The 61,884-nt window shown below is 24.0% G+C and overlaps 3 protein-coding genes across 4 annotated transcripts in view; 1 reads left to right on the top strand and 2 right to left on the bottom strand.

The window, feature by feature from the left end:
* Window positions 1-3,329: 3,329 nt before the first annotated feature.
* Window positions 3,330-13,050, bottom strand: LOC145848153 (uncharacterized). Its single transcript, XM_082953831.1, has 7 exons — window positions 12,955-13,050; window positions 12,154-12,302; window positions 10,342-10,558; window positions 8,542-8,625; window positions 7,835-7,970; window positions 4,311-4,438; window positions 3,330-3,567 (listed from the first exon to the last, which is right to left on the bottom strand). Exons 1-7 carry the CDS (start codon window positions 13,001-13,003, stop codon window positions 3,392-3,394), a joined length of 939 nt encoding a protein of 312 aa, XP_082809957.1. The 5' UTR covers window positions 13,004-13,050; the 3' UTR covers window positions 3,330-3,391.
* Window positions 13,051-19,989: 6,939 nt separating this feature from the next.
* Window positions 19,990-29,443, bottom strand: LOC145849177 (protein disulfide-isomerase A4-like). Its single transcript, XM_082954277.1, has 12 exons — window positions 29,344-29,443; window positions 28,869-29,041; window positions 27,261-27,408; window positions 25,132-25,358; window positions 24,693-24,810; window positions 23,724-23,882; window positions 23,034-23,185; window positions 22,477-22,628; window positions 22,082-22,176; window positions 21,448-21,594; window positions 20,707-20,903; window positions 19,990-20,570 (listed from the first exon to the last, which is right to left on the bottom strand). The coding sequence occupies exons 1-12, from the start codon at window positions 29,423-29,425 to the stop codon at window positions 20,367-20,369; spliced, it is 1,854 nt and encodes a 617-aa protein (XP_082810403.1). The 5' UTR covers window positions 29,426-29,443; the 3' UTR covers window positions 19,990-20,366.
* A 28,729-nt stretch (window positions 29,444-58,172) lies between these two features.
* The window catches only part of LOC145849863 (thrombospondin-1-like), a 13,830-nt gene continuing 10,118 nt past the window's right edge, over window positions 58,173-61,884 (top strand). Inside the window, exons 1-5 of one of the 2 annotated variants that reach the window (XM_082954964.1) lie at window positions 58,173-58,280; window positions 58,525-58,862; window positions 59,022-59,282; window positions 60,692-60,818; window positions 61,307-61,593. In XM_082954964.1, the coding sequence (XP_082811090.1) occupies window positions 58,217-58,280; window positions 58,525-58,862; window positions 59,022-59,282; window positions 60,692-60,818; window positions 61,307-61,593 (1,077 nt within the window). In that variant the 5' untranslated portion in view covers window positions 58,173-58,216. Of the gene's footprint in view, window positions 58,281-58,524; window positions 58,863-59,021; window positions 59,283-60,691; window positions 60,819-61,303; window positions 61,594-61,884 lie in introns of both variants that reach the window. The other variant, XM_082954956.1, reaches the window with a different exon arrangement.

The following is a 61,884-nucleotide window of genomic DNA, read 5'->3' as shown; positions in this document are numbered from 1 at the left end:
GAAGTAAAGCAGTTTTTATCTAGCTGGGAATAAGATTTAAAAGTTAATGAGTAACACTGAACAAACATTTTTTCTACAAAGCAATCAGTAGCATAATACAAGAGTAAACTTTTAAAGTTAATGTTTAACAGTTTTTGTTTCTTACAAAAATATTGTTCTTCTTCACAAAACTAAAATTTTGTAAGCATTTAAAAGAGCTTTATAAACTTATTTTTAATTTAAATTTTAGTTAAAATCCTTGAATATAGGTAGTACGACATCTTAGATTAAATAAAAAAATATTTTAAGATTTTGAGCTTATGTTTTATGAACTTTTAGCTTTTTTATGATAATTTAGTACTTATAATTTTTTTGTTTTAAATGTTATTTTAAGAGAATTCAATTTCACACCTTAAAAACTACTTACATTTAATTAATGAACTTATGGGTAAATAAATCAAAGTTTAAAATATAAACTTATGTTAGCATAACAATTTCGGCTAAATTTATTAAAAGTATCAAAAGTTTTTATAAAGGTAAAATAAATCGTGATAGTTTAGTAAATACGTACATAGTCTAAAGTTTTATATTAAGAAACTATTTATAAAACTGTATCTAAATGTTTTAGCACTTAGTTTAGAGGTAAAATTAAAACACAGACTATACTACATATTGAGCAGTTGAAAAACTTACACTTATTCGTACTCTAAGCAACTGTGAAACTTTGGTAGATCCAAGTTTAAAAACAAAGCTACAAAATTATATATTCATTAATTCTGTAGAATTTTTTTTACTGTTATTGTTTTATTTCTGAAATAAACATACATTTAACAATTGTAAAATGAAATTATTTCGTAAACTTAATTTTAAAAGTATCTATTTATAGGACATTTTAATAATATTATTTAATATTCTTAAGATATCTTATAGTAGCCATATAGCTTGGAGAATACTTATAAAAAATATTAAATACCAACAAAAATATTTAAAAAAATGGTTAATATAATTTATAATTGTTACAGATTAGTAATAATAATAAAAAAACTAATTATAAAAACTAATTTAAAACCTTTTTTTTTTGAAAAGGAAAAACAGTTTTGTTACCTACAAAAGATAATAGTACAGCTCTAAAATAGTACCTCGTGCTTACTATCATACTTATATTTAACTGTATAAAAATACGTTTTAGCTAAATTGTAAAAAAAATAAGTCCTAAGTTTTGTTATCCTCTTACACAGTAAAATTAACTTCTTGTAGTTTTGGAAAACTTTATTTTCTTTAATTCAAACCCTATCTAATAACTATATTTTTAAGATCCAGACTGTATACAACTTTATAGGGCTAGTTTATAAAATAAAACTAAAATAACTACTCAAGAAATTAATGTTTAAATTCGAGGTGTTTCGACATAAAGCCTAGGCTTTAATTGAAACTATAGATCTAGTATACTACACTAATAGTCTAATAATAATAATAATATGAATTAAAATCCTCAATAATTATACTGGACTAAAAGAAAACATATCTGCTTAAAGGTTTTATTCAACACAAGTTTTCTACTAATCACAAAGTGTCACTATGACTACATATTATGTGGATAGATGTCATAAAACAATAAAGTCTGAAGATGATGTACAACGATTACATATCAGATTAAATCATAAAAAAATGGTCATTAAATAGTTCAAAATTATTAATAATTAAAAGATCGGAGGAATTATTTTTTATTACCTCATAAAACAAACAAATTGAAAAAAAAACTAGATATACTTTATGACAGGGTCGGCAAACTGCGGCCTACAGAGCACAAATCTGCGGCCCTTGTGCATTTTTTAAATAATGTACAATTTAAAAAAAATTTTTTTAAAGTTTTTGTATAAAAAACTTAATTTGAGGCTCTTCATTTATTAAATAACAACTATCAGTGCTTCATTATTGCAAAGGTTATCAATTTTTTGGTCTAAAATAGTATTTTTTATTGATTAATACAATTTTTTTATGTAACTACGACCCGCAGAAGACTTTTGCAACACAGTAGTTTGACGAAAACTTTTTCTGTCAAACTAGACGGTTACTTACAAAAGGCTGTTGATTCCTGGTTTTCAGAAAAAACAAGACAGTAGCTATTATAGTAAAACATTAGTAAATATTTAAAAAAATAAAGTTTTAATTACGACTAAAAAATGGATTTTTAATGCGGACAAGCTAATTCAATCTTAACACTCAGAAATTTATCCTTATTAGCTTGAGTTATAGTAAGGGTCGGCGGCCTTTTATATTTCACGGATCAATTTTTTCTAGAAAAAGTTGCTTGCAGATCGCACTATAAAGAAAAAGTCTTTTGTGGCCGCAATTATTTCTAAATAATTGTAGTAATAGATAAAAAATACTAGCTTAAACTAAAAATGTTATATACAACATTAGTAAATATTATCAGTATTAATTAGTAATTATTAAATTAAGAACTTAGTTTATAGTTTTTAACAGAACAACTTTATTTTTTTCTGTAAATATTTCGTTGGTAGTATTTAAACATTTTTAGCTAGAAAGTAAATTGTTGGCAGAAGATTTTGGCTTTATGGGCCGCATTTAGACTGCAATTTACCAATCCTTGAGCTATAACCATAATTTCTAAAGTACAAATTAAACTCCTAAAAGGTATTCTTTTTATAAATGTTTAATCTAATAAAATTGAATAATAAATATCAATAATAAGTATCATAAAATATCTAATAGCAAATATCAAATAATAGTAATAATAATACTAATATAATGAACTATACAAACTACTTTTCAGTTTTACAAATAATTGTCGTTTATTTGAAGTTTATTTCTTTAAACTTCTATCTAAAAGGTATGAATTTAAATGTTTATATGAAATGATTAAAATCGAATAAAAACTTAACGTAAACAATTATATAAAAAAACATTAATTTTATTAAAAAAACGAAATGTAAGATGAAAATATAATAAAGTAATAGCTTTGTATTTTCCACAAATAATTATAAAAATATTTGAACAAAATTACTAAAAAATTTGTTTCAAAGTCATAAAAAAAGTAAAATATAAATGCTGAATATTTGATGCTATTAAAAATAAGTTCACTTAAAAAGATAATTACAAATTAAAAACTATATTCATCATTAATGATTATGCCTTAAAAATATTTAAAAAGTCCTTATAGCAAATAAAAGTTAGTGCTAAACTATTTTATATTTTTTTCAGGTATTTGCTAAAACTACTAATTTTAAAGTAAAAAGTGTTTTTACATAATTACAAAAGTTCTGATTTCACAGTATAGTTTATCTCTACTTTTGAAAAACGTTTACATAAAAAATTAGTAACGAAAGAAAAAAATTGACATAACTTTTGTCACAGCATTATATCAATGACCTAGTTTTAATAAACTCGTTTATTCTCTTTGAATTTCCTCCCAATTTCTATAATCAAGAACAAACTCTTCTTCTATATCTGTGTTCTTCTTCTTAGATCTTCTGTTGCACCAACTCATACACAAGGCAGTTGATACAAACAAAATAATTATGCCACTCACAGTTGAAGCAATCAAAGCTACTTTAAATTCCGTACCTGTTTAATCATAAAGTTGATTTTTTTACGAGAAATATTAATCAATATAATTAAAACTAAAACACGTTCAAAATTAAAAAAGAACATTTAATAGAAATTTTCGTCATCCGAATTTTAAGAAATATTGAGAATAGTCAAAACAGACTGTGGCAGAACATATAAAAATTAAAAAAACAAAAAATGTTATTTATTATTATATCGGTTTGCTATGAGAGTATAAACTATCTAACGAAAAATGTATAAGAAAAGCGGTTGTGATTTATACTTCATGAAATGTAATTTAATAAAATTTTATCAAATACTTGCACAAAGAAAACTTTTAGTCTACTGTCTATAAAGTATCAATAAAACATCGCGTATAAGTAAACTTTTGTTTTTAATATAGAAAAAATCCTTACATTTTTAAACTTCATTGAAATATAAATTGTATATTAAAATTAAACCTAACACTGTCAACGACAAAAATATGATTTTTAATACGTTCAAACGCCTAAACGACCCTTTTTATTTTTCGTTTAAAGTTTATATATATTTTGTAACTCATCATATAATACACAAAAAAAAATTCCAACACTTTTAATATTACCAACAAGAACTTAGAAAATGTTCGTTTAAAATTAATTTTTTTATAGAACTTTTCCATTGCAGAGACAATTTTAAAATGTAATTTATAAGCATTTATAAACTTATTTCGACAAAATAAAATTAGTGGGGTACGAAAGTATGGTGTATTTTTTAATTACTTATAATGCATTCTACAGTTTTTTCGTTGTTTGTCCAAACAGTGGCATCACAAGTTATTACAAAGCCTTGGAATTTCTGTTCATTTTCTTCGCTTTTGTCTTCGCCGTCAATTTCTAGCTGATAGTTGCTGTAGTAAATTTTTTTATTGTTTTTCTGTTTTTTACATTAAAGCAACAGTTTGTGTTGTACAGATTTAAATACCCTTTTTGAATAATAATTTTAGTATGAACTTAGTTGAAAATTCAATTAGTTTATGATTATGAAACGAACAAATTCTGATTGAATAATTAATAAGTATAAGTAAGTACTAATAAAAAAATATTACTCGTTTTAAAGCAATATATTTCGAGTAGAAGATGACTAATAACTAAAAAATTCAAAAGAATTTCGCCAACATTTCAACTATTTCAGTAGGGATGTAACCTATGGATGTAGGTAACTTAAATAATAAAGTAGACTAATACTAAATGCTTATACTCAGTATAACTTAGGGCTACTCTATATAAAACTAGGCATGACAATGAATGAACATGTTGTGTTAAAGAACAATTGCAAACACTAATAAAAATATAAATAATATCATACTTTAGAAACTACTTTAAAGGTAGTCAAAACTTAACACACGAATCAATCTAACAGGAATATACTTCAAGAATGTATAAAACAAAATAAGATTCAACTACTTAGGATTTTAATAAAACATAATATAAAAAGTAACATAGTTAAACAAATACTTTAAGTAACACAAGAATACAATATAAGTGCCTATTCAACATAAACAACATCTTTACTGCAGCAGGCTGTGGCTAGGATCCATCACTACTTTCTGTGGCTGGTTTAAATAGCCGCGTTCTTAACTTTTTACAACATTACATCAGTCATTTCTTGTCTGCACTTTGTTTTCTCCTTTTGTTAACTGTTTTAAACTTGCATCAGTATAAAACTTGACCTTTCGAGCTTTTTCTTAATCACTTGAATAAACAATGATTTTAGCTCAAAACTTCCGTCAAGTCTAAACAGAAATCAAGTGCAACTTGATATCCTGTTACAGGGACATCGATTAGGTACGTACTTTTAGAGGTACCCACTCGCGCAAGGTACGCACTAAATCTCAAAGTTGACAGTATCAGATTTTTTTTAACAAACTATAATGACACTTTACTATACAATTAAAATTATATGAACAAAAACATGATATTAATATGATTAATGCAAACATTACACAACCATTTATTGAAAAAATGTAATTACCTTAGAATAAGCCAATATCATTTGTAATTTATAAAAATTATTTGATATTATCTGTTATTTAGTTTGAAAACGGTAAACTTTGTCTCAAAACTTTAAAATTGACGTAAAGTACAAGTTTTTGTCTGGGTTGGATGTCTCTGATGAATTATTTTTGTCTAATTAATTTTTTATATGCTTAAAGTTGTTATTTACTTTTTAAGTCTAGGTCTTTTAATTAACGTATAAATAAGTTAAAAATACAACTTGTAATAACACAATTACTATTAAAAAACTAAACTTAAGTTATAAATTTAGAAAAAAAAACAAATAGTTAGTCTTCTTCTTGCTTATTGATTTACAGAATTATTTTTTAATTAAATAAGTTTTATACGAAAGTTTATCGTTGAGGAACAATATAGAGTATACACTTCGCCAGTAGTTATTAAACTTTAAGAGATATTGGCAGAAATGATTGCTGAAGAAAATGTTAAGAACGTATTTAGTAAATAAATAAGTGCATTTAGTTAAATTAGTTAAAATTGATAAAAATTAGTACTGAGCTTTTTCTTAACATAAATTCTATAGTAAATGTAATGCGACCAATAGTTTTGGTAGATTATAGCAGGAGTTTTTAGTAACATAAGTTTTTTGGAAAACTGATTTCTTTAAAGTTTTAAAGCTTTTGGTTCTTAGTATAAAACTAAAACTAACTACTTTTCCAATTGTTTCTGATTTAATTTTATCATTTTGATTATTTATAGTAGTTTGTTGCTAACCGTTTAACTAATTTTACTTCCTTGTAGCAATAAAATCAAAGTAAAACTAATTGAAAGTTGTGAAGATCAAATTAAAGCAATATGTTGCTACTTATATGAAAAATGTCTCAAAAATTCAAGTTAACAAAAACCTGTTTTTTACATGACATACAAAGCTATAACACAAAATATTTTTGAACCAACGTAAAACTTTATGTGAAGAAATTATTTTTTTATTGGGAAACCAACAAAGTTGAAGTAACGAAAATAAAAGATGACATAAGCCTTATATAATATATTGAACGACAAAAAAAAAGACGCTAAAAATATTTGGTCCTAGGACCTATCGAGTTGCAAACCACGGATACCTTTTAACGTCTTGTCCAGGACTTGTGTTAAATTGTGTGAAAATCAAAAAATCAAAAAAATTATCAGCTACTAAAGTTTATACTACACTTAAATTTATAAAACACTTTAATATATTACAAACTAAATAAAAACTAGTTTAACATATAGGTACCTGATTTACAAGAAGCATCAATTGTACATAGGTGCCATTTTTTACAGCTGAGGTTTAGGATAATTAGATTTATTAAAAACTTTATAAATGTTTTACTTATATTAAACTAAATTGAAAACAAAACATTTAAAAGTTTATTGAAATAGTAATCAAACAAAAAAATAGACTTAGACTCATCTCAAAAAAAATTTATTAAGCTAAAAATAACTTGAAATAAAACTAAACTTAGATCAAATATAAATATTAATATTACTAAAACTACGTATAATTAAGAAACTGTGTTTGATTAACTGTTTAATAATAATTGAAGTATTAGTTAGATGTAATTAAAAGCAAGCTAAAGATATGCTAGTTTATTATCGTGAATTATGATCCTTGTGCATGTTTATTATCAATTAAAGTTAAGTTATAAATTGATTAAAATTCAACTAATAAAAAAAAAGAAAAAAACAAAAATTTCATCCGTGTAAAATCGGTCTTTCCCGTTGCAGTATTTTATTAGTTGATGTAGAAGTTATATATGTTTGTGTTAATTGTATAATTTTTAACTGTCATAACTGAAATACTGTTCTAATGATGTTTTGTACTTTCAAATGAAAGTTATATTGTATTTCTAGATTCTTAAATTGAACTAATAACTTATTAGTATGAGTGATATTTAATTGTTACATTTTAAATATTTTTGTAAAAGAACAGAGTGTTATTTTTATTCAAACTTATAAGTTCAAATGTTTTCAAACCTTAACAACAACAACAACAACAACCAACAACAACAACAGTGTTAAAATACATTGCTTTATAAGTTTACCAAAATACTTGATGCAACAAATACAAAGTCTATAAAAAAAATTATAAAATTCAACTAAATTTTATGAGACAGTTCTAGTTTATCTTTTAAAGTAAGTATATAAAAAAGCAATTAATCTCGTTTACATGTCTTTATAAAAACACTACAACAGCGTAATTATAACAATTTTTAAAGAGATGCAAAAATAAAGTACCAAATTTAAGTTCTAACTCTTTACATGTAGTTATAATTTGTGATCCCCAGGGAACAAGGTTTTGATTCTTTTCTTCAGAATCAGCTGAAATTATTCTTTTTCTTATTGCGTTGTTTGGAATCCGTTGTAAATCTTCAACTTTACAATATTTGTCTGTGAAAAATAGTAAAAATTATGTTGTAACTGAGAAAATTTTAAACAAAAGTTTTGTAAAATATACCTCTGATTTAATTCACATAACACATTAAAAAAATAAATAAAACAGTTTAATGATTGAAATAAAAATAGTAAAATAATAAAACTACTAATGCATAATCACAACTAACCTAGTGTATTAACAAAATTAGAACGTATAGTTTAGACAGTACAAAAAAAAAAACTTTAGTCATTTACTGTTCTTATAATTTGTTTTCTAAAATTGTTAGATTAAATTTTATAAACCAGTAAATGTATACAACATACGAAATAAGAACAAACAGTCTACTTATTTATGATCTTATCTAAATTAAATTAAAGTAAAGATCTCAAATGAAAACAAAGAACTATATTGTTTGTCTAAGTATACGTAAAAATAATACTGTTTAAAATAACAGACAACTATTTTTCCAAACCTTAAAGACTTGTTCTAGTTAAGGAGAAAAAACAGTCTCGAAACCATCAAAAAATCTCTAAAAATATTCTAAATAACTATAAATAAATAGATTGAAACTTTTTTTTAACTTACATTTGCATTCAAAACTTCTTTCATTGTTTAAGCATTTAAAATCTTCAACACAGTTGTCCAAACTAGACAGGCACTCATCAACGTCTGAATGTTTAAACTTAATATAAAACAGATAGTTTTTAGAACAATGTTAACAAAAAAACTATATTTCAAATTTGTTTATAAGGCAACAAGGCGTTATTAAGTCGTATTGATTCAAATATGTAAAGCCCGTCGGAAAGTCAAAACAACTGATGTTGCACGCAATACTTAATTCGACCAATTTCAACTGTATAAAAAATACGAACATCTATGTAGAACTTGCTTAGAAAAGTAGTTGTACTTCAAGTTTCTACTTGATTATTTTGCAAAAACATTTTTACTAGTGATCTACCGAATCCGAATTTAATTATTTTCTTTTTAATTAAATCACAAGTTTAAAACTATTACAAAACTTGATATTTCTAAAGTTTTAAAAGAATACTAAATGTATGATGTTTAATTTCATAACTATTTTCTTTCCTATTTATATTAAGCTGTGAAGTGTGTTTTCATTTCATAATGCATTATTCTATTACAGACATTATTACAATTTTTCTTATTTTTAAACTGTAAGAAACAACAACCAAAGTGATTTTATTCAACTTAGAAGACGCTAAAGAGCGGCAAAGACTTTTACACTCTAGATTTTTCTAAGCTATAAAACAATAATTAAGTATAAAAAGTCTGGTGTTCTACCAAATCCGAATAGTTTTTTCAAAATAACATCCGGCTGGATCCGAATCCGAATATCCAGATCCCGTAGATCACTTAATTTTCGCTCATCTTTACATACAAGTGTTATACTCAATTTTTTCGGTCTCTAGAATAAGAATGTTTCTTCATCAGCTTTTACTACATTATATAAAAACTAAGTGTATAATTCACAGTTGACCTGCATTTGTAAATAAGAAAAACAAACTTTTGAATTTATTTCTGAAAATTAGTGGTCAGAAATCAAATTTAATACTCAAACCTTTGATATCTCCGAACGAAATTTAAAAATCCGGCTACAACTGAAGTTATACTAGTTGGCGCTAGGCCATTTTAAGGATTTTTGCTAAAAATAAAACGATGCCTTTAAAATTATGAAATTAACCGTGAAAAAGAGCATCATTAAATAAATTATCTAAATAAATTGATTTGATTTCATATATTTTCGAAAAGATATTTTAAAGTCTTTTTTTTGCAATTTTACTTAATAAATTTAAAAAACATTTTACATTTTTTTTAAATTAAAAGTCTATCTATATTAAGTACTTCTTGAACGTTTTTCGGCCCATAAGTTGGTAAACCTTTAAATGTTAGGTTTATTCTAGAGTTCTATAGTATTTTTCTTATTATACTCAATTTAAAGTATAAAGGTTCGTACTCAATAAACCCACAAGTAGACTATACAAACGTATACATCTATAAAAATATTTGAATTGTTACGTTATATTTATAGTAGTATAAAATGATTCACTTGTTGGGGTTTTTTATTGAATAATAATTTTTGTATTTCATGTACAGCAATCCTCGAAAAAAAGTTTCGAACTTTATTTAATAGTATAAGTTAAACGTGTTGCATTTTATTATCAAGTTGTTAGAAAACAGAAATAATCAAATATGAGTTTGAATTGCCGCATTTTTAAGATTAAAAATGAACATATTTTGGATATTTAAGAGCATAAAGCAAAAAAGCTTAGAAAACTACTACCGTTAAGTCTAATTTAATTATTGTAAAATTATTTTTTATATTGAAATATTAAAGATCAGCAAAAACTAACAAATATTTCATACCTACAAATATAGAAAAGCGAGTAGCATTGCTACTCTTTCCGTATATTTTTTCAATTGTTGAAGTTTTGTCAAAATTTGCTTCTAAGTTAGCGACAACTTTCGACACAAAAACATCATTAGCATCGCTGCTACTTCTAACAAACTGTATTAAGAACAAAAAACTGTTATTGACATCCTGTTTATTCCATATTTTGAAATTGCATACTGTACCACTTATCTGCGAGATAAAAATGTTTGTAAAATTTTTTTTCTGCTGCATGTTTTTTCAATTCGAATAATGTATAACTATTTACTATGATTCTATTTATGGCATAAAATGTATAATGAAACACTAAAACACTAAATTTTTTTTTTCTCCAACAAAAACCTAATATTTGTTTTATTTTAAGGAACTTAAAAATAGTAATAGTAAAAAAGTTTTTCACTTAAACTAACAATGGGTGTTATATATAAACCTTTAGTGAACACTATTTATTAAGAAAAAAATTATAATAGTTTAAGACACGTCGTTTTTTCGTAAACGTTTTTATTTTCTTAATGTCAAACTTTACATATAGTGTGTTTTTAAAAGTTATCTCATTTATCTTCTCAAATTAAAAACTAATTAATTTTAGTGAAATTTTTCTTTTAACGATAAAATATAAACTTTTACATTATAATGTAAAGCAAATTTTTCGTTTATAAAAAAGTTTTTGTTAAAATATAAAAAATCCTGCATCAAATTTACTTGGAATTGAGTTGATAATAAACAGTAATAATTTGAAAATGTTGCATAAAAGTTCTAATAAACAATACGTTCTTTAAAATTTGTGTCTTTTATAAGCAATTTTTAAAATACTAATCTGTAAACCTTTTTTAAAACGAAAAAGTAGTTGGAAGTTGTTTTAGGCTATGAAAACTATGTGTAACTAGAAAAAATTGAATAAAAATTAAGTAATAGAAATAAATTTAAAATGTCCCGGACAAGACATTTAAAATTTATCCGTGGTGTGCGACTCGATAACCGTGAGGTTCTTTGTGCACCAGGTCCTAGGACCAAATATTTTGAGCGTTTTTTTTATGGTTCAAAAAACTTTAAGAATACTTATAAAACCAAAATTTTAATCAATTTAAACGTTGACAAAAGACTTTCTTATTTTTAGCAAAACTTTTTATTAAAAGTACATTAAAGTGAAAATAAATATGATAAAACAAATTGCTCGTTTAACTTCAAAACAAATTGTATACATACTAGTACAGTAACATCAAAAAGTTAGACTGAGCTCCTAAAAACAAGAAAAAAGTTTAGGTAGTCAATTAAAATTGTTGTTTTAACCAAAAAGAAATATTCTACAAAACTAAAAAAAAAACAGTCAGGGTATATAGAGTAGTAGTCTCTATAGTCTAGTTTGTAAAAATTAAAGCAACAAGTTAAAAAAGTTTGTTGCTAAATTTTGTAAATTGTTTTTATTTTGACTGCACTTTATAAGCAGTTAACTTCAGTTGTTTAATGAAAGTTAGTTCAAAACGTAGTTTTGTAAGCTTAGGAAACAAGCAATCTAGCAGTAAAATAGATAGCAAAACTTTATTAGATATAAAAAATATGCTCTAAAATCTCTTAGTTGTTTTACAGCCATGTTTTTAAAGAAGTTACTTGAAACTAAAAAAAAATAATAAAAGTTGAAGCCTAGTCACTTTGACAAAAATTAATAGTGCTGTACTTGGTTAAAAGTTTATTTAGTTTTGAATCTTAATTAAAGAAGTATATAATTGTTACAATTTAATATATGTTGAAAACCATTTAGATACAGTTCTAAAATGTTATTAACTTACAACAGCTTTCTGCAATTCAGAATTAGCAGTGAGGTTGCTAGTTTTGGTTGAGTTGTAATTTACTTGCCCCTTAACATAAGTGAGAAACTTGTTACACTCATTTGCTGTATTTAGAGCGTCTTCACATACGCATGTTTCAGATGGTTTAACTTAAAAAAAAAAATAATTTGAAACGAAATAAAAAAGCTTATTTGATATTTAGAAAGTTTAAAATTTAAGTGCAAAAGTGTTTGTTTTATTATCTATGTCTTGTATAAAACATGCACTTCTTTAAAAGTCTTCAAGTTATGAAAAATTGTATTAGTTTTAAGAAAATATTTGTAGGTATACTAAGGCGTAAAACTTCAAAAACTTACTGAGCCTTACAAGCAGAGGGTGTAAGCATCTTTAAACTTTTCCACATTTAAAATTGTTGTTATTGAAAAAGAAAATTAAAACTGCTTTTTAACTATAAAGTATTCAGCAACTAGTTCTGTTTTATACTTTTGAGACGTCTTTGATCATATACTTATCACTTGAAACCTTCTGCTTGTAAAGCTATTGATCCTGAATAAGTTTTATATAAATGAACTTTTTATAACACATGCTTAAAAAATGTTGTCGTTAGAGTTTTATTTATTATTTATAATTGTAAACTACAACAGAGTCTTGGTAGATGCTTTTACTTCTAAATACTATATGCAATTTTCATATGTTTTATATTTTATAATTTTATATGTATCTAACAATTTTCATTTAACTTATTTGTAAAAAGTAAGAAAGGTTCGCATTCTTGCATGTATAATGTAAATTTAAACTTACATTTCAATATAAAAAGTACTGTTATGACGAATGCAAACCGATGCCACATTTCCTTAGGTTTCTTTTTTTAATTTATTTATTATTAATTAAATATCTGTTGTAAGTACTAGTTTAGATAATTGCGCAACTAGATTGACTCGTAGTTGATATTTTTCTGACACACAAGACTATTTTCAAAATTAATCCGGAGTACTCCAACTTTACCTATATATTACTTAATAAAATAGTATAATAAACTCATCTACAAAAACCTAACCTAACTTCATATGTTTAGTGTAAATCTATCTAAACATAAAAAGCACACAGCTTTTAAGTAAAACAGTTTTCGATAAAAAATTTCATGCGTTTAAAGCTAAAAAAAAAATTGAAACCAAAACATTTTTCATTTAGCTTCTTTTAGAATGTTAAATAAATAATTTGTTGTTAAATGCACATAAACTTTATTTAGTAGAAAAGAAAAAGTATTTAAACTACTTAAGGAAGTATGTTTTTTTTTACCATTTGTTTAAACTGCTACTTGTAAATTATGTTCTAACTAGTAATTAGCTTATTTAAGATCTAAAAAATTGATTCACTTAATTCAAAAGATGTATTTTGTTTCTAGATGTCTACCAAATTTAAATATTAAAGGGGGTATATTAAACCTCATAGACAACTAAGCCAAGTATTTTTTTTATTAAACTTGTGTTAGTACCAGTTTATTTTACTTTTAATAAAAAAATATTTGATAATTACTAGTTTCTATAGTTGGGTAACAAAACTTAAGTAAATTTTGAAAGTACATTAAATTACAAGAAAAAACTTAGTAATACAAGGTAAAGTTTTATTTAATTTTTTTTTCTATAAACAGTAATATGTTGTGGTATACATCTGTCAATAACGTATAAAGTGTATAAAAAAAATTTAGTTTATAAAGTTTATTTATAAACATGTACACTAGCTGCTTTTTAATGTCTTCATCAACATTTTTTTTGCTTTCGACGATACACAATGTTTTAATACAGGTAACCAACCTTAAGTACGTTTTATAATTGCATTTATTAGATTTTTACAACATATACAAACAGTGGTTGATCTAAAATATTTTAATAAAACATTAGTTTGTCTAGAAAGTATAATAAAATACTTCTGTACAAATCAATTTAATTACTTCGGTTTTTGTTAAACAATGGCTTTATTAGCTTTTGAATGAAAACTGTTTCATCAAGCATATAAAAAGACCAGAAAAAAAATTAAAACAAACACTATATGAAGCACAAATACGTCATCAAACTATAGCATTTTGTATACAATACAAAAAATTAATGTTTTTTCTAACAGCATACAAATCTTAAAAATCTTTAGAATGGTATCAATCACTTATTAAATAACATAACATTTTCATTTTAAAGGGTACTGTTTGAAAAAATATTTAAATGAAATGAAGGTAAGCTTTAGAATTTACAAAAAAAAAAGTTTTAAAGAAAATAATGTCGGCATTTTAAGTTTTTTCTAATTGTTATAATACAAGTTTTTTTTCTTTTTTTTAAGTCAAAACTTTTCACTATTTTAAAACAATACTTAACTAATTATAATAATTTAACAAAGATACATAAAGTTATAAAAACAAGTGTATATAAAAATTTAAAGTTGAGAATATTTTATATTATTTTTACTGAAATAAGCTTGTTATTGAACTTTTGTAATTAAAAAAAAAATCTTAATCTTTTTTACCAAATACAATACTAAAGAAAAATGAGCAGACTTTTTACTTTTATATGAGCAAAAAGTATATTTCTAACTATAGTAGTGTGTTTTATTTCTTATATGCAGTTTTGATAAGAAATATTGTAAAGTTCTGAACTTAAAATATAATATCGTTAATATCATAAAAATATAAAAGCTGTCAAAATATTTAAAGACCAAAATATAGAAATTAAAACTAAAACAGTTTTTAAATTTATCCCTAATATGTCCTTCAAATCAACAAAAACTCTACTTTTTTTGCTTATTTTCAAAATAATATAGTTTTTATAAAAAATAGCTGTGTATACTATTCCACAAAGAGGTAATTTTTTAATTGTTTAATGTTTTAATTAAATAAGAGTAATAAGTTGTTATATTTGTTAACAGATAGTAGTTTTTAAAAGCATTTATTTTAAGTTTTTGTTGAATCAAAAAAAAAAAAAATTTGACACATAACTAAACCTGAGATTTAACTTTTAAATTATACTTCCTAGTGAAAAAACCATCAAAAAAAACTATTATTTTACAAATGTAAACTGTTATAAAAATTCGCTTAGTATTTGATGAAAGAACTAACTTCAAAAAAATAAACTAACAAATAAAAACATAAAAATTTTATAAAAATGATGTACAATTTTTTTTATACACTTAAAAGTTCACTGCACTACATAAAAAACAAAACAGTTAACTTTATAAAAAACAACGAAACACTGCAAAACTTGTTTATATTTTGTTTTTAAGTTTTTTTTAAAGTTTTGCTTTGCTTAAAGCCAAAGCGGAAGTCAAGTAAAACATTAGCTTACATTATATTTTCTCCTAAACTTCTCATTATTCTAATTAAAAACGACTAAGATAGCTTTTATGTATTAGTAAATATAGTTTTATTGAATTTAAGTGAGAAAAAAGGAATTTAAAGATAATAGTAGACACATGGTTACTAGGAAAATAAACAAAATCAATAACTACTAAACTTTTTTTTCTAAAATAGACTTTCAAAAGTATGGCGATAGTTTAATCTAAAACTAGGATGCTATGGAAAAGATTTTTTATAAAACTCATCGTTCTATTCATTATAAAATATATTTGTTAAGTAGTTTAACCACTTAACAGTTTTGTTTTTGTAGTACTACTTTAACCTAAAGTATATTTAATTTTAAGTAAGACAGTCTACTAACTGAAGTCTAAATAGAAATTTATTTTGTTGTTGATCAAAACTTTACAATCAGAGTTACTGCATTACAACTATAGGCATATGATGTTTCATAAACACGTAAGTAATGATATAACGGTCGACAATTAGGTCTAAATTCTTAATGCACTCCTATTTAAAATAACTTTTAAAAAGCTTAAAAATTAACTATAACTTAAAATTTGATCGTTTATGTAAAATAAAAACAATAATTTATGTAACAGTTATGAAAATATTTAATAAAAGATTAGTGATAACTTTTAAAGCAAAACTAGTTCTACAGTTTTCAACAAACTTGAGCTGGGTTTATCCTAAAAATCTTTTCCGTCTGAACTGAAATTGGAATATGTATTAACTAAAATCAACTATATTCTTTATTTTATTTGAATATATTGTCACATGTGCAATGATAATGAAGATGGTATAAACCTGAACTGTACTAGTTGATTGTGACGTTTTTTTTGGTAGAAAATATTTTTACTTTTTAACTTTTGTTGTGAAATCTACTTAAGTAAGAACAATAAATCGTAAGAAGACTACACTCTCTCAAACTATTTTATTTAATATTCTAAAAAATAAAGATCCATTTTTTCTAAACTATAGCTTTTAAACTTAAAATATAATCTGTTCATAATGTTTCGATATACATTTAACAATCAGTGTAATTAGAAATAAAATAGATACTATGTGTATATGTATCAAAAATAGTAGTTAAAAAACTAGTTAGCTTACTCATTTTTTCAAACCTAATTCTTTTACTTTATCTACTAATTATTATAGCTATCAGTTCAATTAATGAACTTTTTGTGATTTTGGTATAAATTAAAGACTGAATTTAAAATTACTTACTTTGATATAATAACTTTTTTATTTAAATAATCCTATACAATATACGGTCAATTATGTTTTAAACTGGACAGATTTAACAGTTATTAACAACGGCAATAAAATAAAGCAGATGTCAGACTAATCAATTCAGAGTTTATTTTCTATTACTTCAGTTCGAATGAAGTCTACTGTGTCTAAAACAAATCGTGATTTACTGTTTAAAGGTAATATCATATTTGCTTTTTGAAGGTAAATTATACATAAGTATCACTAATCATTTGCAAGGAAAAAAAAATTGACTTTTCTAAACTAATTTATGTTAATCTTTTCGAACATTCTAGTTCCTTAGAACTTATTATCATTCAAAACAGTACTTCAACTAACAGTACAATGTTTGAACACACTGAAAATTGTGCATATTGTAAAAACTATGCTTACATTTACAAGTTTTCACAATACTCTTTCTTTGTTAAAACAACATGTTATATATTCCTTCAGCTTTGCTGAATCTCTATTAGCAAACAACTGACTTAAAACTTTGAATATGATAACATTCACAAATGTTGTAAAAAGTGTAATTCTATTAATATCTTATTAATAAAAATATTTATTGAAAGATTTATACAGTTACTGAATTTCACCGCGAACGGATTTTCAATAAATGTTTTAATAGTATTATTAGTTTATTGAACGACATAAACAAAAACGCTCAAAATATTTGGTCCTAAGACCTGGTGCACGAAGAACCTTTTGGTTATCAAGTCGCACACTTCTTGGATACCTTTTAACGTCCAGGACTAATAAATGTTTTTATTTGTGTAAGTATGTTTCTAGTTATATATTTTTTAGTACATGATCTTTAATTTGAATTGATTCCTTTGCTCAAACTGTTTCTGCCACGTACTTAGCATTTAGCATCTTATTATCTACAGAAGCTTTAATAATTAATTACTTTAGCCTAATTTAAATAATCAACTCAGTTTTGATAAAGGATCAAAATTAACTGCTAAAACATTTAATTAATAATATTGTTTAAATTAGTTTTTTGTTTAAACAGTCCATTTTGTGTTAATTTTTTGTGGTGATTATTACTTGTGTATTTTGGTTAAATATTTAGCTTAACTCTGATTATGTTGTTTCAACTATTTAAATGAGTATTTAAATTATTTTTCTACAAAGGAATATGTTTAAAAAAATCGATGTTTTTGTTTAATTTAGATAAAAACATGCATATTTATAAAGCAACACGAATCGTTTAAGATGTTTGTTGTCTAAATTGAATAAGAAGTGTTAGCTGCATTAATTTTTTTAGAAATGTGTTTGTTTTAGATAGAATAAACAAGATAAAAACATTTGGACTATTTTGTCATTAAAAAAACTCGATGTTTTTGTTTAATCTAAACAAAAATGTCATATCTAGAAGCAATACGGTCGTTGAAGATTTTTTTTGTGTATATTGAATAAGAGATGTTGGCTCTCTTTATTTTTTTAGAAAACGTGTTTGCTGTGAATAAGTGTTCACAATACGCGAATATCTGATTTTGAATATCTGCAAAACTTCAGCTTACTATTCAGGCCCGCTTTAGGTCGCAATGAATTAGCATATTTTGTTAAAACATGAAGCCTCATGTCATTTTTAAACTGACATTTTATCTTTATTCTAAAAGAAAGTGAATATCACAATTTTATTTTGAGTACAACTTAAAACTGATAAATAAAGATCGAATTTTTAAATTTAATTTTTCATAGTTATAATATCATAAAAAAATTTTAGCACTACGAGCTTCTAAGTTCGATTTTCTTTTAGACTTCTAATAATAGGAGTAGCTAGAAATAGTTACTTCCAATCAAATTTAAGCTACTTGAAAAATTTTAAGCTAAAATACTAAGAGTGTGAAAAATGAAGTAAAGATAGAAAATTATCTTAAAAATATGAAAGTTTTTTTCAATTGAACAAAAGTGTATAATAGTTTATAGATATTTCTCACTATTTATACTCATGTTCTAAACAATTGGCATAGAATTGAAGCTGATGTTGTAGTCTACCTAAAACTAGTATAAAATATGACGTAACAGCATATTCGATGAATAAAGGATCGTTTAAGTATTGTAACTAACTTCGGTAAAAAATAAATTCATGTGTCTATAGTTGCTTGTTTGGAAACGTGTCTAGTTAAACAACTTTTATAAAAACTTTTAACAATTAGCTCACTATTAAATGCCAACTCTATCCATTTTCAAAATTTCAAATACAAAATAAATTAGCATTTAGAACGTTTACAAAAACTATTTAGTGTTATAACTCTTAAAAAAATCTATAACAAAAACTGTTTATACTTATTTAACAAGCTAACATTTTTAATTAATTAGCTAATTAAAAAAAAAAATTATCTAGTTTCAACTGCTTAATAAATATTTTCTACGATTAACTAATTTCAAAAATGAATCGACAGTCTCGTATTGCCTCTTACGAAACAGCTGCACAAAAGTATTTTTGTTTTTTCTAAACTTAACGAAAATATACCAAATTATGAACAAATTGTAGCTAATCAATGGAAGCATTTTTAATAAATTAAGTTTAAATACTGACTGAATTAGCTGGTTGTGCAATTATGTTAAAAAAGCAATTTTTGTAGAGCGATAATGTTACTAGGCTCAATTTTTATAAAAAAAGTATTTTTTTTTGCATGAAGAAAAATTGTCTAAAATATATTTACCAAAACTTATTATATGTCTTAAATCTAATTCCACTAATTTAGTTTTGAAACAAGTACTATAGAACAGTATTATACAATGTGTAATAATATATAATCCTGTGTAAATAAATTGTAACTTCATAAGTTTTGAAGCTTCAAAGACCATGAAGCTCATTTGTTGAATAAACAACCTTAAACATTGAATTTTCTAATTCTTACTTAATTTTCTGATAAAAATATTTAGATCGTAAAAAATTTTCATAATCTTTAATAATTATGTCTAATTTTTTTTTCTATAAACTTTTAGTAGTACAAAAACATTTTCTACACTAATTGTATACAAATAAGTGTTTTAGATAATTTAATATTGATGTAAATGCAACTTTCAAACAATAACTAAAACTAAATAATTAAAACGAACAAAAAAAAATAAACAAGTTAAAAAGCAAACACAACAAAACCTCGAATGATATGAGATGTTAACTTCAGTAAAATAATGTGTAACTGCCAGTATAACTAAAAACTGTACTAGTTAATTAGACGTTACTCCTGTATGTACCTAAGGAAAATTGCACTATTAAAAAAGAAATTTATATGTATTATATTACTTGAAAGTGTAATTTATTAGCTTCATGATGTTTTTCTTGTAAATTGATTGAATATTTGCTCCACAAAAATAAATAAAAACAAAATGACAGTAAATTTATAAGTAGATAATTAACTTGACAAATTAAAGAATTGTATCGTACAACGATAACTTTCTTGGGTGGTGTTTAAAATTACTTATTATAACATTTTAAATTTAAAAGAAATACTTTTAGTGAAACTAATAAAGTGACTTAAATAATTTTTTACCAGCCGTAACAAAACTAACATAAAAAATAAAATGCTAAGTAAAATTAATAAAGTCTAGGCAAAGTGTGGACAAAATAAGCCATTCGGACTGAGTGATTACATCATATTCGTTAGGTAGATTAAAGTTCGTCCTTGGCTGAAATGTGTTTGTTGATGTACTCGACAAGATTGTCCAATGACCTGTCACCTTCGTACTTCATAGGCGAGTTCTTGGCACCTGCCTTGGCAAAGTAAATAGTTGGAAATCCTGAAGCCTTGTAGTTGCTGTTTGGAATATCGTTGGCTGTTGCGTCCATTTTGGCTATCAGCACATTTTTGTTGTCCTGGTAAAATTTCATTTAAATGTTTTATAATTTTAAGTCTCATTTTTAATATTTGTAACTTTTCAACAACAGCTTTATATTCAACTTATTTAAATTATTTTATCATGACAAAAACTATTTATTTATCAAAACTAACTTTGAATTTCTTTCCAAGCTTTTTGTAAACTGGTTCAAGTTTTTTGCAGTGTCCACACCAAGGGGCGTAAAACTCAATCATGACGTGTTTGTTGCTATTGACAACCATATCGTTGAAGGTGTCACCAACAACAACCTTGACGGAAGCTTTGTTTTTCTTTGGCTTGGGTGCGGACTTTATTTTTGGTTTAATTTCACCTATGAGTTGTTTTTGTACTTTAGTAAAAGCATTATTTTATATTTTTGTTAATAATAAGTTGATGAAATTTTTGAGAAGATTGCTTCAAAACTATAGATTTAACTTTTGTACTTTTTACTTTCCAAAAAATACTGAATTTAGCTCTTTAAATCATTTTATCTTAGTTTTATTTTAATTTTGAAGCCAACGGTATTGTTCGTTGCAAATTTTAGATTAAATAAACTTGTTAAATCAATATGGAACCCCTTTTACCCTTATTTAAAAATAAATTCATTGTACTAAAGAAAATTTACTCATATATAACTTGCGAAATTTTTATTTTACAATAAGTTTAAGTATGGTACAAAATACATTTAAATAATATTTATTAAAATACTCATAAAAAATAACTAGATTTTGAGTAGTGCAATATACTACGCTTGCATTATTAGTTTATATAAGCTATTTTATTTGCTTTTAAAATAATACCAAGAGTTAAATTTATGCAAAAAAAAAAGCATCGTACTGAATGGGGTATAAAATTCATGATAATTTACAACAAACCATTTTTGTATTGTTCAATGAACTCAGATAAAACATCACTGTCAAATTCTTCATTGGGTTCCATTGGATATTTCATATCTTCATCATCATATACTACTACATTGATTTCTTCAGGTGAATCTTCCAAACCAACTCTTTTCAGTTCATCTGTTACATAAAGTGTCCATATTACGAGTTTAAATTAAAATCATGTATAAAACACACTGCTCATAATAAGAATAAGAAAAACATTTGGTTTTTGAAATGAAGTATAACTTCAGTAAATAAATTTAGTAAGTTGATATATATCACAGCATGTGAAAAACAAATTTTAAAGTACATATAGGTAAACTTAAAAAATATGTTTATCAAAATAGTTTAAAAGTTACTTAAGCTAATTCCTTAGATATAATAGTTTTACAAAAAATATATGCTTTTTCTTCTGCTAAAACAAATAAAACTATTAATTATGGTAAAAAGAAGAATGAATACAGTTTATATACTTTTCAAGTTATTCATTTAGCATATAAATATTTTTAAGAGATACTCATTTAATAATGTCTAACACAAAACCAAACAAGCTAAAAAATACTTTTTAAATATTTTAGAACAAAAAAAAAATCTGCTTATTTTTTTCGTAATCACAACAATGAACCTTGGAAATCGTCTTCATTAGCAATGGCAAAAGTGAAGTCAGAAAATTCGTTTGCAACATTTAATACTTTGCTTCGTACCATTTGAGTTGCTTTTCTATTGTTAAAGCAAGTTATTAGAAATGTAAATAATTAAACATAAAGCAATTTTAACAACTTTAATGTAGTTGATAAAACATATTATAAGCCTAAAAACTTGACAACTTCATAAAAATTTGATATCAAAAATAAATAATGGGTATTTTTGAAAATTCGCAGTAACTTAAAGTTAAAAAAAAGATTATTGTGACTGGGTCTACAAAAAATAGTAATAATGCTTGAATAATTCTAAAGTTCCGGCAATATAACTCCAACTTTACTACAATGGCTTAAACAATACTAAATTTATACAACTGACCTGTAATCAAAGCTAAAGTCAACGGTATAGTACACAACAACCAATGGGCGAGCAGAATATCGCTTGTCCTTGTTAACAGATGTTCGCTGACCAACTAAAGGTACTGCGTGAGGTTTGTAAAACTTTTCAAGAGAATCTTTATCTGTGTCTTCCTGTTAGTTAACAAATTGGACAGTGTTTTAAATTATATGACTTTAAGTTTGAAAGTAAAGCTAATTATTAACTTGAATAGCATAAAATACAAAACAGAATTAAGATATTTTTAAAGCAACAATTTTTATTGACTTTTAAATAACTTTTTAGTACTACAGATACTTTTTGAATGAATCTTGTCTCAAAATTTTGATTATTAACTTTGTGAAATGCAAAAAAGTAAACATTCAGTGATTAAACGATCATAGTAAAAAGAAACGGTTATATATTGATGTTGTTAGAGAACATAAATACTTAAAAACATTAATTACAACCCTTTTAATTAAAACTAAACCTTCTTGATCAAACTTTAAAATGTATTACATAAAATTTTATGAAAAAAATGTTAATATCAATAAAACTACATTCATAGCAAGTTTGTAGCGTTTCTTCTCAAATTTTGAGTGAAATCTTTCAGGATGGAACAAAAGTACATCACCTACTGAAACTCCAAAATCTTTCATTACATTTTCATCAAAGGTGTGGCGGAACTCAAACTCAGAACGAAGCTTGTTGCCTATAAGTATTTTTTGTTATGTTCTCAACACTTAAAAAGAAACAAAACCCTACATAGTAAAATAGGTGTCCTTATAAAACTTATACAATATTAAAAATTTTTTAAAAACTAAAATTAAATGTACTCTAAAGTATAATTTTAAATATACAAGTAGTTTGAAAAAATAATTTAACTAAAAGAAAACAAAAAACAAAGTTTTCTTGATACAATTTAAAATTTCGATAAAATTTTATATTCTTAAATAATTGTTTTATTTTTGTAATGCCCTATGTAAAAAATTATTACAAGTTTAGTTTTAAGAATAACATGAACTTTTATATAAGTTTATCTTTAAACTTTATAAAGATCATTACGTAACAAAACTAGTAAAACTTTACTTTAAAAATATTTTAATATCTTTGACACCATTAAATATTTTTATTTTATCTTTAAAATGTCATTTATCATTGTTTTAATAGTATACACACTTCTTGAGCTAAGCATATGAAAACTATTTAGATTTAAATAATATTGATATTTCCACCATTAATTAATTAACCTGCATCTTGATAAACTTCCAATAAAGCATCACTTTCTCCTGAAAAAAATCCGACTATAGTGACATCTTCCGCCGATTTTAACACGCCTCTTAGAGACTTTGCACTTTTCATTTCCAAAGAAGGAGGCTTCACTTGTTCCAACATATAGCTGACAATTGCTGAAATATAAATTGTAAAATTATAAATACAGAACTGAAGAACTAAGGTAGAATATTTTATAATAACTTTATAAATTAATATGTAAAAAGTATAGATTTGATTTAATATTTTTAAAACAATAATCATCACTACTTCATTTAATAATGTGTTTGGTATTTAAAACTATTTTTTATTTTTTATAACTTAAAATGGCATTGATACTTGTTTGAAGCACATAGAAAATTCATCTGGATTAATTTTAAAAATACTTTAACTAAAAAAATTACTCAACTTTTCTGTTTCTTAAAGGTATCTGTTAGGGCTCTTAAACTTTATAAAATAGAAATCTTTTAGAGAATGCCTATACAAGTAATGGAAATAAAAAAAACAGTTTAAGAAAGTAAAAAAGCAATAAAAGTTAACTTACAAAAGTTGCTAATTTACTACTTATGTTTTAAATTTACTAAAGCAACATTTTCAATCAATAACATCTGAAAAAGAAAAAATGGTATAGATTAAAAAACAATAATAAAGATCAACTTGAACAACAAATACCGTATACAAGTTGGCAAAATTAATCGAGTTGACATTAAATCTGTCAGAGAACTTTACATAAAGTTTATCTTAGAATTTAGGTATTAAAAGGTACGATTTCTATTGTAAGCAAACACCAAAAAAACTGTTTTACCATTAGGAAACTATTATGTATAAAATTAAAACTTATTTGAATGTTAAATTTGCTGTTGTTAGTTTGGGTGAGTTTGATTTCTTAATTGAACTTATTATACAATCTTGATTCAAAATATAAAAATAAACAGATCTTTACATACTTCTTTGATCTCTACCACCGCCGTACTCGTAGGGCCTGCCTCTACGGAAAACTTTCAGTGTTGGATACCCAGTCACACCATACTTGCTTGCGAGAGTACCTTCTTCTGTGGCATCAACCTAAGTATTTGTTATAAATATAACTTTTAAAATATCAAAAGCAACTTAATTTTTAATTTAAGTTATTAAATGTTTATTCATATTTTATTGAAATCATAACAAAATTTTTATCTATCCAAATTTTGTTTAAATATTCCAAAAGTTTTAAATTTAATTATTAAAACTGTAAAAATTATTAGAAAAAATAAAACTTTAGTGGTATTATGTGGTGTTAATCTTAAACTATAATACAGTAAAATAAATTTATATTAAATTTTCGTTTTAATTACTTTAAATACAGTTAAAAAGTTAGTAAAGGTCTACAAATATACATATACAAACCTTAGCAAGAATAACAGGTGGATCATTTTTCTTCAGATCTTGAGCAGCTGCCTCATACTCAGGTTCGAGTTTTTTGCAGTGGCCGCACCATGGAGCGTAGAATTCCACGAGAACTATGTCAGCGTTGTTGACAACTTCGTCGAAATTTTCAGTTGTCAGAACCATAACAGCTTTTGGCGGTGGAGTCCAATCGGGATCTGCATATTCTAGCACCTTGTTGACAACATCTGTTAAATACATATTGATTTAGTATATAACAATAAAAATCATTAAAATGTGTTTATATGCAGATTAGTGGGGTAGGTGTCAGAAAAGCACAGAGTCTTTTTAGCACAGAGTGACACTTTAGCACAAAGTGACACTTTAGCACTGAATTATACTTTAGCACAAAAAGAATATTTTAGCACGGAGTGTCACTTTAGCACAATCGATACTTTTAAGCAATTAAATTAATGTACTAATTATGAATATATTTGATAAAATGTTTAAAATTTAACTTTAAATAGTCAGCATTCTGTTGATTACGCATTTTAGGCACTTTTAAAGTGTGAATTCACGTACTAAGTGTTAAAATTATTCCTATTTTAAGTAAACCTTATATTTTCTTTTATGTTCAAAACACTTTTAAATATTCTTAACAATATTTATTAAAAACTAAAAAACCACAGCAAAAATAAGGATATGATAAATTCAATGTCTAAAACTAAAAAATAGCTTTAGTAATATCAACAAAAAGGTTTACAACTATTGATAACTTATTTAGTTAAAAATTGTTAAAGACTAACATGCATTAGTTTTTATGTTTTGTATCACTGCATCTCGTAAATTTTCAATTACATTTACTTCATGATTGTGAACATATACTTTTTAAACAACTTTACTTAAAATTTACGCTTTAAATCTAACCTTAGTGAAATTAATTTAAGCTTATTGAATATTTATAAAAAACCTGGATCTCGTATATGTTGCTAGGTTTATACAAAAAGTTTCTTATTTAAAATATAAAAGTAAAAGTTTTAAAATAACTTCGTTAAAATGTTTTGGTAAAATGAGTTAATGGGATTTGTAAATTTATTTTTATGTTATGAATAAAAAGTTAAGGTTTGCTTTAAAATAACTAGTAGAATTTCATATTAAACACGAAGTTTTAGTTAAAGCTTTAACTTGTAACATATTTAAAGCTTGACTTTTAGTCTAGTCTACATGTTTCATAGATTGTTTTTAGATTTCTAAACATAACAGTAAAAATTTTATGTAAGCATAAAAAAAGAGTGTAACTCTGGGCTTAAGTTTCATTCCGTGCAAGAGTGTCACTCTGTGCTTAAGTTTCATTCTGTGCTAAAGTGTCACTCCATGCTAAAATGACGCCAGTGCTTTTCTGACCCGTTCCCAGATTAGTGTGTTCAAGGTGTTTTGTGTAAATATTTTTAAAACTTAGTGACATAAAGTTATTAAATTGGATAACTGCTTTATAACCTTTTTTATCTGTTTGTTTAGTGGTAATCATGTCACTACAAATTAGTTACAAAAGAACTTTTCTTTTATTTTAGTCTTTTATATATGCTTTAACTTTGCACAATTTTTATTCATTACTGTTTCTATGCATTGATTATAAGTAAAATAACTAAAGCAGATCTAGTGCAGCTTAAAGATTCTTTAAGTTTAAGAGCAAATTATGCTTTAAAAAGGAGATACATCTGTAACACTAATGTTTACACCTAGTCTTAGTACTTTAGTTTCAGCTTCTAGTTGTTTTTATATGGTTTCTTTTAAGGCAAAAGATTACAAAATAGTTATATTCAACATTTGTAAACCAAGTCAGTTATAAAAAGTAATAATATATAAAGTAAAAAATTTATTAAAAGATGGTTATTTTTGGTTAAGGTTATTTTTTTGATTTTAATTTTAGATAGAAACTAAATCAAGTTGAATGTAAAGATACTTGTGAAAATAAATACTAACAATTTTTATATAAAATAATTATGTTTGCATATGTATTTTGAAGTTGAAAAAAAAAATTATTTAAAGTTATTATATTTTTGGTTAGTTTTCAAAATTACTTACTTAATACTTTCAACAAAGTAAAACAAAAAAATAATAAAAGATAAAAATTGCTAGTTACTACTTACCCATCTTAGATCTTGATCCCTTGTACTCATAAGGCTCTCCCTTTCTGAAAATTTTAATAGTTGGGTAACCCTGAACTTGAAATTGTTCACCAAGGGATTTATGTACAGTAGCATCTACTTTAGCCACTCCAGCTTTTCCTTCAAGTTCCTGTGTTTATAAATTTAAAAACTAATAACAGTAAACAGTTAATCAGCAGGGAATTAATTTTAAAAAAAGGATATACAGTATTATACATTGCTATATAAGTTGACTTTTCTAAGAATTTATTAGTTATAAATAATTGATTCTTATTCAAAGTAATGTTAGCAAATGTAATAACTGTACCATACCTATATAAATTTTAATTTATATGACAACTACACAACTTATAAGATAACATTGTAAATATTGTATATAGCATTTTATATTAAAACAAAGATTATCATATATATACATAAATTAAAAACTACTAAATGGCTAACAATTACTATTATAAATTATTTTTAACAATGAATTTTAAGTTAATTTAGAAATTATATATACAAGTAAAAAACAAAATATTTTAACAATTGATTATTTTTTCTAAATTAAAAGTAACAGTAACTTAAAATTTAAATTTATGCCGTAACAACTATTTGAATTAATAGCCTAAAATAATATATATCTTGTAAAAACAGTTGTTTAAAAGTCTTTTTAGGTATTCACTTTATAAAATAATAATTTAATAAGTTTTAGTTAGTATTTTTTTACTTTTGTGTATTGAAAGACCTTGCCTTTATTTTTTTTAATGATTGATTAATTTTAAATATACTAAGTTTTGTTCTTAGGTTTAATTTTCTATGAAAAAAAAATCATAACAAGTGTATTTTTAAATGAATTTCAATAAAAACTACTTAAGAAAATAAATATCATTTTCAATACTATACATATAAACACAGTATATTAATAACAAGACTACTTAAAGAAAATATCTTTTATCTCATAAAAATTTTACTCTATGTAATCTTAAATAAATTAACTTTATCAAAACTTTAATATTATCTGAGTTAGTTTGAGATATTTACAAAACTGTAATAGTTAAAAATCTTTAAATATTTTTGTAATCTCTAAAAATAGTTAAAACAAGAATAAAGCTATAATCAATAATTCTATACAAAAACTAACATTGGAACATATATGAAAGACTAAATTAAAAACTATAAGTTGTGCTCTAAAGCAGTGCTTCTGAAATGGGGTTCCGCGGAACCCTAGGGTTCCGCGAAGCCTTTCGAAATTTAAAAATTAATGTAAAAATTATTTACATTTTATGTAAAATTAAAATTAGGGGTTCCGCGGAAAATTTGAACTTTGGAAAAGGGTTCCGCCACTAGAAAAAGGTTCAGAAGCACTGCTTTAAAGCATACAAAATAAATAAAATATAGTGGGCTTAGTAAAAAGTTTCCAAAACACACATATTAACCAGAAACTTTCTATTGCAAATTTTCTGGTATATTTTTGAATTCTTAACAGAGTATACAAACTCTATTTTTTAACAACTTACATTTATCAATCTAAAACATTTTGAAAAGTTATATTAATACTTAATTATAATTTATAAATATAGTCAAATTAATTTACTAAAAACTAACAGCAGCAACTTCTTCATAAGTAGGAGCAAATGCCTTACAATGACCACACCAAGGGGCATAAAACTCAACAATTGTGACGTCATGTTCTTCTAAGTAGCTATCAAAATTTTTTTCAGTCAATACTGCTACTCCATTTTCTTTTTCAACTTCAGTCTCATCTTCATCACTTTCATCTATATTATTTGTAATCTTTCTTGTACAATTGAGTATTTTGTTTAATATAACTTATCCTAAACTTTGAAATAGTGGAAATACATTAAACAGCAAAAATTTATTTAAAAACATTTAGTTTATTACAAAGGGAATAATCATAGTTTTTAAAATGCTTATTTTGGAAAAACACAAAATTATTTCATTAGGTTAAAATAATAATTATAACAAATACTTATTGAATAAAAAACATGTAAACTATCAAACTAAAATAACTGTTACCAGTAGTTGAAACCTAAAAACAACATAGAATATAAATACTAACCATCATCTATATTTTCTGCTTTTATAGTGGCTGTGAAAATCAACCCTAATGTCAAAAGATATAGATAAACTTTCAACTTCATTACTCAATGTTAAAACCTGTAATAATTTTTGAGTTTTAGATGTAAATTATGATAAACTTATAAAATGTACTTGTCGTCTTATTTATATTACATATCATAAAATAACTCGTTTTTAATATAATTCTTCTTTTGTACAAAAATTATTATTGATATAAATTTGTAATTAAATCTGGTATCTTAACATAAGGTCATACAATGAGGTAATTACAACCTAAGGCTGTCCATAGAATTGTAAAAAAAAAAAATTCATGATTCACAAAACACCACTTTTAATTAAGTGTGTAATAAAGACAGACTTTGAAGTAGTTTTAAACTAATGATGATGTTTAAATGTTTTTTTCACTCCACTGACTATTATCACAGCATGTATAATTTGTGTCAAGATAGCACAATAAATTTGAATAAAAATGTCTTTTGTTATAATATCTGCTGTAATTTAGTTAAAATGATGATTTAAAATACTTTGTAAAAATAAATGATTTAAGATTGATAGTCCAACATATTTGTTATTGATAATAATACTTAAAGAATATTTAAAGACTTATTGACTTTAACAGTGTATGTTAAAATACTGTAAGATCTAAGGTATTAGTTCTACTTTAATTTACAGGCAAAAAGTAAGTTTCTATAACTTTCTTATATTATTATTTTTAAATTTAATGTGGAAAGAACAAATGTCAACCTTAAAACTTTCATATTATTTATTTATAAACCATAAAACATAAATTTATTTAGTTATGATATTAAAGTTTTGCAGAGTTTTTAGATCTGTTTTAACTTTCTTAACTTCTTTTTATTGCTAAAAATAATTATAAAAAAGGTTTAAAATATTTTTAGGTGAACTTAAACTATATAACAAAATTTACAACAAAAGTTTCCATTGTTTGGTTTTATAAAATATATTTGAAAAAATGACTCATAAGTAAATCAGAATGTTCAAAAAAACTTTATGTTAATATTTTACGAACTTAAAAACAAAGTCTTCTTAAAACTTTACTTCTAATCATTTGACCAATATTTTAAGTTAAGAATATTTTTTTTTAACACAAAAAAATAACTTTTTTTGAAGTTTTTCACATGCAACATATAAAATAAAAAGTAATAAAAAATTTAAAAACATTATTTTAAAAAAACTTATATTGTTATATAAACCTTTGGTTCCTCTACTTTAAACAAGAAGTAAAACTATATAAAATATTTTTTTACAAGTATAATAACTAAAATTTTATAAACAAGTTTTATTTAAGATCTAAAAGATTTTTTTTTCAGTTGAGACATAATAAAAGTATTGTTCTGGAAAATTATAGTAAGGTAAACTTATCTTGAAAATTCAAATTTCTGCATTATGAGCAATATGTATGAATTTATATTTGGTTAGCCAATCAGGAATAGCAACGTTTGTACAACGTGTGAATGAAGGATTTTAAACTAACAGTCTTCAAAAATCTAAGTTTTCCCTACTTAGTATGAATTTTAACTATTAAAAGATTACAAAAAAAAAAATAGCTTCTTTTTTTTGTAATTTTTTTTTGTATAAATAAAAGTTTTATCTGAAATTTAAAGGTCAAGTTAAGTTTGTTCCTTAATAACATAATGAAGAGCTACGCATTCACAAGTAGTTTTTCTAATTTAAAAACTTGTAATTAGTGATCTACCGAATCCAAAAATTTTGGATCCGGCCGGATCTAAATCCAAACTTTGTTTTATATTTAATTCTCTTTAACTCTATTTGAATATCTTTTTAAAATTAGAATCCGGCTGCGAGTCCGAATGCTTTAATAATTGAAATCCTGAAGATTTAAGTTGCTTGTATTGTAAATTCAAAACAAGTTATAAAATAAATATGCATTTTTCTATTACTGGTTTAAAAAAAAAATTGAATAAAATTTTTAACGTGTTAATTAATAAATTCATTTTTATTGTAAAAATCTTAAAAACGAACAAAAAAACAAACATCTTGCTAAAAAGAAAACAAATCGAGCAAAATATACAAGAACTAAGTTTTAATATTTTGTAATGCATGCAAGCAACATTAACAAATAACTTTTATTTTTATTACTTTTGTTATGTAAAATAAAAGAATTAACGACTTATATAAATGCTTAAAGCACATAACAAATCAATCACGAACAAAGTTAAAATAATTAGAGTTTAACTTAAAATCAATTTTTACTCTTTAGTTCTGTTTTAAACAAAGATAGTAAATTGAAAACTTCTTCGAATCAAAATTTGGAGAGGGTTTTGGTTTCTTTGAAGGCAGTATAAGAGAATTACCATTTTGATCAGCTTTACATCAGATATTATTTTTAATATTTGATTTTAGCAGCTCATTTACTACATATTTGAGATAAGAAGGGGTAGTGGAAAGTCAATATCGTTGATCAACAGCTGTTGTGACTAAGAGTAATCTTTTGTAATTCAGGTCTAAGTTGTTGTTATTGTCATAGAACTTTATTTCGCCAACCTCTCCTTTTTTGGTTAAAGTTCTACAAACATTTGATACTTCTAATGAATTTTCATAAAAGTTAACAAACTTCGTCAGTGATAGTGCATGTGGGATCGCACTTGAGAGCAATGGATTATTTTATTACACTCCTTTGTTTCAATGAAAAAGCTTAGAGAAGTAGAATAATGTGACTAACCAGTCAGTATTCTTCAGTTATAATACTCAAATCTGAGTCGAATTTATAGTTAGCGACATAATGATGGATAGTTGATTTTAGCTTTTCCTAACTCTTTAGCACAAGGTAAGTTAAGTTCAACCTTGTATCCAAATATCGAACAAGAAGCAAGGTTTTTTGTTTTGTTATTGCGGGGTCAAAGTCTATCTAGATTTTTTTTATCATTTCACTAGCTTTAGAAAAATTGTTGAATTAGAAAACTAATTTTCGTGCTTTTGATTATAGCAAAATTTGTACGATTGTCCAAAAACAGCAAATCTTTAGTGACTAGCTGAAGCGTATGCATAAAATATGGTACTGACGAGGATTTTTACCATTGATATTGCATACTTAATGCTGCTTTTATTGTCTCGCAAAAAGAAAAATGAAAACGATTTAAGTCTAAGGTAATCTTCAAATTACTAAGCAACAAATTTAAAATCAAGTATAACACTTAATTAATAGTAACAATAGTCTGATGCTAAATAATATTGTAATGTGAATTTTCTCAAATTGCATTTCAAAAATATTTTAGTGTCTTTATGTTTTATTTATAAAAAATTCAAAGTTCAAAAACCATAATAAAACTTGAATTTATAAAGCTTTAGAACTACATAAAATTTATCCTACTTTACTTTATACCTTTTCTAACCATATAAAACTGTGAAGTTTGTTTTCATATCGCATATGTATTATTCTATTAAAACATTAGTACAAATTTTTGTAATTTTAAAACTGTAAAGTACAACAACCAAAACGATTTTTTTATACTAACAACACGCTAAAGAGCTGTAGAAACTTTTACACATTAGAGTTTATAAGCTATAAAATAATAACTTAGATATATATAGTCATAAATACTTTAAAACAATAATAAATAGACTGAACTTAAAGAATTTTCTTTAAACCCAATGAACAATAGTTTAACTTTCAAACAATAACAAAAATAAAACACTGGTTAAAACTCTGAAATCCAACAGTGTTCAGATTTTACAACTATCTAAATAGGAAAATATTCGTTAAGACTCTTAAAACGAACTATAATTGTTTTTGAAGAACATAAAGTAAAAACAATACCAGCATTAAAACTAAAAATATGTTCGAATACTAATATTCAGAAATGTTAAACTCAAGTGTCATAAACATGTATACCTGCTCTCTAGGTCAGAGCTTCTCCTACATAGGAAAGACATCGGGACAAATGCTTTGAAGAGTTGCTGTTTTTTAGTGCCATTTTCGATCACTTGCATGGATATATAGCGTCTCAAAACTCAAACATTAATAATATTTTGAAATTTCTATAGGTGTGTTCTAAGTGAGCTTTATAATTTAGAATCAATTCTAATTAAGAAAGAAAAACAGAAGTTAAACACACAAACAGCGGCAAGTGGAAAGATAGCTTGTTGACATTATATTAATTTACATTTGTTTCAAACTTAAAACTGCTTGGTTTTTTATGAATTTGTATACATGTTTTACGTCCTAAAAAATTTTCATTTAATATTCTTTCAAACAGTTTTACATTTCATTTAACTTTTGACGAATAATTGAGTATATTTCTAAAAGCTTAAAGTGATCGACCGGATCCAAAATGTCGGATACGGCCGGACGCGAACCTAAATCTTGTTTTAAATTAGTATCCCACCGGATCCGAATCTCATTTTGAAATTAGGATCCGGTAGATCACTACTTTTTACAACAAGTTTAAAAACCGATTAGAAAGTATAAGACTTAAGCAAAATAATATCGTAAAAGTTTTTTTGAAAAGTATTTCTTAGCTTAATAAGTTTATTAAAGTTCTTCTTTTGTTTAGTTTTTAGCTTGTTTTTTTTTAAGGTGCCTAGCAGTGATCTACCAGATCCACAAAAGTTGGATGGAACATCAACTTTTAAAATTAAGATCCGTCCCGATTCTGATCTTTTTTCAAAATGAAAAATACTCGGCCGGATTTGATAAAATTAAGAAATTCTATAGAATCCAGAATATCTCCTGTAAGTTTCAAGAAAACTTGGTGCACAATAATGTGCATGGGTGCTCTTTTGTTTGATTCATTAGCTAAGGTGTGTATAAAATATGTCAAAATTAGTGATCTAACGAATTCAAAAAACTTAGTTCTGTTTTAAAAATTAAGATCCGCCCGAATCTGGGTACACTTTTAAAACTAGGATCCGGATCTTGGATTAGGTAAATTCTTCGGGTTTAAGATTTAATGCCTTGGTTCAAGTTTTGACAGTAAGAAACAAAAAAAAATACTAAACTATTTCTTTATAGAAAAAGCTTATTAAATATTTAGAAAAATTTTTATAAATCAAAGAAAAAGTGTATATCTACTATTCATAGTTTACAGTTTAAAGTTTTCTCACAAGAGATTTCAAAACATTTGATAGTTGTTAAGATAAACAAATAGTTAAATTTATTTTTCAAAAATATTTGGTAATTTAAGCATTCTATGTATTTAAACACCATAAATATCTTAAATGGTCTTAAATCTTAGCTTACTAAAATTCAAATTTGAAAACCTTCTGTATTATCTTTAAAACAAATTACTTTTAGTTAAAAGTTTATTACGAATAAAAATAATTAATATCTTCAGTACTCTGTACTAAAAACTCAAAATTAGTTTTATTTTTAATACAAACATGTTCATAACTTAACTTATAATGTATTAAAGTTTAATATAAATTTTTTCATTTGTATTCGAAGTATAAGTTATTAAAAAAGTTCTTTAAAGTTTCATGGTTAATAGTTTATATTTTTAAAGAATGGAATTTAAAAACAAATTGTTATCAAGTTGACTAATCAATAGAATTGAGAATAACTTTGTTCAAGAAACTATTTTGATTGAAAACAAGTACTATCGCTATAATTCTACATAAAACATAAATTTGTTTAAATAAGAGTAAACAACAGTTAAACATCTGCAAAATAGTTTTTCTACAAAATTTTATTCATCTTTGAGCTCATACATATCAAAAAATGGTATTTAACAACTTACTTTTAAAAAAATAAAGTTCAAAATAAATTATTTACTTTTTATCTTTTTACTAAAAACTATTATAGAAAATTAAAAAAAAGTCAGCAAAGCCAAAGTCTGGACTTTCATGTGCCTCAAGACAGGTAAAATTAACAGTAAACTTTGATCATGCAAATTGGATCATCAAACCACAAGCTATCAGTAGACTGAGACTTAGATTTCGTTCTTTTTGAAACTCATCAGTCAGTCGCAACAGATGAAACTCGTAATTAAATATATAAACAGTTTCCTATATTTTACTATAAAGCTACAGCTTATAGCTATCTAACGTTGCACGGTAATTATATAAGGCTTACGAGACTGGTTACACAATCATACAGTAACTTTATGGTAAAACATGAAAAACTGTTTGTATATTGCCGACGACAAGTTTATTTGGTTACAATTAACTGATAAATTTAAATATGATCGAAATCTTGGTCTCAGTCTACCGAGAGCTTGTGGTCTGGTAATCCAACAGTTATGATCAAAATTTGTTGTTACTATCGATTCTAGTTCAGTTTTTACCAGAACACATATCGAAAAAAAAATTGTACAAACATTTAAAGTAGTTATCATGTAAATATTCAATGTTACGATTTAAGTTTTATAAACGAAACAAAATAAAGACTTTTCTATAATGCTAATGCAGTAGACTTTAATAACTTTTTTTAATAGACAGACAAACTAATTTAAAAAACATTTTGACGCTTGTAAATATACAAAAGCTTTTTATTTGAATTAATTTAAAAAATAGCTAAATTTAAACATTATTATTTTACAAACTAAGTAACTACTGTAAAAAAGTATTAAATATAAATTAATTTTAGCTCTTTAAACAACAATATTGCAGTTTTTTATTAAAAGTCATATTTTACTGAATTCTAAACACTTCAATTTTACATAAGTTAAAAAACTAGACAAAATACTTTAAAGTTGTAGTCATATTATTCTAACTTGAGAATTATTATGTTTAAATAATGAAAACTAAAATCTAAAAGTTTAACAACATGAGTTAATTTTTTATCAACATATAACAGCTTTAATATTAAACTATTATTATTGTTTATTGAACGACAAAAAAGAGCTCAAAATAATTAGTCCTAGGACCTGGTGCACGAAGAACCTTTCAGTTATCGAGTCGTACATCACTGTTTAAAACAAAACAGTTAAATCTGTTTTATAATTTCAAAATCTTTTTCAACTATACTTTTAATTTTTTAGCTTTATTTAAGGTCTAATTTAAAATAATTTAGTTCTTAAAAAAAAATACAGTCAGGATTTCATAAATAACAATAATACTTAAAAATGTTAAATACAAGTATTCACAGAATGCATTTTATCAAAATTATACATCCGAAAATATTTGTATACATCATGACTATACACGATTTATAGATATTATAAAAACTATCGATACTATAATTACTAGAAAATATGTCTTAATTTTGGAATAACAGGTGTGTTTGTTTGTGATTAAAAAGATAGTATTGTTTTAATCAGTGTTTTAATTTTTAAATATAAATTTATAACAAAGCTCTGTGTTGTTGCAAAGTATACCATGTTAAAATTATTACTCAGAATTCAGACAAAATCTATTTTCTTTATGTCTACATTTAATTTTTACCTGGTGATAGTTGGAATAAATGCATGTTCGGTATATTAAAAAAAACAGTATTTTTTTGGTAACTATAATAAAATTAAAATCATCATTTTAGTTTGTCCATGAGTATTTAATTGATAAAAATATTAACATTTGAAGTAAAATAATAAATACTTTAGTTAAAAAACTAACAAATAGTTTAGTATTTTAAATATATCAATTAAAAGTTTAATAACAATACTAGTTATAATTCATTTTAACTCCAAAAACATTATTTAACACTTTTTAACCGCTAAATATTGGTCTTGGGTTATAACAAACTTAAAATTTGCTTAAATTTAATGTTTTCAATAGTTTTAATATACGAGTTATAATGTTTTATTTTAATCTAAACTTAAAATACGGTGTAGCATTTTTTTAATGAGCTAATATAAATGCAAATAGATCATAAAATACGGTTATTTTTGATAGTTAATCAATTATTCAGTGTAGTTAAGTTTTATTAAGTGTAAAATATTATTAAATTTATAGAAAAATGTTTTTCTTTTTAACAAAAAGATCAGCGGTTTCCTTGTATTAAAAGTAGTTTTTTTTTAAATAAATAAAGTTAGTGCTTTTATAAAGTCTAAGTTGTGCCTTATTGTTATAATAAACAGTTTCGATGCTTTTACTATAACTGGAATAAAAGTAACTAAATAATTATAACTTCGTAAATTTGGTTTTTAAATAAAATCAATTAGTATTAAATTTAATTTTAAATTTTTTTTAAATAAAATAAAAGTACTAAACAATGTGACTTTGTTTAAGTTAAAACTTATTTAATTACTTTACGGAATTTAAAACTTTTCTGATTTTAACAATTTAAAATAAAAAACTTTAAAGCAAAAGTAAGTTAAATTTTTCACTCTATGTCTGTTACAAATCACATCACAGTATACTAGAATCACTAAAACAATAAATCTGATTGGTAGTTTAACTCCTTTTCAACATAACTTGTGGAAATTTATTTTATATTTGTAGCTGCATTCAATCGCTTTAACTTATTAAATTATTTACTTATTTTTTAAAACCACTAACAATTATTTAATTCTCGTAACGCGCTTTTATTGAAACATATGCTAAATTATAAAATAACTATAACAAAAAAAATTGTTGAGAGTATAATTTATCACTAGATTGTAATTATTATACTTAAAACTATAATACTAATATAAAGTTTTAATCATAGTAATAATGAAAAAGAAGTCACTTTTGTAAAAATATTGTAGGCTTAATTATGAAATACTTACTAAAAAATGAAAATGAAGCTGTTTTTTTTTTGAACAAAGAATAATGGTTATTGATAAATACTCTAAAATAAATAAAATTACATTGTTGTGATGAATTAAACGATTATTTCAAAACTTCTTGAAATTTATACTTATATAACATAAAAGAAGAATATAAAAAGTTATATAACTTAAAAAAATCTTAAAAAGTGAAATATAATAGCAATACTAAAGAGATAATGCAACTTCTTTTGTTTTATTACGTACGATAGCCCTGTATATACTTACAAAAATTTAATAGGGTATTAGTTTAAACTAGAGCAGTACAAACAAAACTTTATAAATAGTAAAATTGATTGTGACTTTTGACTGTTAAACCGCTAAAAGTATAAACCCTTTAGTTTTAATTTAAAAAATATAACTTACTTTTATATGGGAAAATAAAGGCTAATAAACTTTTTGTAAATTACAACAGTTGAACTTTAAATTTTTTTGTGTCAGTGATATTAAACAATCTGAAAGCAAGAAACAAATGTACTACACACAAAAACATTCTATGAATGCATAAAAAGCGTTTTTACTTTTAAAATGAAGTAAAAATATCAAACGAGTAATTTTTACTGCGGTAGTAGATTAGTTCGTAAACTAAAAGGTCAAAGTATTTTTCTTAAAACTTTACCCTGCTGATACCTTATAAAGATAAAGCTATTGAAGTGATGAAGATATACTTAATGTGCATCTAAATTTACCTGTCTATTTTGTACTTTTAAACAACTAATATATAACTTTTAGTTAGATTACTAACTTATCTTTAATATAACTTAGAAAATATATACTATTTTGAGTTTCTTAAAATTTATTAAAGTCTTTATTAAACAAAGTTTATTTTCTTCTGTCTCTGTTCTAAGTATAACTATTTTAAAAGCCTCTCACCATATACGAAATGTATACTGTTAAAACAAATTAAAGCAAAAAATCTCCTTACTATATATAAATGTTTTTTAAGTGTAATATAATGTTTTCCAGGTAAAAACTAAATGTTTTTACGTTTATATTTAGATATTGTTATAATTTTTATAGCATTAGATTACTTAGATGCCTTTATTTTGTATGCTTAATTAAGTCTAGACTTGAAAAACTTAGAAATCAATTAAAAAAACATTTTCTATTGAAGTTATACTCTAAAAATCATCTCTGTTTGTAGTTTCACATTTTAAATGAAAAAATAACGTTTAGACGAGCTTAAAAGACCTTATTTGTAATTAACTGTTAGAAACTAAAAGGAAGAATAAATACTTATAAAAACTTAAATTTATATGAATTTTAAGAAAACGAAATATTAGATTAGCTGCTTTATTTTTTTTTTTTATAGTTTTGATTTTTTATCAACAAAAGATAATAAATTTCTTTGAGTTGGTGTTTTATAGATAAAAAGGTAAAAATAGTACTTATCTTTTTTATAGTTTATAAATAATTTAAAGATAACAAGTTTCCATAAAAATAACTTTAAAGTAGAAATATTATACAAAAGTATAACAGTTGTGTTTTAAAATATACATTTAAAATGTTTTTTAAGATATTTTAAAAAATCTTTAGACAATCCAAAAGATCTAAAAAATTATAGTGAAACTTAAAATTACGACAACTTTTTACCACTTTATATTCTAATTTTAAGTTTTTATCACTATTTCTCAACTGCTGAGTTTATTTTAACTGAATAGACGAAAACGGCCTAAAGCTAATAAAAATACCACGTTTTTGGACTGGTTTTTCATTTAGATACAAAAGAGACATTGATTTATGTATGTTGTTAGATGAATTAATGAATTTAGTTTTATCAAAGTAAAAATTTTAAAAACAAATCAATAAGTTAAGGTAAAGATGCCCATCAGGTTGTTACAGATCAGTGTTGTAGTTTTTTTTCTGAAATCTTGATACCATAACTTTTGAATGAACATTTGCACATTAGGATTTGTTAACTTAATTATGTTTTTTAAATAAAATGACTCGTAGTTTTATGATTCAAATCTTATTACTTAAATTGATAATAATTTAAGTCTTTAGTAAGTTTAATACAGTAATCAACTTTGTTCATAAATTTAATTGTAAAATATAATTTAGATATTTACTTAAAGTTAAACTTTTGTGACTTGTGTGAATGTATAAATCTATGTATAATGTTTAGTAAGTTATTACTATTTATTAAATATACCTAATACCTTAAAACATACTGTACACAATTTTACATGTTTTTTTCTAACGTAACTTTTATCTTTAGAGCTGTTCATACTTTATTGGTAACGAAACACCGTCAATACAAAATGATACTTGCGTATAAAAGTATTCGTAATGATATCTCACAGGCTTTGGTTATTTAAATTTGTAGAGTTTAAAGTTTTATTATGTTATACCTGAAAAAAGAAGTCTTTGATAAGTTTATATGCTTTTTAAGGCAAAATGTTTCAAAAAGTTATTGAAAGTCCACTAAAATAATTATTTTTAATGTAAAGTTAGCAAAAAATTATATTATCAATAGTCTTATGAGCAAGAATTAGTCATTTTTTGAATTCTTTTCGTACTGATTAAGATTTGAAAATTGCTTGTTTTAAAGATTGATTATTTAAACTTTTAAAATACTTTTACATGTATTATGTGTACAACTTGAATTTATGTTATCTAAATTAGAAATAATCCATTAAAGTTTATTTTAAGTTAAGATAAACTTGCGCAGAACATAAATATATTAAAAAGTAAAGAAAAATGCTTGAATTATATTCCTTTTGTATTAATTATTATTTATACATTAAATACCTAAACTTTTACATACATATAGGTACTTAAAATTAGTTATCTTTTTTACAAAAGCTATTTAAACTATATTGGCACATAGGAACAGTATTACATCAGTTCAAATAAACTTATGAAAAAATTGTTTTGACTTTTTTTTTTGCCTAACTAAAAAACACTTCTTTTTTGTTATATGGTTGTTTGTGTAAACCAGGGGTCGGCAGGCAGTTGGTGGTTGCGGGCCAAATTTCAAGTTTCCAAAGTCTTTGCGGGCCGCAGTTTTAGTTTTAGTGACATTTGAATTATCTTATGGTTTTAGTTTTAGTCACACTAGAGAAAAGTTTTACTTTTATTCACCTTATTATTTAAAATCACTTTTAGCTATACATAGAATGCCTATTCAAATTAATATTCATTAGATTATGATTTACATTGACTAATATACTTTAATAAATATGTACTAAGAATGTTAATAAAATATTTACTTTCATAAGCACTTAATAAGTTAAACTTAATACTTTTTTAATTTTACTTACAACCTAACTCTCTATAAAAACCTAACTTGAAAGCCTGTTTGTGTAGCAATCCAGTTAATATAAAGTTCACTACTTAAAGAAATAACAAAGTTATTAACAGTAAATAAATTACATGCCAAAAATATATAAGTCAGCTGGAATGGACAATTGAGTTTCTTAAACAAGTTTAACAAAAGTATAAAATTCTAATCAGTCATTAGCGAAGTAGAAAGACTTATTTTTTATTAAGCATGATAGCAATTCTTTATTTGCAATAAGAATATTGCATTTAAAAAATATTAATTGTAAAATATAAGACGAGCTACAATAATAAAAAAAACGTTAGTTAGGAGTTATTGCGAGAAACAATAAAAAAAATCACCAAAGTCATTTTCGACAAAGCACATTATTATCTTCAGTATCTACAGAATAATCAGAAAAAAATTGTTAAGGCAAGTAATAAAGTAGCAAAATATATTACCTAAAATGAGTTGTCGTTTATAATTGAAAACTTTTATAAAGAATTAATGTTGGCGGTAATGAAAAAACTTCGTTTATTTCTTCAATGACAACATGAAGTCGTGTTTAGGAAATGCATTAAGGTTATAAAGTTGCATAAATCAAATTAGGACTTTAATCAAACTGTTAACATGAGAGCACTGATAGAAAAACTATTGCTCATCTGATAATTTTTATTAGAGATGTTTTTACTAACTTTGACATTTTAGTAGAATTTCTTGGTTTAGTTCCAACGCGAACCACAACAATCGGTGAAATATTTCAAGTAAAGGTGCAATGTACCAATACGAAGTTTTTGGAAGTACAATTCCTTCTTTTATTTTTAGTATAAAGTTTAATTAAAGTTTAAAAAAATGTCTTAAAATATTTATCAATATTGAAAAATACTGTTAAGCTACTATAATATATTTTTTAATAAAAAAACATTTATTTGGTAATTTTTTTTGAGTCAAATCGAAATTTCATTATTTTAATGTAAAAATTGTTTAAAATTCCAGGTTTTTTCAAAAATTCTCAAACTCAAGTTTTTTTCTAGAATTTTTAACCGTAAATTCACAAATTCAAAGCTTTTCCCGGGTTCAACTTTTTTGGCAGCACTGAATGTTCATTCTTTAATGTACACAATAATATAAATAATATTTTGAATTATATCAGCTGCATGACTTAAAATTTAACATATATTATAACTCAAACTAACACTGTGGATTGAACAAAACATACATCATAAGTTTAATTTGCCACTCTTTCAAGCAAAAAAGACAGCCTGAGTCAACAAAAACATTCCTGATATTTTTGTATACAAAAAGCAATTCTAGCCAAAAACTTAAAAAATGGCTTAGTTGGCCGGAGATTTGAAGGCTTCAAATAGTGATAGTCTGAGTGTGTGGCAATGTTTAGTTGTTTATTTGCTTGAATTTGAACTATTTTGATTAACAATGTACAAACTTTATAAATTTACCATCCCTATATCTAGTTTATATTAAATAGGTAGCTCGAAAAAACAGCAATTGTGTGTATTGATATGCAAGGCATAAAAATTAACTTAGCTTGAAAAAAACAATGTTTGAAAAATGGAATGTATACCTATCAAAAACTATATTAACTTATGTCATATATATTGTTTTAAATGTGTCTGTAAAAATTTAGATATGACATGTATAAATAAAAATGTTACACAAGTATGCATAAACTAAACTTAAACTAACTAAAGTATTAAATAAAAATTGGTTTAAAATATGAGCATTTTTTTAAGTTGGTGTGCATAGAAAACTTATAAAAAGTTAAAATGTGTCAAAACAAAATCAAATGAACCTTATTTCATATTACTATGTTATTTTAAATATATTCACACTAAAATATAACATTTACAAAAAAAAATTAAAAAAGAAACTGAGGTAAAAAAAATATTAAAAAAGAATATCTAAGCTATAAAGAAATGACACTTTAGTTAATTACTGTGCATTACTTTTGTACAAAATGAAAAATATTTGCATTTAGTTTATTTAATAAATAGGTATTATATAACCAACTTATTAAATCCAAGCACTCTTGTCACTTTTTTTTTAGATAATTACTTACTGTTGTAAAAAAGAAGTAATTATGAAACTGAGAAACATATCCTGTTAGAACGCTAATCTGTTTTTTTCACATTTTTAAACTAACGTAGTAATTACTTGAAATTATTTTAAAATGTTATAGAGAGACTTAAAATCAAACTTATCAAATTAAGTCGAATTACCGAAAAAATTTAACTAGAAATATAATTTTGCTCAGCGGCCACATTTACATGCTCGCGGGCCACAAAATTTTCTTTCGCGGGTCGCATTCCATTCAAAAAAATAACATGCTCGCGGGCCGCAGATTTACCCTTCGCGGGCCGCAATTGGCCCGCGGGCCGCAGTTTGCCGACCCCTGTTATAGAGAGACTTAAAATCAAACTAATCAAATTAAGTCGAATTACCGAAAAAATTTAACTAGAAATATAATTTTGCTCAGCGGGCCACATTTACATGCTCGCGGGCCACAAAATTTTCTTTCGCGGGCCGCATTCCATTCAAAAAAATAACATGCTCGCGGGCCGCAGATTTACCCTTCGCGGGCCGCAATTGGCCCGCGGGCCGCAGTTTGCCGACCCCTGGTGTAAACTATAAAATAGTTGAGCTCAGAAAAAAAAAGCTGCTTGTTTTTTACGTATACGCTTGTATAATTTACTTTGTATTTACTTGTATAATTTACTTGTTTTAAGTTTCAAGTTTTATATATACTTATTTGTCTTAACTAAAAAAGAAAAAAAGATTGCTCAATTTACTGAAAGGTAAAGAAAGAGCTTATTTAAATAAGAATGTTCAAATTAGATATTTCATTTACTACTGCTAGGAAGTTTACTTGCACTTTCTTGTTTAAATTTAAATTTTTATAATAAACTTTTCAAAACTGAATATTATTTGGTAATAAAATTAAACCTACTTTATAAGAATATTAAAATGTGCTTTTATTTAGCGTAATTTATTCAGTTGAGTTTTTTATGTCTGTTTCACATAATAAGCACTTTTTTCTTGAAACGATAATCAAGAATGACAGACACTTTTTTGGCTTGAAATAATAAGTTTTTAGTTAATAGTTATAAATAAATCATATTTAAAACCTTATAGAAATTTATGAGAACTTCAAGGCAGTATTCTTTAATTTTGTCTAGCCTGGTTTCATTTATCTTTTGTGTAAACTGTACTTATGTTTCAACAAATAGAAAAACAACAAAAATAAAGATAAACTAGTCATAATTCAAATAGTTTGAATAAAAATATTTTCTTAAGAATTTAGATTACATACCTAAAAAAACAAATTTAAGTAAACTTCCTAAATTTAAATCAAACAAAATTTCCAAAATTTATTCAACGAAACAAAGTACAATCTTCTCCTACTCAAATTAATATTTATGAAAAGATGTGGCAACTTTCCGGTCCGCGACGTACTTTTTAGCTTGTACACAGCTTGTGCAAATCAGAAAAGAAACGAGCCTTTTAATAAATGTGCTCTTGATTGTTTTTTTAGTACACAGGGGTACTTCTTAAATGGTCATTCATTAAAAGTTTACTTTTAAAACAATATTTTTTTAGAGTAAAATTTTTCAAAATAACTTGCATCTGTAAATTTTTTCTTAACAAGTCCGGCTTATACAAAATATTTTTTCTGATGAGTCTAGCCCGCTGACTAGAAAAGCTGCATACCCCTGTTTTAGAATGAAATTTATAATTTATGTTCTGTTTTTTATTTCCAAAAAAGTTATCAACAATATCGATGTTTTAAAGGTTAGCATGGTTTTAAATTAATTAAATTTATAGCAGAAAAAAAAATAAATAAAGTAAATTAAAAATAATTTAACAAAAGCTATAATTTTGTTCTTGTACGATGAACAGATTTTTATTACAACTATATACTCCTTTAACTTTATATAATTATATTTTAGTTGTAAACTAAATTCAATTTTTTTAGTTTATTTTTGCAAAAATAACATTTACCAGCTGTTATATGATTTATTTTGGTTGTTACAAACTTTTATTGAACAGCATACCTTTTTATCTCTTTTTACGACCTAAAATAAAGATAAAAGCGAAAATAAATAAAGTGCTAAAAATACCTTTAAAATAAAAAGGATTTTCCTAAGTACTTAAAATATAATTTTTAATGTTTTAAAAAGTTAAAACGTTTAATTACATTAAAAACGAATGTTTAAAAAGAGTAACACATAAAGAAATTTATATTTTGTAATGACTAAAAAACTATCTTCAACGTTAGTAAAGTAAAGTTTTTATTTCATATATTTAAGGTTTTTTTTAGACATACTGGAATATTTATAAACTAAGACAGCTTTACTCATAGTTATTTTATACGCCATATTTGGTTAACTTTTTGTTTCTAATTATACCATGTCAGATATGTCTGTTACTAAAATTTAAACCCTCAATTTTATACGTAGTTTTACTTTAGTTTATTTTTCAAAGCTGTCAATCAATTTTTTATAAACAAAAAATGTTGACAATTAAAAGTTTTAACAAAAAAAATATTTTAAGAAATTTTACATTTTAAATACCTAGAAATAAAACTACAAACCTTTAACTAATGTAAGTCCTAAAAGTATATTTTCAAAAACACTCTAAAATACGAGCAGATGATATAAGAGTAAAAATTTAACTAAGCTTTGTTGATTAAAAGTATATCTTTTACTATACATTTTATAATTAGTTCAAATTTTTCTTAATAAAATTTATTTAGTCTTAAAGTTTATAATAAGTAATTTAATTTTTCTTGTTTAAATTGAAACATAAATATACTTAAGATATTCTTACAATCGTTATTTTTTGTTGGTAAAATAATTAAGTAGAATAAAAATCAAGTTAATTCAAGTATAACGTTGTATAAAAATAAAAAAATTATACAGAGATACGGTACTCTAGAACTTTATTTTAAGTATTTAAAATTACTTTATTTTTATTTTTTTTTGTCAAAACATTTAACTTTCTACAAAAATTTATTAACTGACTAGATATACAATTTTAACAGTTTTACAGTTATCAACCGAATTTGCCTTAGATTTAATCAACTAAAAAAAACTTACAGCTGCTTTTATCTACCACAAAAATTATAAAATGTTATGTTTTTTATGGTTTTTGATATGTTATATTAATTTTGTTTATCAAATTTATAAATAAAACATACTTTAAAATTATGATCAATAATCCTACCAAAAGTTGACAACTTTTAAAAAACTGTTTTATATGCAAACACTTCATAAGACTGCTGACGTTTCGCTGCCCATAAAACTTCAACAGGTTTACAGAGTAACATATTTTTCTAAGTGTATCCTTTAATATAAAAAAATGAACAAATAGTACAGTAGTTGATGCAAAATTATAGACTACCATCATATATTATAATAGTATCAATGTTCGATTAAAGTAATAAAATCAAACTAATCTTCTATCTAAAATAACCAATTTACGTTTCCAAACAGCTATAATTTCTAAACGAAACTCTTTAGAATTATCCTTATACATATGTCGAAAAACTTTTTATTAAGTCAAAGATAACTGGGCATAAATTATTGATTTAAAATACAGCACACAATAAAGTTTAATGAGGCTGAGAAAACATAAAAATTGTTATAAAAGTAAAAAGAATAATATACAAAACAGAAAGTAGTTTAAAAATAAATTTACTTTACAAACAAATAAATCAATATAAGAAACAACTTTTTTTTTCAAACATATAAATCAAAAGCATACGCTTTTTTAAAAACCTTTAATAAGCTTAAAAGTAAAATAAAAACTTCAAAAACCTTATAAAAATCTAAAGCACTAAAAAGTTTTTAACTGGTAGGACTAAAATAATTTGCTTGAAAATAAAACTCAAAAAAAAAAACTTTTTTAGGTTAATAATACAGTTTTAACTTTCTCATATTTTCTGAAACTTTTTTTTGAAGTTTTTTGTTTTTAGAAAAGTTAGCTTGCAGCTATAATATAAGATTATTCTTAACTATTTCTTTACATACAAACGGTTTTATTTTTAAGCTACTAAAAGACATATTAATTTGAACAGAATTTTTATACTTTCGATTAAGTTGAACTTTTTAAAGTAGTCAAAGACAGAATTAAAAGAAATAAATAATTGTAAACAGCTATAGAACAGTATCAGGAAGAATTATTTTAAAACTCAAAAGTATATTTATATAGCAAAATGTTTTTCATAAAGATAATTTTGAAAAAAGAAGAAAATAGCAAAAATTTAATAAATTTGGTTATAAAATTTAACATTCAAAAAATTTTACGGCAGGTTATAAGGCATATATTCACTTTGTTTTTAATTACTATTATAGGTGAAACTACTTATTTCGAAAATATTATTATTTCTAATATTAAATTCTATTTCTTAGTCTAATTGACTTAAAACCTTGAATATGCTAAAAGTTAATTATTTTTTCGTGTATACTAAGTTAATATTTTTCTTAAAAAATAAATTATTAAATATAGTTTAAAGTAGAAACTTTGTAGATCAGTTTACATCTAAATAACTAAGTCTCTGCTAACGACAATAAATAGAGCACTCTTCTAAGCAACTTCAACAACAAATGTATAAATACAATTTTTATATAGTTCTTCTCAGCGATTTTACTAACAAGTTTTTTAAAGTAAAATATTCTATTAACTTAAGTGAAAGTTAATTTTAAGTATTATAAATAACATACTTCTAGTTTTTACAATGTTACAGTATGCCAAAATTTTATAACAATTATATTCTTTGAAATAGTTGGTGCTGAATAGCACCGGTATTTTTCTTGTTAGTATTTGTAGTTTTAAACAAAAAAAAACATTAAGAACATAAAAGCTCGAGTAGATGCAAGTCATAGGAAAAGAATTTTTAATTGAGAAAAAGAGATAAGTTTTAGTCGCATGTTAAGTTTAAATATTACGTATAAACAATAAGCTATATTGATTTTCTCATTATACTTTTTTGACGTCAAATTAAGTGTGGTCGAAATCGTTCAATGTTTTTGAATGATAATATAGTTCTAGTAATATTAGATTTTTTTTACAAATGTTTTTATAAAGTTATCATTAGGTTTTAGACATTTGAAACTACCTATATTAAAATTTTTCAAATGTTTATAGTTCAACCAACTTTTTGGCAACTTTAGTAATACTTGAAATAAGATAAAACATCTTCTAAAGTCAGAACTTTTGTATATGTAACAGTCTGTTGTTATTTTTTGATTGTAGAAGTTGTACTTTTTTTCTTTTTCATAAAAAAAACATATAACAGGGTATATACTCAATCAAAAAAGTTTGTTTTATCTTTCTTAAAACATATATTGAACTAATTTGTCTACAAGTAAAATTTTAATGATTAAATAAATAAAGTAGTAGATGTTGAACAACTTTAAGTATTTAACTTTTTTTTTTTATGTATTATTATAAAACTTTAACTAACAAATTTATTTTAAACTAAGTTTAACAGCACATAAGTTTAAATTCATTTTATTTTGCTTTACTAAACTAACTAAAACTTTTAAAGAATTGATGTTTAAGGTACTAATTGTTTTTAAATATCATGTTTTTTATAATAAAAAAAAACTTCTTAATACTTTTAAACATATTAATCAAGATTTAATTAATAAAAATAGAAATGTTATCTTAAACTCATTAATATTTATTTACTCTTGTTTAATTTTTTCAAAAAATACTGTGAAGTCTATTATTTTAATTCTTTTTTAATTATTTTTAACAACTAAATAAAAAGACAGAAAGTAAGAGTTAAAATGACAAACAATCTTATTTAATTTACTAATTAAACATATTTATCGGCTCAAAAATAAATTGTAGGGTCTTGGTGTTCGTGTACCTGTAACATAAAAGTCAATAAAGTTGTCTTAGTATACAAAATAATAAAACATAATCAAAAACAAAAACAATCTTAATTTTCAACATGTTACCAGAGAGTTTATTTGAATGAAAGTGTTGTATATGTTTGTTCAAAAGTCAACTAAGTTTGTTTTTAATTCCTAATTGAAATTTAGAAAATAGCAGTCGAACGTAATTAAACAGCGTGTAATCTAATAAGTATTTCCTTAATTACTTAAACTTTTTTTAAGTTTTGATTTTCTAACAGGTCTGTTTTAATTAAGCAACCTTTTATAGTTTGATAAAAGACAACAATTTGTTTTAAAATCATGTTTTTGTTGTTTACTTTATAATTACCTTTTTTTTAATTCATATAATATCTAAAACACTTGTTTAATACTATTAAGTCATTAAAGCTTGTCTTGATTGCTTTAAAATATTTTAAATTTGGAAAAAATGTTTTTTATCATTATCATTTTTGCTTAATTAAGACATTTAAATGTTTGTAAAAATGTTAAATTTTCAGTATCATAGAAAAACAAATGAAGCAACAATAATACTGTAAAAATATAAGAAAATTTAGTTTTTACTTTAACTAGCAGTTAAATTATTAATCAGTAGAAAAAATTCTGAGAATTGAATTAATCGTATATAAGAAAATAAAATTTGAGGTTTATCAAATGTATAAAATTGTTTCTGAAAAGTAGTCGAACCATTTATTAAACATTTATAGATTAAAAAGTAAAGTTTAGATTTTGTAATAAACACCAATCAATATATTTATCGATTTTTAGAGTATTTATCTTAAAACATATGACTCAATAACTGTAATTACAAATGTAAATGTAATGACAATTTTTTTTTTTTTACGAAACTGTATCATAATATTTTAAACTATGAAAAAGTTTCTTAATTAAAACGTCGTTCCACGATTTCATAAAGTTTTTTAATGATTTTGTTTAATAATCCAACTATCGAACTTGTTTTTAATGTGTTTTTTCATTAAAATTCTAAATGTAACATTTTCTTAAACATGTGTTATTCAGAAAACCCTAAAAAAGTCTTAAGAAAACACATTTTCAATTAAAAAAAGTGTCTTATTTATAAGACTTTAAAAGTTTAAAAAGACTTGTATAAAATATGCTCAAACTTGAGGTACCAGTTAGAATTTTGCTTAATTAAATTTATAATTTAAACTTCTGTTGCGTAGTTTCAGAAACTTAAAATAGAGTAAAAAATATTTGTTTTAATGTAGGTAAGATTACCTATAACAAAACAACTATATATTATTTTACCAAGTTTGCTGTCATAAAGAATAAATTAATTAAAGTTGAAATCAAACTATTTTCTTAAAATAAAGTATACATTAGTTAGCTATCAGAATAAATAAAACTTTCATACCTTCTAGTTAGCTAAAACCAAAATAATATAACTATTAAAACAAGTTACTATTGACAGTGTAAAATTTATAAATAATACAAATCTATAGTTATGATTTTTTAATCTTCTTAAGTAAAATTTAGCATAAACACATAAAGGTTCTACACTGTATTTGACTCTAAACTAGCCTTTTATTTGAATAAATATGTATTCTTAATAGTTTTAACAAAGCTCGGTTATACTATCTTTTTCAGTCTAAATTTATAACAATCATACTAAACTTATTAATATAGAACATCATTTTAAAAATCTTTCAAAAATAACTTTAGTTTGTATTAAAATTGTAACTTGTATTACAAATTTTAGAAAATGTTAGAAATATATCGAGATTTTAGAAAAAGTTTTTTTTATAAACGTTTGTAAAAACAAACTTTAGAAAATCCTATAAAGTTGAAAATTTATGTTAATAAAACTAGCTGTATGTTTTAAATAAAAAAAATCGTATATTTTTTAAGTTTTAAATATCCATCTTATCACTTTCATTTAAAAAGTACTGTTTATATGTTTTTGAGTTTAAAAAAAACTTAAATTCGAAAAAATTATAAATCTAAAATACAAAACTTTGTATTTTTAAATTTTTTAAAAAAATAATTATAAATTTAACGTATTTTTTAGAATACTCATATTGTATCGTTATTTAAAGATACAACTTAAAACGGTTATACTTCTTTGTTCTGATAACTAAGAATTACTTTACACTTAACTACTGACCTTTAGTGAGTAACTTTATCCTACTTTAAAACCAAATTAAATTGCATTTGTTGTAAAAACTTAAGCTCTTATAAAAATATAAATGATCTTTATACTTCAATAAAAAAGTGCCGGAGATTAATTTATTTAAAAACTCAGTTTACTAACTTATTCTTTAATTATTTTTTGTTAACCGTTTTATGACTATAAAGAAAGATGTATACCTTATTTTTTTTTTTTTTTAAGTTAATTGTTGTTTTAATTAAGTCTTGAATATAACAAACTTATCTAAAACTAATGTTATATAATACGTCTAGCAGCTACTACACAGTATACAATACTTAAAATTTTATATCAACTTTACCAGATGTAACTATTTTACTTATTTCGTACGAAGCATTAATTTTAAAAGTGTTTAGTATCTGACAAAATTCTTAAACCTAAAGATGTTCAAGCAAACTACAAAATGTTTGCCGATAGAAGCTGTCGTTTATTATTTGTATTTTCTTTAAAAAATACTATCACGTGATATCTTCTATTTTACTTACATATAAACAAGATACTGAAATAATTTTAAAGTCTTTTTTTTCAAAGTCCTATAAAGTTACGAAACTTAAATTGTCGTATTAAGTTTATTTTTGGCATTAAATTTAAACTACCGTTTAATTTAATTTATAAAACTTTAGGCTAAACTTAACTGTTAATTGTGATTTAAAAACAACGTCAAAAGGTAAAAAACTGTCTAAAAATCATTGTACAATGGCAAAAACAAACTTTAAGTTAGTTTATTTTAGGATTTAGAATAAATAAAAAATAATAGATTTTGTATTTTTGTTACAAAAACCATTTGTTATTAAAATAGCACCTAAATAAATATTATAATGCTGTAGTCAAAAAAATAAACGTCTTTAAATATTGTATTAAAGTTAAGAACTAAGAAGTTTAGAAAATAAACAATAAAAGTTTTTGAGTTGCCTTTAAAATAGTTTTGTTTAAAATTATTTTAAACTTGTATGCTATGTGGTTCTATACAAAAAAAAGTTTAGTTGACTTTTACTAGTGATTTGTTAGAATAACTTTAAATAGTTTGTAAGCTTTTAGTATCCTAAATTTAAAATAGGTGCGTTTTTTAAACAAAAGTCTTATTAATTCCTAATGTTTGTTTTTATTAAGATACTTTACTTTTTATTGTAATTCTTTCTTTAAACATTTTGAATTATGATTTTAAAAAAAATCATGTGTAAACTTTTTAGATTAAAATTGAACTATTTCTGTAAAGTCTGTTTAAGATAGTTAAGATGAAATTTCAAGAATAAAACGAGTTTACACGTAGAAAAACAGTTTTGTAAAAACAAGTTTTGATTTATACTGCGTTACTTTAAACACGTGAAGTCGGCTAAAATGTACGCTTAAGAGGCTTGATTTTCGAGTGGTTTTTCCTTTAAGTGTTTTCAAAATTTACTTTTTTGCAATTAGGAAATAGCTTGAAAGTTTTGTTTTTGAAAATATTTCGTATAAAAAATAAGGAAACATAAAAATATCAACATATATACAAATAAAGACTAAGTAAAAGTAACGTAGTTTAAATAATATAGCACTTTATGATTAATATAATGCAACGTTTAACCTTTTTTTTATTTACGACTAAAACTTAAGAATCACGTTTTAAGTATAGTTTTAAAATGTGCTCTTTTCAAAATACTTTTGTCCAAAATTCATCTTAAAAATCAACATAAAAAATTGTTTTAATAAATCAATAATTTTTTTTGACTTAGATGTCATACTAGAGGTGAATTATTAATAGTAAAGTTTGTCAATTTTTTAATTTAAATAAAGTTTTTTTCATTGTTTTAACTCATCAGTACTACATACAACTGAATAGTTTAAGGTATATGGAATGGTTAGCAATTTTCGGAATATTATCTAGATTACTTTTCTGCAAAAGTTGTTTACTTGCTTAAGGTTTTACATATTTTCAAGCCTACCATAATATTTAAATTTTATTTTGATATTAATTAAACTAAAATAAAATATAGTATATCAAGCAGTTTTATTTTCACAATTTACTGTGAGTTTGTTAGTTTAAGTTTAAAAAATCATTGTTAAGTTTATGTGCAGTAACCTTTTAAATAAGTATTAAAAAAGAGATAAAAAAATTGAAAATCAAAATGTTTTAATGCCACAAAGAAGTTCAGTGTAATATCGCTGACTATAAAAAAAATTTCAATCAAGAATTTAATGCGTTTAAGTTGTTTTTAATTTTTATAGTAAACTTACATTCTGTATTTGAAAAATTTTCAGACATTCGATTAATTTTTATATATGTTATTTTTTCTCGTATTTAAGGTTTAGGCATTTAATCTTACAAACACTTTCAGAAAAAAACAAACTTTTGAAGTAAAACATTTCTACTATGAAAGTGTTTTTTCTTATAATTGATCATGGTAGATGTCAATATATTTAAAATATGTAAATAAATTGTTGGGTTCAAATATGTTTAAATATTTTAATTTTCAAACCAGAGTTTTCAAAAATCTAATTAAAACAAGTACCTTTTTATGTTTGTAAAATTTATAGTATGTCTTATTAGTTTTCAAACACAAAAAAACTTCATTTTAAAACTCCAACTCGTGTTTAAAACTTTAATAGTTTACAAAATATGCAAATGTATAAAAATCACAAGTTTCTAATGCTTATATCTAATTAGATCATTATTCTTTAAGAAAACGCAAACAGTTTTTGCTGCTTAGCTGATTGCAGTCTTGCTAAATATTTCATTTGCAGTACAGTTCAATGAAATTTTTGTTTTGATGTTTTAGAATAAAAAAATAATTAATAAAATTTATTTTCAAAGTTTACATACTTTAGTAGTTTATAATACAAATTACATTTTACCATGGTCATCAAGTTACATTTTTCTTACTTAGTTTATAAGGATAAAATGTTTTGTATATACATTTTTTTTTTAATTTTCTATATTAGTTAATGAATTATCAATGCAAAAAAAATGGTGCAGGAAAAATATTCTCTTAGAAAAAAACGTGATTTTCAAACTAATTTTAACAAATTTGAATAAAAACTAAAACAACTTTGTTGATATGTACTATTTATTAATGTTTTTTATAAAAACACAAATATAAAAGTGGCTTAAAATATTCATTAACGTTGTTTTTTTCTGATTCAGTATCAAGCTAATTCTTTTTTTTAAAGTTAGAATTTTTTTTGTAGTTTTTTTTTATAAAATTACTTAAAGTAATTTTTTTGTTTGCATTAGCATAGTTTAAATTAATTACAAAACTGTTAGATTACATCATTCACTTGTTTATCAATACATAACTTTAAGTGTTATATAATTTAATGTACTTTAAACTTTAAAAGATATCATTTATATAATAAAACATTTTTTATTTTTCACATATTTTTATCGTACGATTAGCAGTTAAGCATTATCTAAAACTAATACAAATTTTCAGAGATAGTCTAGAAAAATAGTTGACTAGAATTTTAAATTATAACTTTGAGATAGTTAAGTAGAATTATTCTGAAAATTTAGCAATATTCTTTTCGTCAGATACTGTAAATTTAGTTTAAGCTAATCAAATTTTAGACAATTTGAAAAATATGTACCAAAAAAGTTCACAAACTTCAGTTAAAAATTTTTTAGTAACCTTTCTTATTATAAAAAAATGAGTTTGAATATATGGTTTTTTATTTTGTATAAAACTAACATAAAACAATAACATCACTTTTATATATATGAATTTAGTTTTTCTTTATCCTATTTAAATTTTTAATTCGTAACTATATTTCAAATACTACTTTGCATTGCATTAAAAAAAACAAATAAAGATAAATGTAAAGAAGTTTTAGAAGGTTGTTTTAATAACCAGTAACAGTAAAATTGGCAAAAAGTATGAAAACTGAAAGATTAGTACCTAATTCTAAAAAATTTTTAAGATAACCATAAGGTTGTACTCGTATTCTTATTTTAAAAGATTTAAGATAAAGTTAATTAATTTATTTTACGATTGTTTGAGAAAACCTTTTTTTGCGAACAGTTATTTTAATTATGGCTGATATTTTTTGGTTTCATCTGTTTTGTTTTAATATTACTGATAATTTATTTTTCTTGATAAGGTTGTTAGCTCAAATAATAAATGTTTTTAAGTAATAGTAGTTTATCTAGCTAGATGATTTTAACTTTATTAGGCTAAAACATTTTAAAAAAGTTTACATTACAACAATTTTTTTTTTGTTCTTCATAATTACATTATATTTTAAATATATAGATAATTTATAGTTTAGAAAATTTTTTAGAACTTAAATGTCATAAAAAGGTATGTTTACTGAAGTATAACGTTTTATATCATGCGGCACTCATAACTTGATAAAATTCTCATGAAGTTCTACCCTAATCATAGTGTATAATTGACGCACTTTTGGCATCAGACGATTTAAGAATAAAATAATTGCCATTCATTCCATTTATTTGAGTTTCTTGACTTTAAGTAACTTTAAGAATGTAACTCTACACTATTCTACTTAATTTAAATTTTTTACTATTTGAAAATTCAAGTACTTTTTTTTTCGTACAACAGTTTGAAAGTATTGAAGTTAAATCCAGCTTTTACTTTGGTTACTTAAGAAATACGATAAAAAATGAAAATATGTACATTTATTATACCTAATATTTTACAAAGTCTTACAAATTGAACTAATTTTCAAAAAAACAAAAAATGTACCTTTTCTGCAGTATGCATTTTAATATTTTTTGTTTTAATAACTTAAAATTTAATAAGCTTGGATGCTTTAAATTAAAACTTGAAACGTATTAAATGGAAATTTTTTTAGTTTTTAGTTACTTATTGCAGTAAAAAAACATATGGTATATAGTGTTTTTAGATACTTTCCTTAATTTAAACAATTATATTTAAACAAAGTTAACTAAATAATTGTACGAACATATTTTATAATTGATTGTAAAATATATTTGTTATATTAATCATAATAGTATATTTTTTTTAATTTGAATCGATCATACTTTTTATAATGTTTGTTTGTATTTTTACAAAATAACATGTTCATTTGTCAAGTTACAAAATACACGTGTAACACGAAATGAACTTTTAGTTAAACACAGGAATATAGCGGTTTTAAAGCTGTCTTTGCACTCTAAAACCAAAAAATTCCATACAAAATACATTAAGAATTGTTGATGAGACGACCATATTTAGTCATTTTTGATGAGTATGGATAAGAGTATTTCAGTTAGCTTGTATTTTAAAGGAAATTACGTTTCAGAAATACTTGTATTAGCAAAATATTAAAAGTTTAGTAAACTATTTGACTAAACCTTTTTAGCTATTCTCAAGTAAAACCTTATGATGCATCACTTTTAATGTGAACTTATGATTAATTTTAAATATTTAATTTTGTATAGTGGTGTGAATTTTTTGTTTGTAAGTTGTTGTGTAAACAAAAATTGTATAACTAAATAAATAAATAACAGATACAATATTATTTAAACTTCACATAAATGTACCTTTACTACAACTTTCAGATATTAAAATTTTATTTAAAATAGAAAGGTATTAAAGCAACTTATTTAATTAAGTTAATTGTTTGTAACACGTTTTCTTGTTACAATAAAATAAACAAACTATTCTGCGAAAGTATACAGTTCGTTTAAAGACTAAAGTTTTATAATTTTTTCAACTTTAAAGTTTTGAAGATATAGTTTTAATTAATAAGAATTTTTGCTTGGTTTCAGATATGATTTTTTGAAACATTAAAAATGTTTATTTATAACAATTAAAACTTTAGTTTTTTTTTGTTTTTCTTTTTTGTTTTACTACATAAAGACGTTGCTTATTTACTAAAAAATAAATAAAGATCAATTTTTATTAGAAAGTTTGTTAGTACTTACTTTATAGTAATTTTCATATATATAAAACAATTTTTTTAAATTTTGAATTTTTTATTTATACTCAAAAAAACAAAGCAAATTACATCATAGTGGGTGACAAAAAGTATTTGGAAGCTCCATGCTCATTGTGTATTCAAAAAGTTTGGAGTTCGTTCACGAGCAACAAAATGTTTATTGTTAAATATTTTGTAAACGGCATTCTTATTCGACGTCACACTTTGAAACCGCTGTCTAGACAAATATTTTAAGCAGAGCTGTACACGAAAAAATTAGAAATTTTAACTTTTATGAAAGTGCTAATTTCAAGAAATTTCATTGTGACGTCAGCAGTATCAAACTGGTGGTTTGATGGGAAATAGTCTTCCAAAGGCTGCCCAGTTTTACGGTATAGCCAAAGGCGTAACTACCTAAAAATGGGTTAGAGGAGATAAAGATTTTTTTGCAAAGGAAAAAAAAAAGTAAATTTTGTATTAGAGAGATGGTTTGGAGAAAACTATACAGGCGGTAAACATACAAGGTATAAAAGCGTCTCCTTTTGCTAAAAAAGCAGTTCTTACATTCGTACTTAGAAATAAACTAGCAAAAATGTCGCTAAAATTGTGTGTACCAATTACAGTAAAGGCAGAAATAATTAGTTTTAAAACAAACAGTAACATATTTTTAGTTTTTTAAACTTCTATTTATCAAAATACTATATAAAATAATCTAGTTAAGGAATATTTATGAAATGCTTTAAAAGTTTGAGAAATCATTTTTCTAATGATTTTTTAAATGTTATTTAAATTTTTAAATTTGTATTTAAAGTTTTTATTTAGTTTAAGTTTGCACAAAAACGAACTTGTTTTGATTTTTTTTTGTTTTAGCTATTATTTTAAATGCTTCAAAGCTGAAATTTAGTTTCTTTACTTAAATTAAAATATAATTTTGATTTGAGGTATATCTTATATTTAAAGATATTATATAAATTTACTTAAAAATGAAAAGCATTATCGTGTTATGCACGGTTGTCACTTATCTAACGACGTATACGCTAGTTCAAGGTAAAAATAACAAGTTTTTACTTATACTTAAGTAAAAATTTGATAACACAACAAAATTAAAAACTCAGTTTATGATGTAAAGTATAAAACCATTAAGTATAATTACTTCACTTTTTTATGCTTGTTTGTTTTAAAGATGTTTTAAAATTTTTTATTTTGAAAAATTTCGATAATATTAGTTTTAAGTGATTTTTTTATTAAATCCTTTTTTTCAATAAAATTCTAAGCAGTTTAAAATTTTTAGCCGAAGTTGAATCATACGATGTGTTCCAGATGACAAATTTGGTGTCCAAGGAAACGTCTACAGACAAACTAAGATTGGATTCAGGTGCTCCTAACAACTTTCTCACCTCCATTAAATTTCGACCCGGTCTCTCTTCTTCTCTTCATCTAGCGTCTGAAGAAACTTCTTTCGAGCCACTTGCAACATCTCTGCGGGAAACCGACAAGTTTGCAATCACTGCTGCAGTCAAACAGCATCCTTCGAACAAGGACGGAACTATTTTGTCGGTGCAAACCGTCGAGGGGCAAACTACACCCGTTATGACGTTTGCTTTGATTTCTAACGCCGTTAAAAATCAGGTTAGGTTTAGACCATGCTTTTACATGGTGAATCAATAAGATAAATGTTTTTGTCTGTACGGTTAATTTACTTTTAAAAAACACTAAAGAGGTGTCCATAAAAAAATATTAACAGTATAATTCGAAACAAATACGAAAGTTATCGAGATAATTTTAAAGGTTTCACTTATATATGGAATGGCTAGTCACGGAAAAACTCCCTCAAACGAGGTAATTTTTGAAAACGCCGGCATTTCGCCTGGTAGAAAAAGAGCTTGGCATCTGGTTATTTTAGATGTAGACGAGCTCGATGTAAAGCTGTACGTTGACTGTAAGCTGGTTGGCAAAAAGACTCTCGATGAAAAGTTTTACAACCAAGTTGAAGCCCACAAAAGCGAACTGGTAGTAGCAAATGAAATAACAGGAAAACACGACTTTAAAGTTTGTGGAAATTTTATTTTTTGTATACAAACAAAAGACTAACAATTAAAGACTCAAAAAGTATAATTTTGATAATAAAAAAATACAGTAAGCTTCTATTAAAATTAAGTTTTTAACAGATAAAATGCTGAAGTTTAAATAATTGTTTACCAGTATATAAATAAAGTCATTTATGTATTTAGTTACGTAAAGTTACTTTAAATAATTAGCTTCATAACAAAAACGAAACTTTTTTTTTCATAAACAGTTAATTTGTTTGTCGAAATAGATAAAACATTAAAAACAAATCTAGCTATCAAGGAAACCAACGCGATACTGAGTAAACAGGTTTATTTTAATTTAAAGTTAAATACACGTAGCATTTATGGAATGTTTAAACTTTAAATCTTTTGACACATAGTTTTTATGGTTGATAAATAGATTTACTTTCAACGCTGCAATTAAATGTTGGTAAAACTTGAGTACCATCTATAACTTTAAAAAGAATTCTTATACACAAAAACGTTTTAGAGGTGTATAGTAAGAATTATAAACCTTGAAACAATAGTACAATTGTAAAACTTTAACATTACAGGAATTAGTGTAATAATTGATTATGTAGACGAATTAACTAAAGTTTACATACAATTAAGTTTAACTAACATGCACTAGTTAATTAGGAGGAATTTTTTAAACTTTAGAAAAAAAAAACTACAAAGGTAATGCTTGTAGCGTTAAAATACTACTTTGTAAAAGTAAAAACTGACTAGCTATCACGATTGAAGCAACAACAAAAGAGTTTTTTAAAGACTGTAAAACTTTCTTAAGGTTTTTAAACTACTTGTGTGGTTCTTATTCTTTTAATTTGACACGGTGATGGTACATCACAAAGAAAAAAATGACACTTTTGATACTGATTTATTTACACATGTTTCACATACTACGCGTTACACCATACTGTATAGATAACTAGCTGATTTCTGTACATTATGATAAAACTTTCTGCTGTTTTAGAATTAAAAAAAAAAGAACTTTAGATAAATAAAAATTGTTATACATTTTAATGATAAATACTTGAAAAACGAATTAAGCTAAAGAAAAAATATATAAAATTGCTTAGTATTAAAATAAAAATTAGATAAAAAAAGTTATTTATTTTTTATTTAGTGATTTATTTATGTATATTTAAAAAATAAGTAAACATATTCTTATTATATATATATATATATATAATGACTAATATTATACTTAAGTAAATATATAATAGCTGTAAAGGATTTGTTACCCCCAAAAAAATCGGAACAAAAATATATACTAGAGTTTAAGTTAGAACTTTTGTATAGAAAATTAAGCAGTTCTAATCAATGCTTAGCAACAACTATAAAACTTTCTAAAGTGTTTTCTTCATTAACCCTTGATTCAAAAAACAGGGGTCCTTACAAAGTGTTCGCTTCTTTATCGATTCTGGTTTTGATCAAATACTCAACTCTCAAAACTGCAAGCAAATTGAATCAGAAGAAGTAGAAGATGATGAATTTGATAATTCCCAGGAAGAAGGTTAATGTTTAAAAATTCAAATAAACTGAAGTTAATACTTTTTACCTTCCATCTTTTAACTTCGAAATAAAAAACTTTTAAGCAAATACACCATTAATGTCTATTTTTATTAACTATGTTAGTAAAAGTTATATTATTTATTTTTTTTTTAATTAGCCTACAAATAAAGGCTGTGTAATTGTTCATATTAATTATTAATAGTCAGTTCTTATTTATGGTCAATCCTTATATTGTGCAAACAATAAGCTTATTTGATAGATTTAGTGCTATAAAACCAGATCACTATCTCGACCGGAAATAAAAAATTCGTTCATAAACGTGAAGTTGTTTGTTAAAAACCGCCATACATCATTACATTGAATACTTATAGTCTTTTGTAGGTAAATTTATTAAAAAAAACCTAAATCAACACGTATATCACAAGCCTTATCTATTAAAAATGTCTGTGGGTTTTTTTTTTCTTGATAATGAACTTTATCTCTCAGCAGACCACACAACAAACTTTATTGAGCCTGGACCTCCTCCTTTGGAAGAAGCCAACTTCCAAATAGACGACTTTTCCGGAGAAGGACCGCTTGTTTTCGAGCAAAGAGTGCTAGATGTTATCAACTCGCAGTGCGGTTTGAGTTGTGGAATATCAGACAACTTGGCCAGCGAAGGAGGTACACAAATGGTTCCTATTTACCAGGACTGCTGGGACACAACAGACCTAGACAGAAGGTACCCGAACGGAAGTGAGTGGAAAAAGGATGACTGTCAGACATGCACCTGTCTCGTATGTTTTGTTATTATATGATAACTTAAAAATATGCTGTAAAATTTCTATTGATTATAGTAAAATAAATAACTAAAGGTATAAAGAATAACAGCATTAGTAACTTTTGAAATTAATAATATACTTTAAATCAATTCTCTTTGTAATTTTTTTTCTGAAACTAAGAAAACAAAACGTGTTAGAAAATTATACTAATTAATTAAACACTAAAATAAATATATGTATTATGTATTAATTAAAAATGAATACAATTCATTACTTTCAGATGAAAACCTAATAATAATAAGAATG

This window comes from Thalia democratica, chromosome 1, assembly GCF_965202585.1.
Source record: "Thalia democratica chromosome 1, ktThaDemo2.hap1.1, whole genome shotgun sequence".
In the NCBI taxonomy this organism is placed as follows: domain Eukaryota; kingdom Metazoa; phylum Chordata; class Thaliacea; order Salpida; family Salpidae; genus Thalia; species Thalia democratica.
Note: the sequence above shows the minus strand (reverse complement) of the source record. Positions and strands in the feature narration are given on the sequence as shown.

Coding starts and splice junctions, on each gene's coding strand:
- LOC145848153 (XM_082953831.1), bottom strand. CDS start 13,003: ATGTGGCATCGGTTTGCATTCGTCATAACAGTACTTTTTATATTGAAA. Junction 7,971..8,541: donor AAGAAGTTTTGAATGCAAAT/GTAAGTTAAAAA, acceptor TATTTTTCACAG/ACAAATATTGTAAAGTTGAA. Junction 4,439..7,834: donor ATTATAACTACATGTAAAGA/GTTAGAACTTAA, acceptor AATTTACTACAG/CAACTATCAGCTAGAAATTG.
- LOC145849177 (XM_082954277.1), bottom strand. CDS start 29,425: ATGAAGTTGAAAGTTTATCTATATCTTTTGACATTAGGGTTGATTTTC. Junction 25,359..27,260: donor GGGATCAAGATCTAAGATGG/GTAAGTAGTAAC, acceptor TGTATTTAACAG/ATGTTGTCAACAAGGTGCTA. Junction 20,904..21,447: donor CATTGAACAATACAAAAATG/GTTTGTTGTAAA, acceptor AACAACTCATAG/GTGAAATTAAACCAAAAATA.